The following is a 71763-nucleotide window of genomic DNA, read 5'->3' on the forward strand; positions in this document are numbered from 1 at the left end:
AAAATCCTATTCGTTTAAATGTTCAGATGAATTTATTTCAGTCATAATCATGCATCTGTTGTATTAAAGTTCAATGATATTTTATTGACACGTGTTTGTGGAAAGCAAGTTTTTACATAAATGTCAGTGTTCTTCCTAGAAAGTGTTAACTTAGAACATTCTCATTCAAACAGGGAAAGCTGGCTGGCTGGACAAATTATGTTCCTCTTCCACGCTACAGCCACTCAAAAGAAGAGAATCAGAAATGGATGCTATAAATTTTTTTTTTTTTTTTTACTTTAAATATAGCATATACAGGTATTGAGATTTTTTCATTATGTGAACTTTCATAGGATTCATTCTGTGGTTATCTTTAAACTAGTACTGCATTTAAATAGGATGGAATCTGGTTTATCTTAAACATTGGGCACTAACTGAACTATTAGCCGTTGATAACAGAACACTTATCACTCATACTTCAGGATCAAAGAGAAGGGACACTCCTGTTATATTGCACTGTGGAAGTTTTATCGTGGGAGAATTTTTGCAACATATCATCATGACTTTTTTTTCACTAATACAATCTGAAAAGTATAAATATGATTACAAGCTTGCACTGTATTCACAAACACTAATTAAGCAGAAATGTCACTGTATCATATAACTGACCTTCTAGGAAAAATGGATGGATTGCAATTTTTTTAGTAACTTTCCAAAATTATTTTCAACCCTCATTAAAGGGGAAAAAGCCAAGCGCAGTTGGGTAGAGAAACATCTGAGGCTAACTTTACTGATAATTTGTTAGTTTTGCAACACCATAAACAAGAAGAAAAGGAGTACTTGTGGCACCTTAGAGACTAACCAATTTATTTGAGCATAAGCTTTCGTGAGCTACAGCTCACTTCCTCAGATGCATATCGTGGAAACTGCAGCAGGCTTTATATATACACAGAGAATATGAAACAATACCTACTCCCACCCCACTGTCCTGCTGGTAATAGCTTATCTAAAGTGATCATCAGGTGGGCCATTTCCAGCACAAATCCAGGTTTTCTCACCCTCCACCCCCCCACACAAATTCACTCTCCTGCTGGTGATAGCCCATCCAAAGTGACAACTCTTTACACAATGTGCATGACAATCAAGTTGGGCTATTTCCTGCACAAATCCAGGTTTTCTCACATCCCCCCCACCCCCATACACACACAAACTCACTCTCCTGCTGCTATTCATGCACATTGTGTAAAGAGTTGTCACTTTGGATGGGCTATCACCAGCAGGAGAGTGAATTTGTGTGGGGGGGTGGAGGGTGAGAAAACCTGGATTTGTGCTGGAAATGGCCCACCTGATGATCACTTTAGATAAGCTATTACCAGCAGGACAGTGGGGTGGGAGTAGGTATTGTTTCATATTCTCTGTGTATATATAAAGCCTGCTGCAGTTTCCACGATATGCATCTGAGGAAGTGAGCTGTAGCTCACGAAAGCTTATGCTCAAATAAATTGGTTAGTCTCTAAGGTGCCACAAGTACTCCTTTTCTTTTTGCGAATACAGACTAACACGGCTGTTACTCTGAAACCATAAACAAGCACATTCAGTTACATTTCTTTTTTAAAAATGCCATTCATTTCAACTGAAGTTGGCAATACATCTTTTTAGAGTTGAGTGAACTTGCTTTATTTTCCTCATATGCATGTACACACTCCAGGATTTTATTAAGTAACAGAGCAAATGCAGAATGGACTTCAAGGATAAAATGTAATATATCTGCAATGGATACTTGATTTGGATTTCTTAACAAAAAGGGTACTATAGAACCTTCTTAAGCCAATATTCCTATATTACTGCAATGCATATAGTGAATTCATTAACTCTTTGTATATACAATGTATATTTTTTCATGGTCTGTGTGTATATATATATAATCTCTTCACTGTACTTTCCATTTCCATGAAGTGAGCTGTAGTTCACAAAAGCTTATGCTCAGATAAATTGGTTAGTCTCTAAGGTGCCACAAGTACTCCTTTTCTTTTTGCGAATACAGACTAACACGGCTGCTACTCTGAAACTCTTTGTATAGTAATCCAAGTGTGAAAAGGATTAATACTAAACACTATTTACACATATAATCATGCAGCCACTCTTTCTTTAAGTAAATTTGATATGAAATAAAGCATAAAGCCTGTTAAAAATTTGCAAAAATAAAAATCTTCAGTTTATTGCTCCCTTTTTGGGACGATTTCCTAAACAAATTGAATCTTCTTTTCACAAATGATCAAGAGCAATCTTCTTAGCTATAGTAAGCCCCCTGTAAAGACATAAAAATCACATTTAATAATAAATTATACTTTGCACTGACATATAATGTTCCACCAAAGGATCTAAAAATAATTTATACATTTTAATGAACCAAGCCTCAACAATCCCAAGAAGTTTGGAAATGACACCATTTTTTAAACATAAAGAAACACACAGAGAATGACTTATTCAGGGTCACTGAGGAAGGCAGTATCAAAACCAGTAATAGAAACCAGGGGAGAAATCCTTGCCCCATTGAAGTCAGTGGCCTGTAGCGTTCAGGAATCACTTTGGGCCCAAAGGGCTTGAAAGAAATACTCAATTCACTGACCAGTTCCACTGCCTCTGCATAAAAGAACATGGCTTCTGCAGCTAGAACTTCCTGTCTGTGAAGCTATGCCACTAAAAGATACAGTCCTCAAATCACATCTTCCTTTCCCAGACAAACTTAATTATAACAACACTTAATGTGATACAACACACAATTCCAAAATGTATAGCCCACCTGCTAACAAAACTTATTAACAATGTTCAATTAATCTCTGAGGTGCCTTGCACTGTTCCTTGGACGTGTGGAAATCTCCCTTGAAATATCAGTACTACTGTTGACAGGAGATGGTAATTTGTTCTGATAGTGTTATGTCCTAGGGTTTGGCTGTCTCAACCTGTTGTATTATCTCAACTCACTGCTTCATATCTCCCTCCCTTCTGGAAATTGGAAAAGGTGTTGCCTACTCCTCAGCATGTGTCTGTCTCGTGTGACAAACATTAAGACTGTGGGGCAACCTCACGTGACACCACTGTCACTGATCTCCATCACAGATGAACACGACATCATTTTCAGGAAGTGGTGGCAGTTCCCAGACCCCCAAACCAGGTTGCGTTTTTATGTTTAGCTTTATCTGTCTCTTCATACTTCTGCAAGTCCCCACTTCCTCTGACATCAGCTTCTACCATTACAGGGAGTCAAGTTCTCAGTTTCTGATAAACAATATTGCTACAGCTAACAAACCATATTTTATTGCTGCCATCCTGCAACTTAACAGTGCTAAGTACCGATCAGAGTCTGACTCTGCAGCCTTTTTCAGTTGCTATTTTATGATTTTAACACCACTTTCCACCAACCTGTTGGATTGGGGATAATGGGGACTACTGATTACATGTCTAACCCAAACTGTACTGTAAACTGCTTAAACCTATGCCCAGTAAGCTGTGGTCCACTGTCTGACGTTATTATGTCAAAAATACTATGCCTAGCAAAAACAGATTTGACGTGAACAATCACCTGTTTAGCTGTAGTATCTTCTAGTACTAGGTGCTACAATAATACAGATAATAAATAATAATCATAATAGTAAAACAATCTCAATGAAATTAGAGTAAGTTTAAAACAAATACATTATTTTTTCCAACCAATATAAACGTATATCTATAACTACTTTGCTCCCATGGGGCATTTTTTCCTATGCCATTAACATGGGGGTTCATTTGCTTGGTGTGGCCTGTATTTCTGGTATATGGAACAAGCCTTGACAGTTTCCTCAATGCTGCTGTTCATTTGAGGCTACTATAAAATGTCTCTAGGCCTTCTCTTAGATTTTTCAGTCCCTAAATGACCTTCATGTATCCTTTTAAAAATATTTTTTTCTAACACCTTAGGGACCACCATCCTGGTATCTTTAAACAAAATCCCATCTAGGACTGAGTGCTCCTCCATGAATTGGTGACAGGGGCTGGGAACATGCTGTCCTGGCCACACGGTAGAGCTGTTGCTCTGGCAATCACAGTCCACATTTTGTCTGAGACTGAACAGTGTTTCTTTTTTCTTTTTTTCTTTCTTTTAAATCAAACTGAGATGAACAATGTCTAGCTCTGGATTTTGCTCCACTGTATTTTTGTCAAATGCTCTAGAGGGTATGTCTGCAACCCCCAAATCTCTCCCAGGTTTCACAGAAATGTAGGGCTGAAAGGGAACTCGAGGCCTTCAAATCTAGCTCCTTGCACTGAGGCAGAACCAAGTAAACCTAGACTCTTTATAACAGCACTTAACATGCTGTTAGCATGCTGTCCCACCCTCAGTCTTCTTTTCTCAAGACTAAAGATGCCAGGTTTTTTTTTAACCTTTCTTCATAGGTCAGTTTTTCTAATAATTTTATAATTTTTATTGCTCTCCTCTGGACTCTCTCCAAGTTATCCATATATTTCCTAAAGTGTGACATCTAGAATTGGACACAGCACTCCAGCTGAGGCCTCACCAGTGCTGAGTAGAGCAGGACAGTTATCTCCCATGTCTTACATGTGACATTTCTGTTAATACACCCCAGAATAATATTAGCCTTTTTCCCAATTGCATCACATTGGCTCATATTCAATTTATGATCCACTATCATCCCCAGATCCATGCTGGCTATTATTTATAACCCTATTATCCTTTCGGTGCTTACAAACTGATGGTTTAATCATTTATTCAGTAGCTTTCTGTAACGATGCTGGTTCTGGCGGGACCCAACTGAGAGTGCCAATTCAGGACAAATTGCTTAGAGCAGGGCAGTTACAGCCCAAGGCTGGGGCTTCTATGCACACCAAGGCAAACCAAACCAGCCAAACAGAGAAGACTTTAGTTTTACCCCACTGGTTAACCATAAAAGTCATACAAGCAATTCCCTTAGACACTCCAGTTTCCCAGTATCACCACCAGTGCCACTCGTTATGGGGACAAATGGTTATGAAAACCAGTACCCCAGTAAAAGAAAAAATGTTCTCTCGATCCCAAAGGACCAAGCCCCAGACCCAGGTCAATAAACAAGTTAGATCTTACCTACAAATCACGCTGTTGCCAATCCTTTAGAATCTAAAATCTAAAGGTTTATTCATAAAAGGAAAAAGATACAGATGAGAGCTAGAATTGGTTAAATGGAATCAATTACATACAGTAATGGCAAAGTTCTTGGATCAGGCTTGCAGCAGTGGTAGAATAAACTGCAGGTTCAAATCAAGTCTCTGGAGTATATCCGCAGCTGGGATGGGTCTTTCAGTCCTTGGTTCAAAGCTTCAGTGTAGCAAAGTCCCTCCAGAGGTATGAAGCAGGATTGAAGACAAGATGGAGGAGCTGCAGCAGCTTTTTATATTCTGTTGCCAGGTGGTCTTTCTTTGTTCCAAAGACAAGCTGTTCATCACATGGCATGGAAAAACCTCAGAGTTCTGTCCACAGGCATGTCCCTGCATGCCTTGTTGAGTCCCAAGGCACGTCTCCCTTCTCTCAATGGGTCAATTGTAGCTCACGAAAGCTTATGCTCAAATAAATTTGTTAGTCTCTAAGGTGCCACAAGTACTCCTTTTCTTTTTGCAGATACAGACTAACACGGCTGCTACTCTGAAATTGTATAGCTGATGGTCCTTAATGGGCCATCAAGCAGGCTAGGCAGAGCTGACACCAACTTGTCTGGGGTGTCACCCAGAAGCATAGCACAAGTTTGAACTACAGACAGTATAGAGCCAATATTTTCATAACTTTAACTACAAAAATGATACACATAGAATAATCATAACCAGCGAACCATAACCTTGTCTGAGACACCTTATTTGATCCCCTTTATACAAGATTGGTGCCACTACAGTACCTTTGTTGCAACAATGTTCTATATGGTCCCAGTTCAATTCAATAACATCACACTTTCCAAGTATCAAAGTTAGGCTGATAGGTCTATACTTCTCTGTGTCCTCTGTTTCTCTTTTTAAAAGATAGGAAATATGGACAAATTGTTAAGGACCTTTTTTTTTTTTTTTTTTGAGGATTCCTTTTCATTTTTCAGGTCATTAAAAAGCTCTTGATGGAGCATATTGGCATCTTACTATTCTTCTGATCTTTCCTTCGCATTGGGATAGTTTACAGTTGTGCATGTAACAACTGTCTCCTTGAGAAACTGCCAGCTCTCCTGAACTCCTTTATTCCTTAGATTTTAATTCCCATGGGAGCTTACAATCCAGTTCTCTAAGTTCATTAAAATCTGCTTTTCTGAAATCAGTTATCCTTATTCTGCTGCTCTCACTCCTTCCTGTCCTTAGAATCATAACATCTATGATTTCATGGTCACTTTCATCCAAACTGCCTTACACCTTCAGATTCACAACCAATTCCTTCCTGTTGGTCACTCACGATCAAATCTAAAATGGCTGTCCTCCTTGTTATTCCTCCACTTTCTGAAACAAAAGTTGTCCTGAATTTCAAGGACTTACTGGAATTTTGTGCTTTACTGTATTACTTTTCCAACAGATGTCTGGGTATTTAAATTCCTGCATTACTACAAGATCTTGTATTTTGGATATTTTTGTTGTTTGTTCTAAAAATGGCTCATCCACCTCTTCTTTCTGATTTGGTAGTCTATAGTAAACCCCTACAATGATGTCACCCCAGTGTTTCCCCCTTTTATCTTTACCCTTTCTAGTCAATTTGCAAATCATACATTTGTAATTGAAAATATAATATCTGTATTCTTGGGGGTAGGAGAGGGTGTTTGCCAGCTCCATTTTGGCAATAGTAATAAATCATTTATGGTTAATTTCAACTAAAAAAAAGGACCCGAAACTTTTTACAACAAAGTACTAAAGGCAAAGCCTCTTTCTTTATGAGTATACTGACACTCTGTTTTTGTTAGCATGTATGATGCATAAGCCACTCATCTCCAGTTGACTACACTGTTATAAGAGGACTGTGCCACTACCCTTTCTGGAGGCACCGATGGACAACTTAGTCTTGTGCTTACTGTCATAATATCTCCTGACTGAGTCATCTTTAATTAACTCCTTCAGTTTCTCAAACTCACTATTAAAATTTCATTCCATGTCCATTGGACATCTTTGCACAGTAGCACTTCCAGGTTGCTGGTTTGAGTAGTTATATGAGGCAAAAATTTCCCTACATAGTACTCCATTCCAAGGAATCTTTGTACCCTTTCCTGTTCTTTTGGGACAGATGTGTTGGTAATGGCCTCACTCAACATTACTGTGATCTACCTATACATGTTGCTGTGTTAATGTATCTTTCAGGTATGCTATTTCCATAATATGGAGTTTACATTTTTGTTTGTTTTAGCATTAGCCCAGCAGCTCTGGCTCTTCCTAGAAATGCCTGGAGCCCTTTGGTCATACTCTTCTACTGTAAACATCTTGTATCTTCCATCTTGTATCTACCTTGCGTGCTGAACACAACCCAAATGGCAGTATGCGGAAATAGTGGCTCCCAGAAGAAGTGCTGAATGAGGACAAATGTGTACTCTGTTTTTTCTAAGGGCACCTGCCAAAACCCTGCTGACACATCAGCAGAGAAAAGTACTTGGTATCAGCCATCTGGTGCTTGCAAACTCTTGCAAAGTGATGAAGCCAACTGCAATTCTTGCATCTTTTCCCATATGCTGAGCATTGTCCCGGCTTGTGCTGTTTGTTACAACATGTGTTGCTCCATGTGCTATTGTTTTTGCATGATTCTGACTTTCAGTTCTATGTGACTTTTTGCCTCAGGTCTCTTTTTTTGTGGTGTTTTGGATTCTCTATCATGTCTACATTGTCAGAGCACTGTACATCCTCCATAAGGTTCATTCTGGACTGGGTGACTTATGTTGCTTGGCAAATTCTAATGGCCTTGTCAAGGGTTAATTCTGCTTCTCCCAGTAGTCTCTCTCTCTGAGATTTTCGTTCCAGATTCCAATCTCAATCTGGTCTCTTATTGGGGACAGAATTGCAATATTGGCTCTTCAGACTTAGGATATGTCTACACAGCAAAAGCTGTGCAAAGACTAGCCCACCCAAGATGGGCTGAATCTAGCTGCTGTGAATAACAGTAGCAATGAAGACAGTGCAGTGCAAGCTTCAGGGTGGAGAGCACAAGCCTGGCACAGAGCCTTAGTATATACTTGGCTTGCTGGCCTGCTCTGAAGCTCGCACTGGTCTGTTGTCACTGCTAATGCTACCTGTACTAGTTAGATTCAAGCTAGCTAGGATAGGCTTGCCTTTGCACATCTTGTGCTATGTAGATAAACTCTTAGAGCAGTGGTTTTAAAACTTTTTTTCTGGCGACCCAGTTGAAGAGAATTGTTGATGCCTGTGACCCAACGGAGTTGGGGATGAGGGGTTTGAGATGTAGGAGGGGCTCAGGGCTGGGGAAAAGGGTTTGGGGGTGAGAGCTGTGGGGTGGGGCCGGGGATGAGTGGTTTAGGGTGCAAGAGGGGGATCCAGGTTTGTGGGGCTCAGGACTGGGGCAGGGGGTTGGGGTGCAGGAGAGAGTCAGGGCTCTGGGCTGGTGGTGCAGGCTCTGGGGTAGGGTCAGGAATGAGGTGTTTGGGGTGCAGGAAGGGGCTCTGGGTTTGGGGGGGGCCTCAGGGCTGGGGCAGGGGATTGGGGCGTGGGCTTACCTTGGGTGGCTCCTGGTCAGTGGCGCAGCAGGAGTGCTAAGTCAGGCTTCCTGTCTGTCCTGGCACCGTGGACCGCATTGCGCCCTGGAAATGGCCAGCAGCAGGTCCGGCTCCTAGGCGGAGGAGCGCAAGCGGCTCTGTGTGGCTCTCACCCGCAGGCACTGCCCCCCCCACCCCAGCTCCCATTGGCCAGTTCCTGATCAATAGGAGCACGGATCCAGTGCTTGGGGCGGGGGCAGTGCGCGGAGCCCTGTGGCCCCCCCCCCCCCAGGCTGGACCTGCTGCTGGCCGCTTCTGGGGTGCAGCGTGGTGTCAGAACAGGTAGGGGCTAGCCTTCCTTAGCCAGGCAGCACCAATGATGGGACTTAATGGCCCGGTAGTTGGTGCTGACCAGAGCTGCCATGATCCAGTGCCAAGTCACAACCTGCAGTTTGAAAACTACTGCCTTAGAGCAGTCAAACTTTTTTTAATAGTTTCACTTTCCTTTTGTATTCTCAGGTGAAAAATTTTCCTCATATGTTTCATTGTTATGTGGAGTGCAAAACAGCTCACATTTTTGTAATACAGTTTCATTGTAAGCTTTCTGTGCCTGAGTTAATTGAAAACTGTTGAACACATCAAGTGCATTGGAACCTGCTATTGTCAGAAAAAAAAGACTACCTTCTGAATGTCTTCCTTATCAATTGCACACATTGCTTGCAGATACAGAGTGAAGTTCTGTTTAAATTTCTTTCAATTATTTTCTACATTTCAGCAAATTTCATCTCTTATGGAGGTTTTAGATGCTCCATTAGAATAACAGAATCATAGAATAACAGGAAGGGACTTCAGTAGGTCATCTAGTCCAACCCCCTGCTCAAAGCAGGACCAATCTCCAACTAAATCATCCCAGCCAGGGCTTTGTCAAGCCTGTCCTTAAAAACCTCTGAGGACGGAGATTCCACCACCTTCCTAGGTAACGCATTCCAGTGCTTCACCACCCTCCTTGTGAAAAAGTTTTCCCTAATATCCAACCTAAACCTCCCCCACTGCAACTTGAGAACATTACTCCTTGTTCTGTCATCTGCTATCACTGAGAACAGGATAGATCCATCCTCTTTGGAGCCCCCTTTCAGGTAGTTGACAGCAGCTATCAAATCCCCCCTTATTCTTCTCTTCTGCAGACTAAATAATCCCAGTTCCCTCAGCCTCTCCTCATAAATCATGTGCTCCAGCCCCCTAATCATTTTTGTTGCCCTCTGCTGGACTCTCATTTTTCCACATCCTTCTTGTAGTGTGGGACCCAAAACTGGACACAGTACTCCAGATGAGGCCTCACCAATGCCGAACAGAGGGGAATGATCACGTCCCTTGATCTGCTGGCAATGCTCCTACTTATACAGCCCAAAATGCTGTTAGCCTTCTTGGTAACAAGGGCACACTGTTGACTCATATCCAGCTTCTCGTCCACTGTAACCCCTAGGTCCTATTCTGCAGAACTGCTGCCTAGCCATTCGGTCCCTAGTCTGTAGCAGTGCATGGGATTCTTCCGTTCTAAGTGCAGGACTCTGCACTTGTCCTTGTTGAACCACATCAGATTTCTTTTGGCCCAATCCTCTAATTTGTCTAGGTCCCTCTGTATCCTATCCCTCCCCTCCAGCGTATCTACCACTCCTCCCAGTTTAGTGTCATCTGCGAACTTGCAGAGGGTGCAATCCACGCCATCCTCCAAATCATTAATGAAGATATTGAACAAAACCGGCCTCAGGACGGACCCTTAGGGCACTCCACTTGATACCGGCTGCCAACTAGACATGGAGCCATTGATCACTGCCTGTTGAGCCCGATGATCTAGCCAGCTTTCTATCCACTTTATAGTCCATTCATCCAGCCCATACTTCTTTAACTTGCTGGCAAGAATACTGTGGGAGACTGTAACAAAGCTTTACTAAAGTCAAGGAATAACACGTCAACTGTGGATGAGGGGAAAGCAGTGATCTCATCATAGAAGGCAATTAGGTTAGTCAGGCATGACTTGCCCTTGGTGAATCCATGCTGACTGTTCCTGATCACTTTCCTCTCCATGAAGTGCTTCAAAATTGATTCCTTGAGGACCTGTTCCATGATTTTTCCAGGGACTGAGGTGAGGCTGACTGGCCTGTAGTTCCCAGAATCCTCCTTCTTCCTTTTTTTAAAGATGGGCACTACATTAGCCTTTTTTCAGTCATCTGGGACCTCCCCCAATCGCCATGAGTTTTCAAAGATAATGGCCAATGGCTCTGCAATCACATCCGCCAACTCCTTTAGCACCCTCGGATGCAGTGCTTCCGGCCCCATGGACTTGTGCTCATCCAGCTTTTCTAAATAGTCCTGAACCACTTATTTCTCCACAGAGGGCTGGTCACCTCCTTCCCATAGTGTGCTGCCCAGTGCATTAGTCTGGGAGCTGACCTTGTTCGTGAAGACAGAGGCAAAAAAGCATTGAGCACATTAGCTTTTTCCACATCCTCTGTCATTAGATTGCCTTCCCCATTCAGTAAAGGGCCCACACTTTCCCTGACCTTCTTCTTGTTGCTAACATATCTGTAGAAACCCTTCTTGTTACTCTTAACATCCCTTGCTAGCTGCAACTCCAATTGTGATTTGGCCTTCCTGATTTCACTCCTGCATGCCTGAGCAATATTTTTAAACTCCTCCCCGGTCATTTGTCCAATCTTCCACTTCTTGTAAGCTTCCTTTTTGTGTTTAAGATCAGCAAGGATTTCACTGTTAAGCCAAGCTGGTCACCTGCCATATTTACTATTCTTTCTACACATCCGGATGGTTTGTTCCTGCAACCTCAATAAGGATTCTTTAAAATATAACCAGCTTTCCTGGACTCTTTTCCCCTTCATGTTATTCTCCCAGGGGATCCTGCCCATCAGTTCCTTGAGGGAGTCAAAGTCTGCTTTTCTGAAGTCCAGGGTCAGTATTCTGCTGCTCTCCTTTCTTCCTTTTGTCAGGATCCTGAACTCAACCAACTCATGGTCACTGCCTCCCAGGTTCCCATCCACTTTTGCTTCCCCTACTAATTCTTCCCTGTTTGTGAGCAGCAAGTCAAAAAGAGCTTTGCCCCAGTTGATTCCTCCAGCATTTGCACCAGGAAATTGTCCCCTACACTTTCCAAAAACTTTCTGGATTGTCTGTGCACTGCTGTATTGCTCTCCCAGCAGATATCAGGTTATTTTCTTTAATTTCTATTGACTCATGGTGTCCAGGAATCACTCTTGGCCCAACATACTTGAAAGAGATACAGTTGGAACTTGTCCTTGAATAAAGAGTATCTGCATAACCGAACATGGAATTCTGCAGACCCCTTCCTATGTCTTCCTATCTCTGAAGCTAAACCACTTAAAGGTACAGTTCCCAATCCCTAGGTGATAAAACGATGGTAATCTATCAAAAGACTAAAATGGAATACTGTCTGTTGATTGTTGTTAAAGCTTAACAAACAAAGGGGTTTTTACAGCATAGACAATCTTTAAAAAACTACTCAAGATTCTGCTGTCCTGGTTTTGAACTCAAATATCCAATACTGTACATACATCAGTGTTTTTCTCAACTATTGAGCAGTCAGTTAAGCAGCATGCATTCAAACATGCAGTAGCTCAAACTGTGGTTGGTGGGTCCTGGAGAATTGGCTGGTTGGCTCCTCCTTATTTTCAACTTCTAAATTTAATTAAAAGACAGCTAAACTACAATAAACACTTTCCAGTATGACTTTTCCATGTTAAGCAATTATCTGGTTGCCATAAGAATATTATGTTTCCAAATGGGAGGGAAGGTAGCATGTGCCATTGATGGTAGAAGCAAGTGGTCCATGAGGCAATATTTGCATGAAATGGTACTTCACACTATGAAACACTTTGGGAAGCCCTCATTTAGAATATATAATATGCAATACCGATTTTTCAATTAGTGTTGAATTTTTAAGATCCCACTTTAAGATCTGGGCCTAACATGCCGACTACTGCACACAGTACCACAGAAAGGAGGAACAAGAGGAGAGAGTTTTGACAAGGTGGGGCTATCTTCATCAGCATAGTTAATTATTAAACTGCTTTGATGCAGTGGAATGTAGAGGTGTTTTTTTAAGAGGCAATGTTCTACTTGGAATGTCAATATGTACCAGGTATGTGGGGCAGCAGTTGCAGGTGCTTTTTGCCATCAGTGCCTGGTACGTTTAACACTGAATCAATAAGAAAGTACAGAATCACAGAACTGTAGGACTGGAAGGGACCTTGAGGGGTCTTCTAGTCCAATCACCTGCATAACTAAAAAGAAAACCCAAGACAAGACTGTGGCTTTAAGTCTCTGACAGTACTGTGTGGGTGAGGAGAATGAAGCAAGGTTTTTCATTGGCAGACGCTCTCAAAAAGAGACAAAGACTCTCTGAGAACTCAGGAAATGTACCCAAAAATAGTCACTACTGCATCCTTTTCCAAGGTGCAGCACGTTCTCTCTCCCAGAATTCTGCCCACCAAATCTGCGCTGCTCATGTGGCGTCTAATACTGTTTTTCATGCTAGACTGCCATGGTCCTTATGCAGCAGGAATGTAAAGGCCAGAATTGTACTTAGGGTGCCAGATGCACCCTGTAATAGGCTTAAGTCTCCCACAGTCCCTCTGCAGGTCATATTTGATTGGTCAGGTTTGGAATGCAGCAATTTTGATTGAGATTTCAATGTTAGGATTTTGTATTAGAAAAGGTACTCAGAAGATACTACCTCATACCTAAGGGGAACACTAATAAATCTGACAGTGGTTCTTTAAGTAATCGCTTACCTATTTAGTGAAAGTCTAGTTTATAAACCAATGTTAGCTAAGTCTGGGGAGATTCTAGCAAAACTGTCACGCAACTCAAAATATATGACAATCAGGAACAATGCTATGAAGGATTTTATCCTGAAATAGGCTGCAAATTACAATTGCTAAATTATTTGCCTTCTATGACTACGTGACTGGCTCTGTGAATGAGGGGAAAGCAGTGGACGTGTTATTCCTCGACTTTAGCAAAGCTTTTGACAGGGTCTCCCACAGTATTCTTGCCAGAAAGTTAAAGAAAGTATGGGCTGGATGAATGGACTATAAGGTGGATAGAAAGCTGGCTAGATCGTCGGGCTCGATGGGTAGCGATCAATGGCTCCATGTCTAGTTGGCAGCCGGTATCAAGCAGAGTGCTCCAAGGGTTGGTCTTGGGGCCGGTTTTGTTCAGTATCTTCATTAATGATCTAGAGGATTGCACCCTCAGCAAGTTTGCAGATGACACTAAACTGGGAGGAGCAGTAGATATGCTGGAGGGTAGGGAGAGGATACAGAGGGACCTAGACAAATTAGAGGATTGGGTCAAAAGAAATCTGATGAGGTTCAACAAGGACAAGTGCAAAGTCCTGCACTTTGAACGGAAGAATCCCATGCACTGCTACAGACTAGGGACTGAATGGCTAGGCAGTAGATTCCAAAGAGGATGGATGCAGACTGTTCTCAGTGGTAGCAGAAGACAGAACGAGGAGTAATGGTCTCAAGTTGCAGTGGGAGAGGTTTAGGTTGGATGTTAGGAAAAACTTTTTCACAAAGACGGTGGTGAAGCACTGGAATGCGTTACCTAGGGAGGTGGTGGAATAGTCTTCCTCAGAGGTTTTTAAGGTCAGGCTTGACAAAGCCCTGGCTGGGATGATTTAGTTGGGGATTGGTCCTGCTTTAAGCAGGGATGTTGGACTAGATGACCTCCTGAGGTCCCTTCCAACCCTGATATTCTAGGATTCTACGATAATGTGCATGCAGCCTCAGCCACTCATGGAAAACAGAATTGATGGGAGTGTGTGTATAAGAGAATAATTTTTAACAAGAGGTAAAATTTATTTTAGTTTCAATGGTACTACTGACATCTAATGGTAAAACATAGTAACTTTCAGCAAAGATGTTTAAGCTTTTTAAAAGGTATGTATTAAATCGCTAATACCTAATTAAATGATATGACAGCATTTACAGTTTCATAACCTTTGTTTGTGACAAACACATTACTCTTCCTTATTATTTTAACACTGGCTGAAAAATACTTTTGTTTTCTACCTGTCTTGAAGAATCACCAATTAAATTAGGTTTCAGAGTAGCAGCCGTGTTAGTCTGTATCCGCAAAAAGAAAAGGAGTACTTGTGGCACCTTAGAGACTAACAAGTTTATTAGAGCGTAAGCTTCTGTGAATAACAGCTCACTTTATCGGATGCATGCAGTGGAAAATACAGTGGGGAGATTTATATACACACAGAACATGAAACAGTGGGTCTTACCATACACACTGTAACAAGAGTGATCAGGTAAGGTGAGCTATTACCAGCAGGAAAGCAGGGGGGAAAAAACCTTTTGTAGTGACAATCAAGGTGGGCCATTTCCAGCAGTTGACAAGAACGTCTGCGGAACGGTGGGTGGGGGAATAAACATGGGGAAATAGTTTTACTTTGGGTAATGACACATCCTCTCCCAGTCTTTATTCAAGCCTAAATTAATTGTATCCAGTTTGCAAATTCATTCCAATTCAGCAGTCTCTCGTTGGAGTCTGTTTTTGAAGTTTCTTTGTTGAAGAATTGCCACTTTTAGGTCTGTAATCGAGTGACCAAAGAGATTGAAGTGTTCTCTGATTGGGTTTTTGAATGTTATAATTCTTGACTTCTGATTTGTGTCCATGGATTCTTTTACGGAGAGACTGTCCAGTTTGGCTAATGTACATGGCAGAGGGGCATTGCTGGCACATGATGGCATATATCACATTGGTAGATGTGCAGGTGAAGGAGCCTCTGACAGTGTGTCTGATGTGATTAGGCCCTATGATGATGTCCCTTGAATAGATAGGTGGACACAGTTGGCAATGAGCTTTGTTGCAAGGATAGGTTCCTGGGTTAATGTTTTTGTTGTGTGGTTGCTGGTGAGTATTTGCTTCAGGTTGGGGGGCTGTCTGTAAGCAAGGACTGGCCTGTCTCCCAAGATCTGTGAGAGTGATGGGTCGTCCTTCAGGATGGGTTGTAGATCCTTGATGATGTGTTGGAGAGGTTTTAGTTGGGGGCTGAAGGTGATGGCTAGTGGCGTTCTGTTATTTTCTTTGTTGGGCCTGTCCTGTAGTAGGTAACTTCTGGGTACTCTTCTGGCTCTGTCAATCTGTTTCTTCACTTCAGCAGGTGGGTACTGTAGTTGTAAGAAATCTTGATAGAGATCTTGTAGGTGTTTGTCTCTGTCTGAGGGGTTAGAGCAAATGTGGTTGTATCGTAGAGCTTGGCTGTAGACAATGGATCATGTGGTGTGGTCTGGATGGATCATGTGGTGTGGTCTGGATGAAAGCTGGAGGCATGTAGATAGGCATAGCGGTCAGTAGGTTTCCGGTATAGGGTGGTATTTATGTGATCATTGCTTATTAGCACCATAGTGCCCAGGAAGTGGATCTCTTGTGTGGACTGGTCCAGGCTGAGGTTGATGGTGGGATGGAAATTGTTGAAATCATGGTGGAATTCCTCAAGGCCTTCTTTTCCATGGGTCCAGATGATGAAGATGTCATCAATGTAGCGCAAGCAGAGTAGGGGCATTAGGGGACGAGAGCTGAGGAAGCGTTGTTCTAAGTCAGCCATAAAAATGTTGGCATACTGTGGGGCCATGTGGGTACCCATAGCAGTGCCGCTGATTTGAAGGTATACATTGTCCCCAGATGTGAAATAGTTATGGGTGAGGACAAAGTCAAAGTTCAGCCACCAGGTTAGCCGTGACATTACCGGGGATACTGTTCTTGACAGCTTGTAGTGCATCTTTGTGTGGAATGTTGGTGTAGAGGGCGTCTCCATCCATAGTGGCTATTCAGGGGACACCATCACAGGGCCTAATCACATCAGCCACACTGTCAGAGGCTCGTTCACCTGCACATCTACCAATGTGATATATGCCATCATGTGCCAGCAATGCCCCTCTGCCATGTACATTGGCCAAACTGGGCAGTCTCTACGTAAAAGCATCAATGGACACAAATCAGACGTCAAGAATTATAACATTAAAAAACCAGTGGTAATTCTTCAACAAAGAAATTTCAAAAACAGACTCCAACGAGAGACTGCTGAATTGGATTGAATTTGCAAACTGGATACAATTAATTTAGGCTTGAATAAAGACTGGGAGAGGATGTGTCATTACCCAAAGTAAAACTATTTCCCCATGTTTATTCCCCCCCACCCCCCGTCCACCCACCCACTGTTCCTCAGATGTTCTTGTCAACTGCTGGAAATGGCCCACCTTGATTATCACTACAAAAGGTTTTTTCCCCCCTGCTTTCCTGCTGGTAATAGCTCACCTTACCTGATCACTCTTGTTACAGTGTGTATGGTAACACCCATTGTTTCATGTTCTCTGTGTATATAAATCTCCCCACTGTATTTTCCACTGCATGCATCCAATGAAGTGAGCTGTAGCTCACGAAAGCTTATGCTCAAATAAATTTGTTAGTCTCTAAGATGCCACAAGTATTCCTTTTCTTTTTAATGAAATTAGATTGCTCTCTACATAAATTATTAATTCCTATAATTTTAGCACTGTGCATCTATCAAAACCAAATGAAAAATAATATTTTGCAAGTTAGCATTTTAAAATTTGATCTTCATTTCCCTAGAGGTTACTCTTAAGATGTTCTGACATATTATCCTTCAAAACAAACAGGATTAGATAGGGACATCACACCAAGGCACCGGTGTTGGGAGGGCTGGGGGTAAATCAGTCGTACTCTGGAGATATAGTTCTTCATGTTGGTTTATTTACAATATTTACAGAGTAGACCCTGGGAGTTTTTTTAAATGAAAAAACAAAAACAAATCCCCCCACCCAACTTCCACTGGGATACTGCCTCGTCTTATGCTGGCCCCTCCCCAAACAGAAATACACACAAGATTTCCCTTATAGAGACAAACAGCTCTTTACCTAGAAGCCTTTTCCCCATGCTCTGCACAACCTTCCTACAACTTGATTCCTTTTCCTTCCCTCCTATCCTCTCTCTCACTGGAAGAGGTTTTGAAAGGTCACAGGCTGCCCTTAATTAGCCTCAGATGTCCATAATTAACCTGAGGTAACCTCTTTCAGTTCACAGAAAACAGGGCTTTAGCCATTCTAAGATCGATATACATGCCCCGTTCCAGACCATCAGGTCTGACTTAGAAAGACAAGGTGGGTGAGGTAATCTCTTTTATTGAACCAACTTCTGTTGGTGAGAGAGACAAGACACAGGTCTGACTTTGTCTTGATAGCCATGCTGAGTCTTAAAGTGAAATAAATGTGGAGGGATTAAGATGTGAGGAATTTACATTCCTGTTCTGAGATTAAAAATATTAGGATAATAGTATACTGTATTGCGGAATGAAAACATGCAAGTTAGTTTTAGCAAATGTTTCTGTCTATTAGTGTGAAGTTAATATAGTCCTGTCCCTCCTCCCCCAATCACAGCCCCTTGTACGAGGTGTCAGGCAGCAGTACTTTTTCAATTTAAAAGACCTGCACTTGGGCTGGTTATATAGAAATGCAACCCCAATGCTGAACTGAACACTGTACAGAATTTCACTCACACCCTTCTGTAGTTTGTTAGTAGTAACCTCTCTGCATTTTTCTTTAGTCAAGTAAGCTATGTCAATACTTTAAAAAATTATTTTAGGCTTTGCTAATCTTATTGTTTGGTATCCTTCACCAAGGCTAGTGTATGAGATTTGTAAATAGCTATGAACACATCTTTTGACTAGGCCAACTGTTTATCGGCCATTACCTGATTACTAGATGTTTGGTTTAGTCTTCACTTAGCTTCACGCTCCTGAGTTTCTGTTTGATGTAATGCTTCTGTCTGAACAGAGCCTCGATGAGATGTTTCTGTTTGCCCAGCAGGCTGGCCAGATGCTTCTGGCTGATCAAATGCATCTAACCTCTTGTTAACCACCTCACGAATCAGTGCTGAAATGACAAATGTAGTTACTATAGGGCAGAACAGAAATTTTTATGGATAAAAAAAATGCAATATTTAGAGATGATTTTATACATTATTATATTATTGATTGACTCACAGGGCAACAGTGAAATGTAATAGTAAATGCACAAAATTTTACCTGAGATTGTGATATATGCTTAGCCAAATTAGTTCTAGTTACCTCAAGGTAATTATTTTAAAAGGTTCTGTTCAGCTGTTTCATTATCCCCCTTCTCTTATCTCTGTTCCTTCATGACTGCTGGAGCAGGTCACAATGCCAGGAACCAGTGCTAGTGAGGGGACAGTAAATATTGAAGGCAAGGGATCCCTCCAAAGCAAGAAGAATCTAACATATATGTCTGGAGAGCAGTGCAGTTGAAGATCACTTTCACTGAAACAAAAGCAGCAGCAAAATAATACTGTTTATTCCCTTAAAGATCAATAAATATCACAAACTGTGGGATCCCACTTTAAAAAAAATTGAATAATAAATGTAACAAATGAAAATAACCCAAAAATTAACCATAAAAGGTTTTTATTTTTAAAATAATACAGAAAATGGAACAATATAGAGGTGCCAATAACAGCTCCATAGTTATGACTGAGTTGAGTGTTGCACTTAAAGAAGATTCACCCTCTCTGTTATGTATCCTCCCCAAAACTGTAGCACTTACTCTGTGAGTACAGAATAAATTTTCTTTGAATTTAGAAGTAAATCCATTAAATAAATTTCCAACTTAAAATTAATTTAAAAAATGAATCCCATGAGAAATGAAGCACTCTATTTGATCTTTTATTTTTGTCCCAAATGGTCTCAGCTCATGCATTATCTATCTGCACAAAAACCGGGAGACAGATGATTTTTAGTAGATCTGATGCAATGGGTAATTTTTGAAAACAACAGACCTACTAAACACTGAAGGCAGGTGGAGAAAAACTAGGGTGGTGCAACGGAATGTAGAGGGCAGGAGGGCAAAGTAACTGTTAACCGGTCAGCATGCTCCAGCTACTTTGCACTGCTGTAACGTGGTGCAAAGCAGCTAGAACACATTTCGGGCCAGATCCACCAAATTTAAAAGCAAATTAAAAAAAAAAAAAATTAAGATGGATACTACATATCTTCCAGTCATTAGTATATCACATGGCAACATTCTCTTTGGGGTGCTTGTTGAGTGTTCATGGATGAACTTTTTAATAAAAAAAATTCCCCATTCAAAATTTCATTAGTAAAGGGATAAGTTTGAGAAATACATATCGGTAATTTAGGGTAAAATACATAAGAGGAAAGTTGTAACTATCAAAGAAATAAGGTCTATATCATAGACCGAAGAAATTCAGAATTCAACTAAATTTTAAATCAAAAGTCAAGGTATAGAAATGCACAGTTAGGGTACTCAAACAACCTTCTTAAGTCTGACTTGCAGTGACACCATAAGGATGAAACATATGCAAAAAAGGATGAATGTGTGTTTAAAAATAATTTTAATCTAATCTGGGACCACACACTGAGATGCATTAATTATAACTGTAAGATTATTGCCTGGTTTAAGATTGGTGCTTTAACTGCAACCTGTAAAGGTAGACATTTTAAAAAATACTGTTAAGCTCTGATGAGCCAATCAAGAATCAGAGACTGGTTCATTTATCTGATTAATTACTGTTTTAGTTCAGGGGAAAGTCCAGTATTATTGATTGCTAAGGAGCCAAGCAGATGTCTCCATGAAAAATCTGATTGATTTACACTGTTCCAGACTGCCATATTGTTTATGTCTAAAATTAATAGTGGAAAGTTACTAGCCACATGACTTTTCAACCAATCATGACCAAGAATTTTTCTTCTGTTCTTATTATTTCATTTAGAATGACCACATTGCTACATGGTTGGGATAACTTATACATGTGAGGCCACCAGGCCTTGTGTTATGTACAGGAGGCCTTAAACAATGTATATGCTTTTCAATTTGAGGAACAAAAGAGCCTTCAGTTTGTTCAATGGAAAACTAAATACAGTAAAAGCTTTGGTATCCAGCATGTTGGGAAAATGGGAGGTGCCAGTAAGTCAAAAATTTTGGTTAACTAAGAGGGAGGGAGTTTGGCTGCAGGAGTGGGCTCAGGGCTGGGGGTTGGGGTGTGGGAGAGGGTGCAGGGCGTGGGCTCTGGGAGGGGGTTTGGGTTGCAAGGGAGCTCGGGGTGGGGGTTGGGGCACAGGAGGGGTTTCAGGGTGCTGGATCTGTCGGCGCTCACCTTGGGCAGCTCTCCACAAGCGGTGACATGTCTCTCCTGCTCCTAGGCAGAGGGGCGGCAAGGTGGCTCCGCACGCTGCCTCCACCCGTAGGTTCCACCCCTGCAGCTGGTTCCTGGCCAATGGGAGATGTGGAGCCAGTGCTTGGGGCAGTGCACGGAGCCTCTGTGGCCATTCATCCACCTAAGAGCAGCAGGGACATGTAGCTACTTCTGGGGAGCCACACGGAGACAGGTAGGGAGCCTGCCAGCCCCACGCCAACTGGACATTTCTGATATCCATTAAAAGCCAGTTTCGAGAGCTTTCCGGTTGGTAACACAGCTTCTACTGTACAAGAACATAGTTTCATTGTCTGTGAAATAAATGAGGAATATAAACTATGTAAATGAAAAAAGAAAACAAAATTAATATTCATTAACCACTCCACTTCTCCTGAACATAACAGGAACCTCTCTGTCAGAGACATTCCACATATGTTTTGTACTACCAGTAGAGATGTGCTGCTGAAACACGCCTGGTATTTCTATTTTTTTCACTTGACCAATAATTACAAAACAACAATATAAAATGGGTCTGGGAATTGTCCAACAGTCAGGTGATTAAAAAAAAGAAAATGGTAAAATACATCCCCATTTGGACAATTGCAAATGTTGTTAAAATATCCTCTGCTTCTTTATTTCACGATAATCCTGCAGTTTTGACTGAAAAAAGTTAAGCAGGGTATATTATATTCCATGACTTTGTAACTTACTGTCAAGCATTGTCCTTCCCAGAATCTTCTTCTCCAATGTCTGATCTACTTCTGCCATCACCCATGGAAGAAATTCTTTCTCAACATCTGTAAGATTTGTGGAGAGAAAGCAAGACAAAGTATTTTTATTAATGATGTGTTATAACAGGAGTGGGCAAACTACGGCCTGGGGGCCACATCCAGCCCTTCAGACGTTTTAATCTGGCCCTCGAGCTCCAGCCAGGGTCCGGGGCTTGTCCTGCTCCATGTGTGCCATGGCTCTGCACAGCTCCCAGAAGCAGCATCATGTCCCCACTCCGGCTCCTATGTGTAGGCAGTGGTGAGCTGGAGCCAGTTAGCAGTGGTGAGCTGGAACCAGCTGTTACATTTAGAAGCCCTTTTAGAACCTCAGGGTTTAGCTGATCGCCATATTTGGGGTCGGGAAGGAATTTTCCTCCAGGGCAGATTGGAAGAGGCCCTGGTGGTTTTTCGCCTTCCTCTGTAGCATGGGGCACGGGTCACTTGCTGGAGGATTCTCTGCTCCTTGAAGTCTTTAAACTACGATTTGAGGACTTCAATAGCACAGATATAGGTGTGAGGTTTTCTGCAGGAGTGGTGGGTGAAATTCTTTGGCCTGCGTTGTGCAGGAGGTCAGACTAGATGATCATAATGGTCCCTTCTGATCTAAAATCTATGAAAAAAAAAAAACAGTTGTCCCACGGGACAACCGGTTCTAAAAGGGCTTCGAAATTTAGCAACCAGCCAAAAGTGGTGCCAGGGCTGGAGCACCCACGGGGAAAATTTGGTGGGTGCAGAGCACCCACCGGCAGCTCCTCACCCCATGCCCGGCCTCAGCGTACTTCCGCTCCGCCTCCTCCCCTGAATGCGCCGCCCTGCTCTGCTTCTCCATCCCCCACTCCAGTTTCCCGCGAATCAGCTGTTTTGCGCGGAAAGCCAGGGGTGGGGCTGAGAAGCAAGCGGCGGCTTCGCGCTCAGGCCCAGGGAGATGGAGGTGGAGAGGAGGTGAGCTGGGGCGGAGGGGCGCGAGGAGGGCTGCCTGCACCGCAGCAGGTAACCTGGTGGGCCCACAGGGGAACTGCTCCCCACCCCAGCTCACCTCCGCCTTCCTGTGCCTGAGCTCGAAGCCACCGCCTGCTTCTCAGCCCTCCCGGCTTCCCGCGTGAACAGCTGATTTGTGGGAATCGGGGGTGGGGTGGGTGGAGAAGCAGAGGCGGAGCGGAGGTGAGCTGGGGCCAGGTGCGGAGCTGCCGATGGGTGCTCTGCACCCACCAAATTTTCCCGGTGGGGGCTCCAGCCCCAGAGCACCCACAGAGTCGGTGCCTAAGGTGTCACTTTTGATGTGATCAGTGGGGGGAGAGGCCGCTCCCCCTGCTCCCCCCCTAGCTTTGCTACCCGGCCCCTAGGAGCCAGAGGGACCTGCCGGATGCTTTCTGGGAGCCGCCCCAGGTAAGCACCACTGGGAGTCCCCACCTCACCCCCCGGCAGATCCCTCTGGCTTTTAGGGGCGGGGCGGGGACCAGACAATCACTATGCTCTCGAATGAATTCCCTCAGAAAAACGATAAAAGACAAAAACACCATATCTCCTGTAGGTGAACACTTTTCACAAAGCAGTCACTCTATATTTGATTGTTCAATACTCCTTCTCAAAGGAAACCAGCATAACCACCTTCAAAAGGCTAGCCTGGGAACTGAAATTCATAACTCAAAAACCATAGACTCAACAAGGACACTGGTTTTATGGCTCATTACAATAATCTGTAACACACCACACTGCCTGCTACCCTTAATTGCCCACTTCAAACCCCATCCTTATGCATAACAATCTAACCCTCAATTGCACACTTCATTTCAAATGACCACCTACAACATGTGTTACCCCTTATGCTTAACAATCTGTCCCACCTTGTATTTTGCTCAGACACTCTGATTTCCTTCCCCAGACTTGAAGAAGACCTCTGTGGAGCTCAAAAGCTTGTACCTTCTACCAACAGAAGTTGGTCCAATAATAGATATTACCTCATCTATCTTGTCTCTATTATATCCTGGGACCAGCATGGCTATAAGCAACACAGCAAACAAACTTTAACAGGGTTTTTAAATGATTCTCAAAAAATCTGAACTCTTTGAATGTCCCACTTTATCACACCTACAGCTCACGCCTATGTTTGTCTGTGTCCCCATTAACTTTCACTTTCCATTTAAATTAAGTTGCAAGTTTTTAATGCATTGAATTTAGCTCTTTTCAATAAAACATAATTATTAGCTATTGTTGTCACAAATAGGATCTAGTTGCATATGAATGACCAGCTATGTTAGTTTTAAAATTGACTTTTTAAAAACAATACCAAATATGCCCAGTCACAAATGTAAATAATGAATGAAATGTAGTTTTATTGTTTACATCTGGATAACCAATACTAAATGATAGAAGGATTGTAAACTTCTTAAGTTATTGTGAATTTTATGGTTATTTTATGTTTTAGATTTAGGGCTGTCTATTAATCGCAGTTAACTCATGCGATTAACTCAAAAAAATTAATTGTGATTAAATCGCAGTTTTAATCACACTGTCAAACAATAGAATACCAATTGAAATGATATATTTTGAATGTTTTTCTACATTTTCATATAGTATCCTGTGTTGTAATTGAAATCAAAGTGTATATTTTTATTACAACTATTTGCACTATAAAAATGATAAATGAAAGAAATAGTATTTTTCAGTTCACCTCATACAAGTACTGTTGTGCAATCTCTTTGTTGTGACAGTTCAACTTACAAATATAGGTTTTTTTGTGTTATGTAACTGCACTCAAAAACAAAACAATGTAAAACTTCAGAGCCTACAAGTCCACTCAGTCCCACTTCTTGTTCAGCCAATCACTAAGACAAATACGTTTGTTTACATTTACGGGAGATAATGCTGCCCACTTCTTATTTACAATATCACCTGAAAGCGAGAACAGGCATTTGCATGATACTTCTGCAGCTGGCATTGCAAGTTATTTATGTGCCAGGTACGCTAAACATTTGTAGGCCCCTCATGCTTCGGCCACCATTCCAGAGGACATGCTTCCATGCTGACGACGCTCATTAAAAAAATAATGCGGTAATTAAATTTGTGACTGAACTCCTTGAGGGAGAATTGTATGTCCCCTGTTCTGCTTTACCCGCATTTTGCCATATATTTCATGTTATAGCAGTCTCGTATGATGACCAAGTACATGTTGTTCATTTTAAGAACACTTTCACTGCAGATTTGACAAAGTGCAAAGAAGGTACCAATGTGAGATTTCTAAAGATAGCTACAGCACTCGACTAAAGGTTTAAGAATCTGAAGTGCCTTCCAAAATCTGAGAGGGATGAGGTGTGGAGCATGCTTTCAGAAGTTTTAAAAGAGCAGCACTCCGATGCGGAAACTACAGAACCCAAACCACCAAAAAAGAAAATCAACCTCCTGCTGGTGGTATCGGACTCAGATAATGAAAACGAACATGCATCGGTCTGCACTGCTTTGGATTGTTATCAAGGAGAACCCAACATCAGCATGGACGCATGTCCTGCAGAATGGTGGTTGAGGCATGAAGGGACATATGAATCTATAGCACAACTGACACGAAAATATCTTACGACGCTGGCTACAACAGTGCTATGAGAACACCTATTCTCACTTTCAGGTGACACTGTGAACAAGTGGGCAGCATTATCTTCTGCAAACATAAACAAACTTGTTTGAGTGATTGGCTAAACAAGAAGTAAAACTGAGTGGATTTGCAGGCTGTAAAATTTTACTTTTTTTTATTTTTGAATGTAGTTTTTTTGTACATAATTCTACGTAAGTTCAGCTTACATGCAAAAGAGATTGCACGACAGTACTTGTATTAGGTGACCTGAAAAATACTATTTATTTTGTTTTTATACAGTACAAATACTTGTAATCAAAAATAAATATAAAGCGAGCACGGTACACTTTGTATTCTGTGTTGTAATTGAAATCAGTGTATTTGAAAATATTTAAATAAATAGTATTCTATTTTGTTTAACAATGCGATTAACCATATGATTAATCGCTATTAATGTTTTTAATTGCACGATTTATTGCAATTAATTTTTTAATCGCTTGACAGCCCTAGTTAGATTACATGCTTCCTGTAAAGAAAAAAAAAAAATAGTACAAACCTCTTTCTACAGGATCATAGAAATATCCACTCTCACGAAGACTACTGAAGACTGAAGGAATGAGATCAGCCAGGTAACGCTGAGCAAATGCCCTTGCTGCAATTTTCTCTGAAGTCTCCTTATGCTTTTGAAGCAATTGTGACTGTTGATTTTTGCGACGTTCCTGTCAAAAGAACATTATATGTAAAATTTCCAGCCTTTTAGCTGTTAATTACAAAATCCAAAAAAGAGAATATTAATAAAATTTGAATTTTTAAAACACAAAACAGGCATATAAACTGGGGGAGGTCAATTGTTCCTTTGATAAGTACACATGACTCATATGGGGTCCACCTGTGTGTACACAGACCTTTCAGGTGGACAAAAATGTTTTTTAAAATGGACAAATTATATTCAAAACTGCTAATGCCTAAAACCACATTATTCACAGCCATTTCAGCAAAATGGTTCCCTTTGTTCTTACTTTTTTTATATTTGGTACATCTGTGATTTTGCATTTGCTGGCTTCATGCCCTTCTCTGGTACCTCAGCATGAACTGGGCTAATGACATGAAAATCCCTCTTGTTGATAAAGCAGGGAGTCTGCTTTTGGGGTGGGGAAAGGCAAATCTGGTTTTACTTAAAGATTTTCTAAAGTTTTCAGCGTTCTCATTTTCTGTTCTATTTAGTATAAAATAACAGTATTAAAAATACAAATAAAACTGCTGAATGTTAAACAAAAATAGTCACTATTGATCAGAGCTCCCCAAGGGAAGAACCACAGGCAAAGTCCAGGTGGACATGCTGGGTAAGCACAATCAATACACAGGGGTACTGTAGATGAGGACTTTGTCTATAAGTGGAAGAACTGTGGAATTCCACCCAAGAGACAGTAAGGGCATGAGAATTGACATCTTATGGGGTGCACTCAGGGAGACCAGAGAAGGAAAAAGAGATGCAGCTAGTCCTGCAACCATGACTATCGCTGCCACTTTGGGCTGTCTGAGGATCTCTGGCTCTTTTGCTTGCAGCTAGAGGATCTAAGCATTTTAAAAAAGATTAGGTCTAAAAAATTTTACTACGATATATGGTGTAATTTTCCAAATATTGTCCTTTGTTTCCAAAAAATGCTTATTGCTGAGAAGTTAAACATTCTGATGACTGGGCATTTTAATATACCTCATTTGAAAGACCACGAAAGAAGTGTTTGCACACTCAGGATTTTGTGTATTAAGAAGTTGGATGTTTTCTTTTTCATTTTAGAGCACTGCAAGCATTCATTTAAGAGGTATTGTTGTGGAAACCTCCAGTTAACTGCTTGAATAATTATTTTATCAGATACATAAGGCAAAATGAAGTCAGGTTCTGTACTATGTATGAGGTACGTTTCTGTTAAGTGGTTACATTCCAGTTTGAATATCAGTACTTTACAGAAACCACAACATTATGCTGATATATGGAAACTACTAAAAAAAGCAGCAGTAAAGGCATTAAATCGAGCTATTTTTATAATTGTCTAACCTGACATTGCCCCTTTAAGTTAATCAAATTTATTTTAGGTTTTGTCTTTGTCTTCCAGTGGTGTAAAGCCAAATGAATACAAGCTTGCAGAAGACCAAAGGTCAAGACACTGAGTCTTAGACATCGCTGGACTGCGCTATTGTATCGATACCTTTTCCTCTCTGTGTCGCCTCTCCTGCTCCTCAAGGCGTTGTACTTCAGCAAGCTCAGCATTGCGTAATTCCTCATATGCATACTGATGTGCCCGCAGATTGGCCAGCTCCTCTTCTTCCATGACTTCTAGCAAAGCTTGTTCAATGATTTTTCCAATCAAAACTTCTAGCATTGGTTTGACTTCAATGTCAAAGTCAAACAGCTGAGGATGAAAGCAAATTAAACAGAGATTTATGCATCCAGGTCCCAATCAATTTAAAGTCTTACCAAGGTGAACAGAAATGCTTACATCTGCAATAGCTGGCAAGGTTGCTGGTGTCTAACACAGGGCTGGGAAGACAGTTTTGTACAGTTGTAATGTTACCAGCTGTGGCAAGGAATGTGTGAAACTCTGAACTCAGAATGGGGCAAAAAGAGAAGGAAAGGATAAGGTGCTATTTGGGAGATGGGAAGTACCAGATCATATGGAGGACTTAGGTTAGTTCACAGGTTTAACAAAAGCTTTCCTCCAGTCCTCACTAAGTGATGTGTATGATCCAGACTAAATACCAGTAAACATGAATACTGGTAGTTCTGTCATTCACTTCCCTCCTCTAATGGTAGTTCCTGCCACCTCAGCAGCTCAGCCTCTCTCTCTGTCTGAAACCCTTTTAGGCTCCCCTCTCTTTAAGAAAGCATCCATAGCAACATGCAATAGGTCTAAGTCTGTCTGGTGGGCGTAATTAACAGACCAGTTCAAAACACAGTCACTTTTGGGGCCCCCAGTCAGAGGCAGAAGGCTAGACTGGACCCAAACCATGCTCACATACACATCCCTAGTCCCCTCATGCTGCATTTTATTATTCAGACATGCAGAGAATTTCTGAATGTTTTAATTTTTACTGCAAATAAGTAAAATAATAGCATTCGGGGAGAGGCATTTTCCTTAACATTATCATTATCCTCACAGTAAAGTACTTTAGACATTATAGGGAATTTTTAATCTCTCTACCAAGAGTAGGTCCTCCATGTTTCTGAATTGTTACTCAACTGAGTTCAACTCTTCATTTTGTATCACAAACTTATTTCATACATAAGAAATCTTGCTATGGTTGCAGACCAAAATTTGCATTTGTACCTCTCCTTCTTCTATCTGTGTGGCCACATCTTTCCCTGTTTTGGCTGGGATGAAGAGTGGAGTAGGTGGTCTGTCCAGAAAAGCATCTGTTTGACACTCCACATCAACCTCTATTATGCGGTCACCAAGCTCTTCCAGATACAACTCTATGAAGCAATAGTATGATGAATACTGTATGTAGGTTCTGTTTTGCACAAAAAGCCAAGGTGGCAAACTAATTGTTAACAGAGGTAAATTATCATATCAAAATAATGTACAATAAAATGATTACTACAAAGTTAAAGACTCAATGTAATATTTACACCCATTTTTCTGTGTAGGAACTACCATTATCATATTGTCCATAGTGTCTGATATATTTAATGGGATATGATTCATAAACTGATATTTCATTTGTCAGATTTCAGAAGTTGATGAGGTGATTTTGATAAAGTGTAGACTATCAGGTTTTAGCTCACTTTGTGAAATACTGTTCCAGGTGGAGTTAATTCTGATAAAGCAAGTTAAAAGAGAGGCCACAGATAGCTTTCTACTAACAGCTATGTTTAAAATGTGTGTGTGTTTTAATTCTCCATGGTATGTTCATTCTGAGAGGCACTGGCTAAGTGGATGAGACTAGGTCTGCTGTATTGAGACCTGAGTTCTCCTTCTAGCTTTTCAGAAATAACCTTCAGATAAATGAGAATCTGAGCAGTTTCACATCTGTAAAATGTGTGTGTGGCAGGGAAGGGCGGAGATACAAGACCTTGCTCAGTAATAAGGGCTGGGAAGTGTACAAGGTTATTAACACTATTCAGTGGATAAAGTAAGAGATTAGAACTAATAGTGTCACGGCTTTCAGATCAGGGCACTTTCCCGTGGGTCAAAAGGAATTTAAATGGGGGAAAAGCCATTTCTGCTGCAATTGGGAAACAGGAGGGCAGGATGCTCACTTGAGCCTGGGAGCATGTTCACTGCAGCTGGAAAATTCAGAAAATTAAGAAAAAGTGTCCTGTGAGCATGTGCAAATGGCATTTTTCCCAAAGTGTACAGCTAAGCCAAATCTGAACAGATTTTCAGAGGCAGCGAAAGGCACTGCACTGACCTGAAAGCTATTCTCTTGCCAAATTTTAAGTTCCTGCTCCAAACCACTGAGGACTAAAAAAAGATGTTGTTTTTCTTTATGTATTTTCCTAACAGTAACCTTATTTTTGGAAATGGCTCCACAATTTTTGCCCAAACTTTCAAAAAAAAAAAAATTCTCCCTGAGCCAGATACCAAACATGGAAAATGTCAGCCTGAATGGATAAATTTGTTAAAGTTGTAAACAATTGAAAACAGGATGTTATAATCGGAAGGGACGGACAATCTTAACTACAGAGTTTACTATCAGCTCCTCCTACAATACTAATAACAAAGTGAATTAAACTAAGTATGTTAATATCGATCAATGAAAAGTTTTTTGTTTTTAATATTAGATCAAGATTTTTTTCAACATTTTACCTGTCTGCACATCAACATGCTTTCTCCCCTCTACAGGCTCTGGAGTTCTTGAGTGAAGCTGCTCTTTTGCTCGTTTTCTGGCAAGTGCTTTCCTGTGAGCCTCTCGCTGTCTCTGGATCTCAAGAGGGTCAGGCTGAGCAGTCTGAGGTTTGATACAAAAAGTTTCTTAGTTTTGCAGGGAAAAATTCCAGCACAAATTGTACAAAAAGTTACTACTAAATTTCTAAATAAGTGATTTTTAAAAATTTCTACAAATCAAATAATATAGATCAGCTGTAAGATATGGCCCCTGCAAAGACTTCCACAGCTTCTTAACTTTACATACTGTGAGTAGTCCCATGGACTTCAGTGCATAAAATTAAACGGGTGTGTAAATCTTTGCAGGATAGGGGGCTAAGGAAGTAGTGTGCTAGCTACACTAAATTGCTATTTGGAAATATCCAATAGCTTAAAGTGTGGTTCTATTTTGAAAAATAAGCTGTGTAAAAATGGCATGAGTTTACTGACAGACCTGCTCTCTGAAATTTTTCAATCATGCCTGCCAGCTTACTTTACTGTCTAAAGCAAGTCTTTACTCTAGTTAGCAGAGCATAGCCTAGACAGCTATGAGGGTGAAAAGGATTCTGTTCTAGGTTGCATATTGTCAACAGAATTGTTTACTAACTTCTGATTTCCGAATCTTTATTGTTGGTGAAGGGTGAGCCAGAAGGTACCCATGATTTTTAGATTCAATATTGCATTTGCAGAATTGTCAGTTAGGAAATCATTTTTTAAACTTTATAAACAAAGCAAATTTGATATGTAATCAGAAAGAGATAATAACCATGGAACCATTTTCACAAAGTCACTTTTGAGTACAGTGGTCCTTTAAATCCAAAAGTTGATCTACTCTTAAAAGTGATCTGTTGGAGAACATTCTCTGGAAACTAAATATCTCTAAAATATTAATCAGAAATATCACAAGACCTTGAATGCCTCTGCTTCAAATAGGCATTGCTTGTGAACACTAGGCCCTGTAGGCATGCGACAATTCTCTATAAAGGGCTAGAACATTTCCACCTAAACCAAATGGAACCAGATTGCTTGTACTTAAAATTAAAAAGGTCATAGAGCAGTTTTTAAACTAAGGGCTGGGGGAAAGCCGACAGGTGCGGAGGAACATGTGGCTCAGACAGAGACATCCCTTAGGGGAGGATCTATTAATGGAGATTCTCTATGTCCTAGTAAGGAGGAGAGGATGGAAGATGATAAAATATGGGTAGGATCTAATGAGAAACAGTCAACTGAAAGAGAGACCCATTCAATCACATCACGTAATGGCAGACAGCTAAAAAGTGACAAGTTTTTAAAGTGCTTATATACAAATGCTAGAAATGGGCGAATTAGAGTGCCTCATATTAAATGAGGATATTGATTTAATAGGCATCACAGAAACTTGGTGGAATGAGGATAATCAATGGGACACAATAATACCAGGGTACAAAATATATCAGAAGGACAGAACAGGTCATGCTGGTGGGGGAGTTGCACTATATGTGAAAGAAAGCATAGAATCAAATGAAGTAAAAATCTTAAATGAACCAAACTGTACCATAGAATTTCTAGGGATAGTAATGCCGTGCTTGAATAATAAGAATATAGCAGTAGGGATACACTACTGACCACCTGACCAGGATAGTGGTAGTGATGCGAAATGCTCAGAGAGATTAGAGAGGCTATAAAAATAAAAAACTCAATAATAATGGGGGATTTCAACTATCCCCATATTGACTGGGTACATGTCAAATCAGGATGGGATGCAGAGATAAAGTTTCTTGACACCTTAAATGACTGCTTCTTGGAGCAGCTAGTCCCGGAATCCACACGAGTAGAGGCAATTCTTGATTTAGTTCTAAGTGGAGCACAGGATCTGGTCCAACATGTGAATATAGCTGGATCACTTGGTAATAGTGCCCATAATATAATTAAATGTAACATCCCTGTGGCAGGAAAAACACAACAGCAGCCCAACATGGTAGCATTTAATTTCAGAAAGGGGGACTACACAAAAATGAGGAAGTTAGTTAAACGGAAATTAAAAGATACAGTGCCAAAAGTGAAATCCCTGCAAGCTGTATGGAAACTTTTTAAAGACACCATAATAGAGGCTCAACTTAAATGTATACCCAAATTAAAAAACATAGTAAGAGAACCAAAAAATTGCCACCCTGGCTACACAACAAAGTAAAAGAAGCAGTGAGGGGCAAAGAGGCATAATTTAAAAAGTGGAAGTTAAATCCTAGTGAGGAAAACAGAAAGAAGCATAAACTCTGGTAAGTGAAGTGTAAAAATATAATTAGTAAGGCCAAAAAAGAATTTGAAGAACAGCTAGACAAAGACTCAAAAAGTAATCGCAAAAAAAAAAAATAATTTTTTTTTAAGTACATCAGAAGCAGGAAGCCTGCAAAACAACCAGTGGGGCCACTAGATGATCAAGATGCTAAAGGAGCACTCAAGAACGATAAGGCCGTTGTGGAGAAACTAAATGAATTTTTTGCATCAGTCTTCATGACTGAAGGTGTGAGGGAGATTCCCAAACCTGAGCCACTCTTTTTAGGTGACAAATCTGAGGAACTGTCCCAAAGTGGTCATTTTAACATGTTGATAGTGTCACTGTTTATCCCGATTTCTATGGTAATGGCACCACTTCACAGCTCCACATCATATCTCATCTTAACATTGACATAAGCTTTCAAATGATGTATGATGTGCATGTGTGAGGAGAGGATGTACTAAGTGTCTGCTGCTCACTTACTGGAATAATCCTGCATCTACAGGATAAGTGAGCACAAGTTAACTTAGAAACAAATATTCCCAGAGTGGTGCTAATATCACTGAGATGCTGATGAACAAACCAGGAAGTAAATAAAGTTGTGCTGGCTTATACTCAATAGCATATACACAAAAAGGAAATGAAAAAGGAGAAAACTTCTTAGTCTAAAGTTTTCCCAACACTGTTAAAAAAAATCTGAAGAGTGGAAGTTCACATGAAAATATATTACAGCATTCCTAGAAACTAAAACTGAAAAAACCCACATATTAATCCAAGTGGAGAATCCATGATTGTGCTTTATGTAAAATTAAAGTACAAATGGGTAAAAATTATTATTCTATAATAGTTCTATTAACTCTTAGTTTTTCACAAAGTTATAATAAGATTTATGTAAACAGAACCTACCCAAGGTAATGCATGAAGTGCATAAGTGTTTCCTCGTACCACTCTCCTATCATACATGAGGTTCGCATAGCGAACAGGTTCTTCCTCTCTGTAGTACATCACAGCATAAAGAAACAAAATCAACAGAGCTGGTTATGGATAGTGTCACATTGTTTTCCCCATCGGACCGTATGAACTGGAACCATAAACCCACTGAACATTAAATCCCACCAAATGAGGGTAGACCCACCCCCACCATCGTATCCACTCACTATACTCCGCATACTGAACATAGCCGTTGTGTGGATAACTTACCCCATATCTCAATGTCTGTACGCTGACCGGTTAAACTTTTACCCCTAGTCAGGGAGATTGCAGATTATTATGTAATCCTTACTCCACCAGCTCCTAAATCGAATTTTACACCCCTTGATAATCTGTACCTTATCCCCTGACAACCAGAAACTTCTATGCTTGAACTCTGTACTGTTTCTTATTTCAACATTATCTTAATAAAATTATTATCTCTGATGAGTGAGACCCAGCTGGGTGTCAATAAAGGCCTAAAGAACAAACCACACCAACAACAGGGATGCTACTTAAAGAAATTAGCCCCTGTATCCCCCTTCTTGTACATGCCCATCTCAGCTATTCACTAGGCAGGCGGCCTCTCACACTGCAGAGCTGATGCACCCTAGTCCCACGGTCCTGGCACCTCCCCAGGCCAGGCTTAGTGACAGGATGTGCCTTGGGCAGGAAGGGACAGGGTGCGGTGTGAGGGCGGGGATGCGGGGGGGCAGGGAGTACTGGGGGGGTTGGGGTATGCTGGGGGTAAGAGGGCAGGCAGGGGTTGTCAGGAGGTGCTGGGGGACTGGACAGGGGCACTGAGAGACAGGATGGGACAGGCTGAGGGGACCAGGGGTGCTGGGGCAGGGGACACTGTGGGACAGGGGGATGCTGGAGGATGGGGCAGGGGGGTGGGCAGGGGGGCGCTGGGGGATAGGATGGAGGATTCTGTGGGGACAAGTGACAGGGGGACGCTGGGGCATGGGATGGGGGCATTGGGGGACAGGATGAGGGGGCCGGGGGTGCTGAGCCAGGGGCCGCTGGGGGACGGGACGGGGACAGGGGGTGCTTCGGGGCATAGGGCGGGACCGGGGGACGGGAGGCAGGGGGCCCAGGGGGAGGAGGAGCTGGGGGATGGGACGGGAGGAGGGGCAGGGGGCACGGACGGGACGGGATGGGGGGACGAGGGGCAGGGGGCGCTGGGGGATGGGTCGGGACGAGGGGCAGGGGGCGCGAGGGGACGGGATGGGGCGGGACGAGGGGGGGCTGGGTCGGGAGGAGGAGCATGGACGGGATGGGGGGACGAGGGGCAGGGGGCGCGGGGGAGGGACGGGGCTCCCGGGGCGCGGTCGGAGCCGGGCTGGCCAGTGCGGGCTGTAGCGGGGCTGCGGGCCGGACTCACTGCTCGCTGTGTCCCGGGGCGCCCCGGTATCTCCGCCGGGCGGGCAGGGTCCGGGGGCGGCTGCAGTAGCTGTAGGTGCCGCTGGCTGCTGCCGCCACCGCCTCCTGGGTGCGCGCGGGGAGCATGGAGGCCGTGGCCATGGCCGCTGCCGGGGCGCGGGGCTCAGCCCAGCCGCCTCAGGGCCCCCGGAACAATCCGCGCTCTGTTGTTGCCCAGCGACGCGGCGTTCGCTCCTTGACAACGGTCTCCAGGATAAACTGCGACTCGGCCGGACCGGGGCACTTCCGGTTCGGGAGGCAAGCCCAGCGTGGCGCACATGCGCACTCCGCCCGTCACGCTGCACGGGGCAGCTGATGGGGGCGGGTGGGTCGCGTGTCCCTGCTGTTGCTGCTCTTTCAACTGCCCGCGCGCAGCTCTGTCTGTCCGGCTCCTTACACGTGGGGCACGCGGGCGGGTGTGCGAGGGAGAGAGATGCAGCCTGTCCCCACGATACCAGGATTATGAGTCAGGGCCTTTAAAAATCACAAAATAGGCTCAAATATTAGATTTAACAAAGAATAAATTGTTGGTGCTTTTCGTACGTATGCTGATTTTTTCCCCATCTTTAGGGGTTTCAAGCTTTTCTCAGGACGGCTAGAAACGTACATAAAAAAATAAAAGCTGAGGCTCATATAAACACCTAAATCCAGGAGCTGGGCATTAAGAAAAATATTTGTCTGATTCTCCAGTGTCTACTCCTCTGTCTGCACCTCAGGCTAATGATCCTGTCTGTGCTTCATCACTTACACAGAAACCCATTTGGTATGAGGAAGGCCTTCTTGGGTTGCCACAAAAACATGTTTTCTTGGAGCTAGTAGAAGTAGGTTTGTCCTTGTCAAGGTTCCTTCCCCTCTCTGAACTCTAGGGTAAAGATGTGGGGACCTGCATGAAAACCTCCTAAGCTGACTTTTACCAGCTTAGGTTAAAACTTCCCCAAGGTACAAACTATTTTACCCTTTGCCCTTGGACTTCGACTGCCACCACCAAACATTTATCTGGATTTATTTTTATTAGGAAAGCGTCGTTTGGAAACGTCTTTCCCCCCCAAAATCCTCCCAACCCTTGCACCCCACTTCCTGGGGAAGGTTTGATAAAAATCCTCACCAATTTGCATAGGTGACCACAGACCCAAACCCTTGGAACTTAAGAACAATGAAAAAGCATTCAGTTTTCTTACAAGAAGACTTTTAATAGAAGTAAAAAAGAATCACCCCTGTAAAATCAGGATGGTAAATACCTTACAGGGTAATTAGATTCAAAACACAGAGAATCCCTCTAGGTAAAACCTTAAGTTACAAAAAAGACACACAGACAGGAATATTGATTCTATTCAGCACAGCTATTTTCTCAGCCATTTAAAGAAATCATAATCTAACACATACCTAGCTAGATTACTTACTAAGTTCTAAGACTCCATTCCTGTTCTGTCCCCGGCAAAAGCATCACACAGACAGACCCAGACCCTTTGTTTTTCTCCCTCCTCCCAGCTTTTGAAAGTATCTTGTCTCCTCATTGGTCATTTTGGTCAGGTGCCAGTGAGGTTACCTTTAGCTTCTTAACCCTTTACAGGTGAAAGGATTTTTCCTCTGGCCAGGAGGGATTTTAAAGGTGATTACCCTTCCCTTTATGTTTATGACACACCCCCCCAAATCACAGCTAGGGTGAAACGCTGGCTGGGATTTCTTCCTGGAACGCTAGGAAAAACAGAGTTAACAAGACACATGCACCTCTAAATATACTACCAAGTACATAAAGACTAACAATATTTTCCACATCTCAAGGACGATTTTAACCAGTTGATTCTGGGAAACTTTCATGGGAGAGTGCATCAGCCACTTTGTTAGAAGCTCCTGAGATGTGTTGGATGTCGAAATCAAAATCTTGGAGAGCTAAACTCCACCAAATAAGTTTTTTGTTATTTCCCGTGGCAGTATGAAGCCACCGTAGCGCAGCATGGTCGGTTTGCAGGTGGAAACGCCGTCCCCAAACATATGGGCATAGCTTTTCCAGAGCGTAGACAATGCCGTAACATTCTTTTTCACTGACTGGCCAGTTGCTTTCCCTCTCAGACAGTTTTTTGCTGAGAAACACTACAGGGTGGAATTCTTGATCCGGTCCTTTCTGCATTAAAACTCCTCCCACACCACGCTCGGATGCATCTGTGGTTACTAGGAACGGTTTGTCAAAGTCTGGGGCCCTTAGTACAGGGTCAGACATGAGTGTTTCTTTAAGCTGGTTAAAGGCCTTCTGACACTCTTCGGTCCACTGAACGGCATTTGGCATTTCTTTTGGTTAGGTCTGTCAGTGGGGCGGCGATTTGGCTGTATTGCGGTACAAATCGCCTGTAATAACCGGCCACGCCTAAGAAGGATTGAACCTGTTTCTTTGACCTTGGGACAGGCCACTTTTGGATAGCATCCACTTTGGCCTGTAGGCGGTTGATAGTTCCTTGACCCACCTGGTGTCCAAGGTAAGTCACTCTGTTTAGGCCTATTTGACACTTCTTAGTCTTAACAGTTAGTCCTGCCTCCCTTATGCGCACAAAGACTTTTTGTAGATGTTCCAGGTGTTATGCCCAGGAATCCGAAAATATGGCCACATTGTCAAGGTAGGTAACTGCATATTCTCCTAATCCCGCTAGGAGACCATCTACAGGTCTTTGGAAGATGGCAAGTGCATTTCGCAGCCTGAAAGGGAGTACATTAAATTCATACAGTCTGACATGTGTGGTGAAGGCTGACCTTTTCTTGGCGGATTCATCTAGCGGTACCTGCCAGTACCCCTTGGTTAAGTCCAAGGTAGAGATGAACTGGGCCTGTCCCAGTTTCTCTAATAGTTCATCTGTGAGTGCCATTGGACAGTTGTCTGGGCAAGTTACAGCATTTAGCTTATGGTAGTCCACGCAAAAACATATCTCCCCATCTGGTTTGGGAACTAGAACCACTGGAGATGCCCATGCACTGCCAGAGGGGCGGATTACACCCATCTGTAACATATCCTGGATCTCCCGTTCTATAGCAGTTTTAGCTTGAGGAGACACCCGGTAAGGTCGGACTTTAATTGGGTGAGCATGATCTGTGTCAATGGAGTGGTATGCCCGTTCAGTCAGTCCTGGGGTGGCTGAGAACGTCAGCGCAAAAGTCCTCTTTCTACAACAAACCTGGATCGATTAGAAGAGCTGAGTGGTGGTGGGTTGCTCCGTGCCACCGTCCAAGCTCTCTGGAGGCTTTCATCTGCTTTCTTTTCGGTCTGGAACTGTTCCCTTGATGCTGGAGACATCAGTTCCTCATTGGATTGTGGACCTATGCTTGGTCCCTCTGGAAGCGATGTAGGGGATGGGGCTGTTTCCGTTAACTGTGAACCGCTCTCTGCTGGGACACTATGTTGGGGTTTAGGCTCCGGCTGAGCCTCTTGTGTAGGATTATGGGCTGCTGTCGGTTCAGGTTCGGTGGCGCCCTCTGGTGTTGGGGTTGCAAGTACTGGATTCCGTGCCGGCAATGGGTCTGGTGCTGGTTGTTCCGCCGGTTCCGGTCCTGGGACTGGTTCTGTCTGGGTCTCTGGGACTGGATCCACTACTGCTGTTGCAGACATTGGCCTGGGGTCCGGGTCCATCACCTCTGACCAGGTCCTGGTAGAAGTTTCCAGAACAGCGCTAGGCGTGACTGTTGGTTTAGTCTGGCTGCGGGTGACCATTCCCACCCTCTTGGCCCGCTTCACATGATTGGCCAAGTCTTCCCCCAACAGCATGGGGATGGGATAATCATCATAGACTGCAAAAGTCCACATTCCTGACCAGCCCTTGTACTGGACAGGCAACTTGGTTGTCGGCAAATTGAAAGAGTTGGACTTGAAGGGTTGAATCGTCACTTGGATCTCTGGGTTGATTAAATTGGGGTCCACTAAGGAAGCATGGATAGCTGACACTTGTGCTCCGATGTCCCTCCACGCGGTGACCTTCTTCCCGCCCACACGCACAGTTTCCCTCCGCTCCAAGGGTATCTGAGAGGTATCTGGGCCTGCGGACCTCTGGTGTGATTCCAGTGCAATGAACTGTAATCTATTGGGGTTCTTGGGGCAGTTGGCCTTTACATGCCCCAGCTCGTTACATTTAAAACATCGTCCAGCTGACGGGTCACTGGGGCGAGGTGGGTTGCTGGAGAATGGTGTGGTGGGACGATAAGGTGTCTGGAGGGTTCTTTGGGGGGTAGGTGGGGCCTTGGGCAGCCCCCGGTAATAGGGTGTGGTCTGGGTTGTCCCTTCTGGTCTCTGCTCCAACTGCGACCAGTTTTCTTCTTCTCTGCCACCTCCACCCATCTGGCTCCAATCTCTCCTGCCTCGATTACAGTTCTGGGCTTCCCATCTAGGATGTATCTTTCTATTTCCTCAGGAGCACCCTCTAAGAATTGTTCCATTTGCATTAGGAAGGGCAAATCTATTGGAGATTCAACACTTGCTCCTGATATCCAGGCATCCCAATGTTTCACAACGTGGTAGACATGTCGGGTAAATGACATGTCTGGTTTCCACCTTAGGGTTCTGAACCTCCGACGAGAATGCTTGGGTGTTAGCCCCATTCTGACTCTCGCCTTGGTTTTAAACAGTTCATACTTGTTCATGTGGTCCTTAGGCATTTCAGCCGCCACCTCAGCTAAGGGTCCACTGAGCTGTGGCCTCAGCTCTACCATGTATTGGTCTGTAGAGATGCCGTACCCAAGGCAGGCCCTTCCGAAGTTTTCTAAGAAGGCCTCAGTATCATCGACTGCCTTGTAGGTGGGGAACTTTCTGGGATGGGAAGTGGTACCTGGAGAAGGATTGCTACGGTTTGTTGGTATATTCTGCTGAGCCTTTACCTTCTCCATCTCCAAGTTATGCTTCCTCTCTTTTTCCTTCTCCTCCTCCACATGCTTCCTCTCTTTTTCCTTCTCCTCCAGTTCTTCGGCCCTTGCCTCCATTTCTTTGTCCCTTGCTTCCATAGCTCTCCTGTGAGCAGCCGCTTGGTGTTGTTCTGCCTCTTTCACTGCCTCCCTTACTTTGTCCTTTGCCTCCATTGCTCTCCTGTGAGCAGCTTCTGGGGCTTTTTCGGCTTGTTTCATTAACTACAATCAAAACAAGTTTTGTGCCAAAATCAAATATATTTTTTCTGTTATAGCAAAGCACAAAAATGTGCACAAAAGTGGAAGCTGGATAAGAGTCCCCTTGAAAAATTTGTTTCTGTAATACTGCATTTCTTCTGAGGAGTTATGGTGTCCTTGACATAAGCAATAAGATGAAACCTTGAGTGGCTTGTTCATATTGCTAGATGCCCACTGGCCTAAATATGCATATCTGAAGTACTGGTAGATCGTCTAATATGCAATAGAAACCACACTAATCCATATAATTTGCACACAAAAATTGCAATCTTCCACCCTTTCTCATCACATGTTTAAGGGCTCTTATTATTATAGCTTCACTACTACATTTACAAAATATATAGTATATTGTGAAGTATGATCATAAATTGAACTGAACAATTGTCAAAATAACAAAATATGTGTTGTGATGCATTATCTTTGTTTTTTTAAATGTTTGTTCGCTTATGCTCAGAATTCAGTAAATCATGATGGGTTTTGCAAATTAATGAAGTTGTACAGTAAAATAGATCTCCTTGTCACATTCTTTTCTTCCACTCCCTATTTCTGTAGGTCAGTAGTTCTCAAAATTTTGTACTGGTGATCCCTTTCACATAGGAAGTCTCTGAGTGTGACCCCCTCCTTATAAATTAAAAACACTTTTTAATATATTTAACACCATTTTAAATGCTGGAGGCAAAGTGGGGATTGGGGTGGAGACTGACAGCTTGTGACCCCCAATGCAATCCCCTCGCAATCCCCTAAGGGGTCCTGACCCCCAGTTTCAGAACCCCTGCTGTAGGTCAAACCCACTTACGTCTACACTGCAATTACAAACCTGGTGGAGGCCCGTGTCAGCTGACTCAGGTTCCAGGGCCATGGGCTAAGAGACTGTTTAACTGTGGTCCTGTTGGGGCTCGGGCTGCAGACAAAGCTCTGGGACCCTCCCACCTTCCAGGGGCCTCAGAGCCTGGGTCAATTGACTGGCTTGCTGGGCTAAAAATAACAGTGTGTGCCCCCATGCTGGATCATAGATCCTGGTCTCCAGCTTGAGCCTGAACATCTACACTGCAATTTTATAGCCTGGCAGCACAAGCCCGTGAGCCTGAATCAGCTGACCTGGGTCAGCTGCAGCCATGTCATTGCAATGCAGACGTACCCTTAGTATCTGATCCGGTGAACATCAAGCTTGCTTTCAATAGGGTTATTCATGGCAGTAAAGTTAAGCACACGAGTAAGTGTTTAAAGGACTGGGAATTTACTGTGTATTTTAACAGCCTTGTCATACATACACTCACTTGTTTCTGGTCCCCTCATTAACTGACAGTTTTCTATTCATTCATACATCGACAATTTTTCTATATATCACAAAAGACGAATGACTTTTCATTTCATCATGTACTTTTATGAAGTAACTTTTTTCTTATGATATCAGCACTGGAACAATGCTAAGACGGAAAAGCCCAGTGTTTACATATCTGTTATAGACTTTCATATATTATCTAGCATTGTAGAATTTTCACAAGGACTTTTAAAAATAATAGGTCAACAACTCCCATATGTATATGTATGTTAGAAATTAATAGCTCTAATATATGTATATAATCTTACCAACTTTATTACAATCTTAAGAACATAATATTAATATTACTTTCTTCTAAAAGTGTTTCAAATATTTTTCCAATTGCTTTGATACTTTAGAATTAATACATTATTTCTTGTCTTTTATATTAGTTACAGAAGAAACACATATGTAATCCAAAAATGATCGGAAAACACATACAAGTAAAACATTCAAAGGAATTGAAAAATTGTCTGTTGTGACAGGGTCCAGCCAGATGGCTACAGGAGAGTAATAGATATATTAGCCCCAGGTTAAGTAGGTCCCTTTTCCCTGGGTAAGGTAACAGGGAAGGTTTCAGAACAATCAGGAACCTTCTGGAGACAATTAAGACAGACAGACTGATTAGAACACCTGCGGCCAATCAAGAAGCTGCTAGAATCAATTAAGGCAGGCTAATCAGAGCACCTGGGTTTTAAAAAGGAGCTCACTTCAGTTTGTGGTGTGTGTGTAAGGTGCCTCTGGGAGCAAGAGGCGCTAGGAGCTGAGAGTGAGAATGCAGACTGTTGGAGGACTGAGGAGTACAAGCATTATCGGACACCAGGAGGAAGGTCCTATGGTGAGGATAAAGAAGGTGTTGGGAGGAGGCCATGGGGAAGTAGCCCAGGGAGTTGTAGCTGTTGCACAGCTGTTCCAGGAGGCACTCTAGACAGCTGCATTCCACAGGGCCCTGGGCTGGAACTCAGAGTAGAAGGCGGGCCCGGGTTCCCCCAAACCTCCCAACTCCTGGTCAGACACAGGAGGAGTTGACCGGCGGTTAGGGACTATTTAGAAAAGCTGGACGTGCACAAGTCCATGGGGCCGGACGAGTTGCATCCGAGAGTGCTGAAGGAATTGGCGGCTGTGATTGCAGAGCCACTGGCCATTATCTTTGAAAACTCGTGGCGAACCGGGGAAGTCCCGGATGACTGGAAAAAGGCTAATGTAGTGCCAATCTTTAAAAAAGGGAAGAAGGAAGATCCTGGGAACTACAGGCCAGTCAGCCTCACCTCAGTCCCTGGAAAAATCATGGAGCAGGTCCTCAAAGAATCAATCCTGAAGCACTTGCATGAGAGGAAAGTGATCAGGAACAGCCAGCATGGATTCACCAAGGGAAGGTCATGCCTGACTAATCTAATCGCCTTTTATGATGAGATTACTGGTTCTGTGGATGAAGGGAAAGCAGTGGATGTATTGTTTCTTGACTTTAGCAAAGCTTTTGACACGGTCTCCCATAGTATTCTTGTCAGCAAGTTAAGGAAGTATGGGCTGGATGAATGCACTATAAGGTGGGTAGAAAGCTGGCTAAATTGTCGGGCTCAACGGGTAGTGATCAATGGCTCCATGTCTAGTTGGCAGCCGGTATCAAGTGGAGTGCCCCAGGGGTCGGTCCTGGGGCTGGTTTTATTCAATATCTTCATAAATGATCTGGAGGATGGTGTGGATTGCACTCTCAGCAAATTTGCGGATGATACTAAACTGGGAGGAGTGGTAGATACGCTGGAGGGGAGGGATAGGATACAGAAGGACCTAGACAAATTGGAGGATTGGGCCAAAAGGAATCTGATGAGGTTCAATAAGGATAAGTGCAGGGTCCTGCACTTAGGACGGAAGAACCCAATGCACAGCTACAGACTAGGGACCGAATGGCTAGGCAGCAGTTCTGCAGAAAAGGACCTAGGGGTGACAGTGGACGAGAAGCTGGATATGAGTCAGCAGTGTGCCCTTGTTGCCAAGAAGGCCAATGGCATTTTGGGATGTATAAGTAGGGGCATAGCGAGCAGATCGAGGGACGTGATCGTTCCCCTCTATTCGACATTGGTGAGGCCTCATCTGGAGTACTGTGTCCAGTTTTGGGCCCCACACTTCAAGAAGGATGTGGATAAATTGGAGAGAGTCCAGCGAAGGGCAACAAAAATGATTAGGGGACTGGAACACATGAGTTATGAGGAGAGGCTGAGGGAGCTGGGATTGTTTAGCCTGCAGAAGAGAAGAATGAGGGGGGATTTGATAGCTGCTTTCAACTACCTGAAAGGGGGTTCCAAAGAGGATGGCTCTAGACTGTTCTCAATGGTAGCAGATGACAGAACGAGGAGTAATGGTCTCAAGTTGCAGTGGGGGAGGTTTAGATTGGATATTAGGAAAAACTTTTTCACTAAGAGGGTGGTGAAACACTGGAATGCGTTACCTAGGGAGGTGGTAGAATCTCCTTCCTTAGAGGTTTTTAAGGTCAGGCTTGACAAAGCCCTGGCTGGGATGATTTAACTGGGAATTGGTCCTGCTTTGAGCAGGGGGTTGGACTAGATGACCTTCTGGGGTCCCTTCCAACCCTGATATTCTATGATTCTATGATTCTATGATTCTATGACCTGGATTGTGGATTCATGAAAACGGCCAAACTGAGGGCTGCCGTGAAGCTCCAAGGTGAGCAAATCCGCCAATTAGCACAATACCCACCAAAGTAGAGGAGGAACTTTGTCACACTGTATACAAATAAAATTATGATTATTAAAATCTAACCAGAAAATAGAGGAGCAGGATCTGTTCATACATGATTCTCCTTGCTAGAATGAGTTAGCTTATTTGAACTTTAGGAAAGTTCAGGCCCAGATTCAGATTCATTGCTTGGCTCCATCTCTGCCAAATTTATGAGACCACTTCCAAATCAAATTCACTAACAACATAATATAATATAGAAGCTAACATTAAAGGATTGATTTTGGTACTTAACAATCTGATTTGTGAGCAAATTCAGACAGTTGCACATATAAATATTAACACAAACTCCTGAAATCAATCCACTAGATCCAGCTGCCTCTCCAAATGATGGATGAATGAAGAAACATATGATTCCATTCAGTGCGAATAAGTGGTAATTTTTATATGTTTAATTTATTTATTTTATTAGTCATGTTGAAATATTAAGTAGAAGCTACACTTCTAGTTATGCTTTTGGTTCAAACTCCTGGGCCAGTTGGCTGCTTAGATTTTTTTGAGAAATAATCTTTTTAGTGGATATACTTATACTTACAATACTGTATCTTGTGTGGTTTTTTTTTAGAAAACTTCTATGGAGCAGAATAAATACTGTTTTAGAAGCACCAGTATCAGCAGCATGTTCTCAGACAAGTCTCAAGAATATCTTAACGGATGTAAAAAGATACTTTCACCACAAGGTGTCACTGTAATTCTTTTGTCTTATTTTACAGGCAAATCCCTTACCTTGAAGGTCTCAAGGAGCTCAATCTGTTTAATGTATCAAAAAGAAGACAGAAAGGTGACTTGATTACAGTATATGTGTACTTTCTTGTGGAGAAAATACTGAGAGGGCTCTCTAATCCAGGAGAGAAAGGCATAAAAAGAACCAGTGTCTGGAAGCTGTAGCCAGAGAAATTCATTTTAGAAATTAGGCACAAATGTTTAACGGTGAGGTTAGTTAAGCACTGGAACAAACTACCAAGGGAAATGGTGGATTCTCCATCTGTTGATGTCTCACATCAAGACTAGGTGCCTTTCTGGAAGCTATGCTTTAGCCAAACAGAAATTACTGGGCTCAATACAGGGGTAACTTGGTGTAATTTAATTGCCTATGTTATACATGAGATCAGACTTTTGGCCTTAAAACTCCATGACTCTATGAAAAAGCTTACCTGACTCTTCCTATTATAAGATCCTAGTTTAAATTGCTTATAATTTTGCCAAACTTTAACCATTCAGACTAAAAATTTCCATGACCGGTGTCTTCCCCAGGCTGAAGTTGTTTGGAAGGTTTCAGCAAAAACGGTTCATCCATTTCAGAGAACAGAATTGGGAAAATAAGTTGTTTTGCCCATATTAATGAATTGGTTGTAAGAATTTTTTGGAGAAACAGTGCAGCATTGCCAGTTCTCATGATTTCATCACCAATAATGTGTTTTTGGACCCTACTTGAGCCAGTCTCTCAATGATGCCAGAAGTTCCAGCCTCCACATGAGTTCCAACCCCTCCCTGGGGAAAAACTCCCTCTGATTGGCTGCCTCCCCCACTTCCCAGCCTCCTGGGGAAAAGCAGCTAAACTGGGCTGCTACAAGAGGTGGGCAGAGCTCCCCCTTAGAAGCCCAGAGGAGATTTTTGGGAGGGGAGGAGTCAAAGGGGACAGTTACCATTCTCACAGGAGAAGTGTGGGAGCAGAAATAGCTCCTTAGGCTGGCTCTGCTCCATCCTCTCCCTCTCCTCCCGTGAACAATGGGTCAGTCTGTTCATCCTTCCCATCTCCATTCCCGCAACAACAGACTTGGGGTGGTGGTAGTGAAGAAACCTTGCAGCTGCAGAGGGAGTGGAGGTGCTTCAAGGGGCAGATTGAGTGCATAATAAATTGATGGGCTGAGGGATGGACAGATAGAGGACTGGGAGTGCATAATTATTTCTGGGCTGGTGGAGCTGTGATAAATGAAACTGGGGGGAGCTCCCGTTTATGGACACTCAGCCAGCTAGTAGCTATAAAATCCCTCTTAGTAGCTGTTCTCTACTTGCTCTACCTGTAAAACATTAAAAAGTCTCATTGCTATGCATAGGTAAAAGGAAGTGAGTGGGCACCTGGCCAAAAGAGCCAATGGGAAGGCTAGAATTTTTAAAAATCGAAACGAGACTCCCCTTTTGTCTGTCAGTTGTTGTTCTCGGGGAGAGGCAGACAGGGAGCAGTTATGCTGTGAGAAGCTTGGACCAGGTATGAAAAATCATATGTATCATACCTAGAAACTACTCATCTAAAACTCTAGATATATAAGTAGATCAGGACATGTCTAGGAAGACATGATTAGATTTATCCCTCTTATTTCTTTATGGCTTGTGGATTCCCCTGTGCTAACCCCAGGTGCTTTTGTTTTGCTCGTAACCTTTTAGATGGACCTCAAGAGAGCTATTCTTGATGCTTAATCCTTGTAGTTTTTTTTTTAATCTAGCAAAAGCCTAAATTCCCAGATGTATTTTCTTCTTTTTTTAAATTAATAAAATTTACCTTTTTAAAAAACAGAATTGGATTTTTGTGTCCTAAGAGGTTTGTGCACATATTGTTTAATTAGCTGGTAGCAACAGCTGATTTCCTTTTTTCTTTCTTTCTCAGCTCTACCCTGGAGGGAGTGGTGGTGGTGAAAGGGCTTGAGGGTAGCCCACAGGAAGGAATTACCAAGTGCACCTTCCTGGGTTCTCAAAGGGGTTTTGCACTTGGGTGGTGGCAGCATCTACCAATCCAAGGTCAGAGAAAAGCTGTAACCGTGGGAGTTTAATACAAGCCCGGAGTGGCAAGTATTAATTTTTAGAGTCCTTGTGAGCCTCCACCTTCTGCACTCGAAGTGCCAGAGTGGGGAATCAGCCTTGACAGGGGCACAGAATTAATTAATTAAAATTTTGGGATTTGGGAAGAAGCTGGAAGCTCATCAACCAGCCTGCGAGAGCTCCAGTTGCAACAGCCAGATCACTGTACTCTTAATCTGAGAGAGTTGACTACTAGGGTTGCCAATTTTGAAATACAGTAGAACCTCAGAGGTATGGACACCTCGGGAATGGAGATTGCCCATAACTCTGAAATGTTCGTAACTCTGAGCAAAGTGCAGTTCGGGCTCCAGATCCACCAGCTGACACTCCAGGCCAGGCTTCAGCAACAGCTAAGCTCCCTCCTCAGCCCCAGCATGAATTTGCAAGCTTGTCTCCCTCTGGGCAGGGGTTTGTGTGTCCCTTTCCCTTTCATGTGGTGTCTGGTTGACCAGTCAGTCCATAACTCTGGTGTTCGTATCTTCGAGGTTCTACTGTATTTAAAAAACATACACTCCAACAGGAGTACCAGAACCTCCCCCACCCCACCTCTTCCCTCTTGAGCTACCCCTCTTCCTTGAAGCCCCACCCTTGCCTTGCCTCTTCCCCCAAGGCCCTTCCCCTGGCCCACCCTTTCCCTGGGCCCCACCCCTGCCCCACCCCTTTCCCCATTCACTCCTCTTCCCCCGTCTCTCTGTTGCTTGCTGCTTTTCCCCTCTCCTTCCCTTCCCCTCTGCCCAGGTCGGGAGGGACTCATGTGGAGCCGGGGCTGGGAGCTGCAGCCACCTGATGCAGGTAGGAGGCAGCCCTGGTGGAGTAGGGGCTGGCATGGCACGGGTGATGACCTGGTGCCTCCCTGCCTCCTATGCCCAGAGTAACCAGACTTTGAGTGTCTGGTTAGTAGATCTGATTGGATACTGTAACTGTCACACAGAGTTATGAGCCTTTTTAAAATAATCACAGTTTGTATATCCTCAGTAGAGACTTGTCAGGGTTTGGCCACTGAATTCTCCAAAGATTCTGTCTGTACTGAGCATGCACCAGCCCCTCTTCTCTCCTGTGTCATCAGACTGTGCATGCACCATCTCTCCAGAGCAGCTGAGCATGCTCTCTCCTGGAGCTGTAGTAGCTTAGCAGGACTTTTACCCCACTGTGGTTCCTGGCACCTGAACTAAGCAAGGAGACTGTTTTTCTTATGCTTTCAATGACCCATTTGCTGGTACCCAGGCAGTGAAAGGAAATAAGAAACAGCATGATCTAGAATGCAGAAGAGTGAGGAATGGTGTGTGTGTGTTTCAGAAAATAGTGGGGGAAAAAAGAGTAGGGCATTGCTTAGTGCTAGGTCTCAGTTTGGTCCCTGATCCTTAAAGTGCAAATGACACTGAATCTCCCTGTCCACCCTCTTCTCAACCCTGACAAGAAGGACATTTTCATTTCCCCACTGAAACACTCTCAGTTTTCTTCTGCCATTAAGGAAGCCTCAAATTTGTATTCCAGCTACCTTTTCCCCTTCCTTTCAATTCCACTGCATCTATAGTTACTCCTGGGGGAATTGTGCACCACTGCACATGCTCAGAATTCATTTTCCCTTCAGATTTCTTTGCTTCCCCACAGAAAAATGATTTTCTGACAGGGAAGCTGCAAGAGCAGTCATGCACCACTCCCTAGCAGTGCAGGTACATCAGACAACTGGAGCAGCCGATGGAGAGGTAAATCACCATGCTGCTGGGGACACCCAAGCTAGTGGCTCCTACCCTGAGCCGGGATCAGCTGCTAGTCCCAGCTGGGCTGGAGGCAGGAGAGGATGGGACTTCCTCTTCCCCTGCAAGGAGTGCCTGGGGCTGTGTCAGATCCACCCTCAGAAACCTCCTCCAGCTGCAGGAAGCTCAGCATCCTCCCCTGCTTCCTGCCCCCATTGCTCCTCAGCTGTGAGTGGGAGGGAGGATCATTGTATGGGGAGCTGCTCCCCCATCTGCCCAACCCTGGTGCATCCTGACTTGCCATACCCAGACACCCCCTCCAAGTCTCACCCTGTACATCTAGAACCCCCCTAGCCCTCCATACCCAAATCCCACCCCACTGAATCTCAACCCCTGCATCTGGAGCCCCCTGCATCCAGACCTCCTGCCTCTAAACCCTACCCCTGCACCCAGACCACCCCTCACTGAGTTTCCTGCACTCAACCCCCCACCCTGATGAATCCCACCCCCTGCACCATCCTGAGCCCCCACATCCAGACCCCCATGCCACTGACCCCCAACCAGCTGCATCCAGACTCCCACCAAGTCCCACTCCTTCAGCACCCAGACTTCCCCGCTGAGACCCCCACACCCAGACCCCTCTACTGAGCCCCAACCACCTTCACCTAGAAGCCCCTGCAGAGTCCCATTGCCCTGATCCTGGAACACCCCCCAAACGAGCCTCTGTGCATCCAGATCCCCCCACATCTAGATTCCCCCATTGAGCTGCCTGCACCCAGATTGCCCCACACAGAACCCTCTCACCCCACACCTCAATCCCCCCACACTGAGCCTCTCCACACTTGGATCCTGCCTGGTTGAGCCTGCCTGCCCCACACCTGGTGTGCCTGGTGCAGAGAGGCAGGGCCCCAACATGTTTCTGGGACAGGTCCAGGATTTGGGCTGTGTTAGGGTTGGGTGCAGCCTCACTGCTGAGTCAGTGTCCCAAGGCGTGGAGGCATTGCAGGGTGATCTCCCACCTCTGTGCAGCTAGTGGCCTGTGCTCCCCACTGTCATGCTGGAGCCTCTACATTTATTTATTGACAAATAAAACTTGCAGAATTTTAAAATATTATGCACAGAATTTTTAATTTTTTGGCACAGAATGCCCTCAGGAGTATATAGTCATTGTTCACCTGCATTATCTAGTGATAAATTTGTACAGCATCAGCCTTGCTTATCCCTCTGTCTGTAGGCTGGGAATGAGACCTGAATATCAGTTTATATGACTCCTGTCTCCGTAATGACTAACAAATTTATTTGAGCATAAGCTTTCGTGAGCTACAGCTCACTTCATCGGATGCATTCAGTGCGTCCGATGAAGTGAGCCGTAGCTCACGAAAGCTTATGCTCAAATAAATGTATTAGTCGCTAAGGTGCCACAAGTCCTCCTTTTCTTTTTGCGAATACAGACTAACATGGCTGCTACTCTGAAACCTGTCTCCGTAATGTGATTGCCTAACAAGCTTCTAATGAATGTATCTTTACAAGTCCTTTGGAAGTCAGAGGAATATAATCTTTGTTTTAGATATGTGGTACCAAGGCATAGAGAAAGTAAATAACATGCCCCAGATCACACAGAAAGTCTATGGCTGAAGCAGAAATTGAACTCCTATATGCTTAGTACTATCCAGGACCTGAACCACAAGACCACCCTTCTGCAGTCCTATAGCCTGGAACTATGCCTTCTCTCGCCTTTGTGGAAGAGCATGAAAAATCTAGAACTGGCTGCACCCAAAGTGAACAGGAAATGTGAATCAGAACACTTACCATAGCAACTGAGAGGTTAGTTTTAAACAGCAGTGAAGCATAGGTATAAGCTCTATAGAAAAAACACAATGATAATTAGCAAAAAGAAAAGGAGTACTTGTGGCACCTAAGAGACTAACCAATTTATTTGAGCATAAGCTTTCATGAGCTACAGCTCACGAAAGCTTATGCTCAAATAAATTGGTTAGTCTCTAAGGTGCCACAAGTACTCCTTTTCTTTTTGCAAATACAGACTAACACGGCTGTTACTCTGAAACCAATGATAATTAGATAATTTCTATTTCTGAGTCCCCAGTAGGCACATCTATCCAGTAGTCTAACCAGAGGACAAATCCAGGGAGAGTTGAAACTGGGTGTGTGTGGATGAGAGAGGAATGCACAAGGAGGATTATCCTGATTTTCAAACGATAGCGTCTGTAAACCAAGTAGATTATTGTTATTATTTAAACTGTAATCACCCCTCCTGAATTTTAGGTTTTTAACAAGTTCTGCTAGAGAGTAGTCACACATTGTTCTGATGACACAGGAGATAAACACTGACTGAACAAAATTCTAAGAAACCAGAGAGTACTGTGGGTTTCCTGTTTCCTTTTAGTCAAAATTAGCCCTGCTGGAGATGTATACGATAGAATTAGGAGTTACTGTTGCTAACAAAAATTAATGGAGATACTATGTGTAATAGTTGCATGTGATCTGCACCTGGACTTTGTGATTTATAGGTTTGAAACACTTGTGAGATCAGAATATCTAAATGAGTCACTGTGTCAGTGGCAAGGACATGGGTGATCATTCCCACTGGTTGGAGCAGGAGTCATGCCTAGTGGTTAGCACAGGAGTTGGTAATTAGGAATCAGAGCCAAGGGTTAGAACCAAAGGCTAGGGGTAAACTGGCACATGAAAAATCACAGCCATGGTCAAATGCTTTGAGCTGCCATTGAACAGCTGCTGGGCTTAAGAGCCAGTCTGCTAATTCTTCTAACCAATCAGACAGCCTACTGCAGGCCAGATGTGCTCCTTAGATTGCCTGCAGACTGACTCTGCTGTAGTAGGCCCTGACCTGAGGGTTGGTTTCTCGACTTCCTTGCACCTCATGTAGTCACTTGCAAAGAGAGTGCAAAAATAGTACTGGAGCAGAGTGATAGCATTTGCCACCCACTTTGCACAGGTCTAAGTGACCACATGAGGTGAAAGCAGTGGGGAAGTAGTTCTATTAACAGAATCCATTTTGCAGCATTAGTAGAGAGGTGGAATGATTGGAGTGCATATTACTTGGCAACGTGATTTATATTGAATAAAAACGTTGAATTATATTGTGTAAGCAGTGTCAGGATGAGCTTCACCCTTACATCTGGTGGTGAGGTGTGGCAAGTTGTGGAAAAGAACTTCAGGGGCCGATCTCATTTGCGTAGGCACACCCACCCTGCCTAGAATGAGGCCATAGCTGCCCAAATGGTCACTTTGGCTGCTGTGGGATCCCCAGTGTCTCTGTTATTGGGGCAGGAAGAATAAATTGTTATTACCCTGATTATGGGAATTGTGCTTGGAACTGTACTGGGCCTTTTGTTATGATGGAGGGACTCACCATCAACTAAGTAGCACTCGCTAGGCAAGGGTCATGGGTTCCAAAACTCTGTGAATTGAGAAAGGTTGGGGACAAGTATTAATACTTGGTGGCATGGGCCCCTTGGTGAGGGCCTTACATGCTAATTGCACTGCCTTCTCTCTCCACTGTAGAATATCAGAGTTAATTTTGATTTCATTAGGAGTCTAGTTACAGGCTGCTGAGCTTGCTTTGGGCTAATGGTGCACCAGCACTGAGGCTCCCCTACTACAAGCTGAAATCACTGAGCGTTGTGTTAAGTAGTGGGGGAGCCTGAAGATATATTGTGGAGCAGTTTGTGGGACGGATGGCGGGAGCTGCTTGTGGGCTGCAAAGTGGAGCAAAGCAGTTTATGGGGCAGCTGGCGGAGCAGAGCGGAGCGAAGGCCTATGGAGCTATGGGGCGGTCAGCTTCAGATCATGTAAGGTGCCTCTTACCCCCGCCCCCATCTCCACCCAGGTTGGGAGGTAAAGCTCTGCAGATAAACTCTCGAACTCTGGGGCTGCCCTGACCAGGGACAGAGACTTTTGGGTTGTTGGACTTTTGGGACTTTGGGTGATTTGGGGTTGCTGGACTCAAGAACCAAAGGGAAAGGGCATGCCCCAATTTGCTTGGGGTGGGTTTTTTGCTCATGGGTTGTGTTAGGAATCCTGTTGGTGGTGTTTCCACAACATAATGCCACATTGTTTCTCTCTGTTATTAAAAGGCTTTTTGCTACACTCAGACTATGTGCTTGCGAGACGGGAAGTATTGCCTCTTGGAGGCACCCAGCAGGGGTGGTATATATTTGTCCCAGGTCACTGGGTGGGGGCTTGAGCCAGTTTGCATTGTGTTATTGGAATGGATCCCCTAGATATTGAACCCGGCCCTTGTTGCTGCCAACTCTGACGGGCAGAAGGGTTACAATTGAATCACAGTTTTTCATTTTTCTCTCTCTAATTTTCTTTCCATTAGAGGGAATGGATTAAGGGTTTATTGGAGAGGAGAGATTTATTGGAGAGAATAGTATTTTTGCTTTGGAGGCTTTGGCAGTGTGATCTACTCAAATTTCTTTTGTGTGTTGGTTTTGTGTGTCTGTCTGTTAGTTTGATGTAGGTGGCTTTTTTTTTTTCTGAGGATCCTGTGGAAAGGAGGTTCTCAAGAGAAATCCAATTGATAGAGACATAAGGTGCCTGACAGCCCTTATGTAGTCATGTTTTTCTCTAGGGAATGGTTGAGATTGGAGCTCCTGGAAAAGGAGAGTAGGAGTTCCCTTTTCTTTTCCCCAGGACCCTTTGTTTCAGTTTTAAATCCTCTGCAGTTCAGAGAATTTTTCTATTTCATTCCGTTCAAGCCTTCATCTGTGTATGAGATATGAGTGAAGAGTGAGCATGCTACTTTCCATTCCCCTTTTGTCCCAAATCTCTGTGGCATTTCCAAGAAGAAAGTCAAGGAAAGTGTGGACCCCTTACTGAATGAGGGAGGCAACCTAGTGACAGAGGATGTGGAAAAAGCTAATGTACTCAATGCTTTTTTTGCTTCTGTCTTCACGAACAAGGTCAGCTCCCAGACTACTGCACTGGGCAGCACAGCATGGGGAGAAGGTGACCAGCCCTCTGTGGAGAAAGAAGTGGTTCGGGACTATTTAGAAAAGCTGGATGAGCACAAGTCCATTGGGCCGGATGCGTTGCATCTGAGAGTGCTAAAGGAGTTGGCGGATGTGATTGCAGAGCCATTGGCCATTATCTTTGAAAACTCATGGCTATCGGGGGAGGTCCCAGGTAACTAGAAAAAGGCTAATATAGTGCCCATCTTTAAAAAAGGGAAGAAGGAGGATCCTGGGAACTACAGACCAGTCAGCCTCACCTCAGTCCCTGGAAAAATTATGGAGCAGGTCCTCAAGGAATCAATTCTGAAGCACTTGGAGGAGAAGAAAGTGATCAGGAACGGTCAGCATGGATTCACCAAGGGCAAGTCATGCCTGACTAATCTAATTGCCTTCTATGACGAGATAACTGGCTCTGTGGATGAAGGGAAAGCAGTGGACGTTTTGTTCCTTGACTTCAGCAAAGCTTTTGACATGATCTCCCACAGTATTCTTGTCAGCAAATTAAAGAAGTATGGGCTGGATGAATGGACTATAAAGTGAATAGAAAGCTGGCTAGATTGTCGGGCTCAACGGGTAGTGATCAATGGCTTGATGTCTATTTGGCAGCCAGTATCAAGTGGAGTGCCCCAGGGGTCGGTCCTGGGGCCAGTTTTGTTCAGTACCTTCATTAATGATCTGGAGGATGGTGTGGATTGCACCCTCAGCAAGTTTGCAGATGACACTAAACTGGGAGGAGTGGTAGATACTCTGGAGGGTAGGGATAGGATACAGAGGGACCTAGACAAATTGGAGGATTGGGCCAAAAGAAATCTGATGAGGTTCAACAAGGACAAGTGCAGAGTCCTGCACTTAGGACGGAAGAATCCAATGCACCGTTACAGACTAGGGACCGAATGGCTCGGCAGCAGTTCTGCAGAAAAGGACCTAGGGGTGGCAGTGGACGAGAAGCTGGATATGAGTCAGCAGTGTGCCCTTGTTGCCAAGAAGGCCAATGGCATTTTGGGATGTATAAGTAGGTGCATAGCGAGCAGATCGAGGGACGTGATCGTTCCCCTCTATTCGACATTGGTGAGGCCTCATCTGGAGTACTGTGTCCAGTTTTGGGCCCCACACTTCAAGAAGGATGTGGATAAATTGGAGAGAGTCCAGCGAAGGGCAACAAAAATGATTAGGGGACTGGAACACATGAGTTATGAGGAGAGGCTGAGGGAACTGGGATTGTTTAGTCTGCAGAAGAGAAGAATGAGGGGGGATTTGATAGCTGCTTTCAACTACCTGAAAGGGGGTTCCACAGAGGATGGCTCTAGACTGTTCTCAGTGATAGCAGATGACAGAACAAGGAGTAATGGTCTCAAGTTGCAGTGGGGGAGATTTAGGTTGGATATTAGGAAAAACTTTTTCACTAGGAGGGTGGTGAAACACTGGAATGCGTTACCTAGGGAGGTGGTGGAATCTCCTTCTTTAGATATTTTTAAGGTCAGGCTTGACAAAGCCCTGGCTGGGATGATTTAGTTGGGGATCGGTCCTGCTTTGAGCAGGGGGTTGGACTAGATGACCTCCTGAGGTCCCTTCCAACCCTGATATTCTATGATTCTATCTTTGGTTCCCTGAGGTGGAAAGGAATTATTCTTCTTTGTCCTTGTGTGTTCTGGTAGGCCCTCAGAATGCAGCTCTGTGACTTACAACTAGGCCATTGGAGGCCAGTATGTAAATATCTTCATGTTTAACCTTTCTTATAGGTCCTGCTACTTCACTCAGGTGCCTAGTTTCTGTCTAGACTTTTGTATTGGGCTCATTACTGAGGTATGTGAGTGTCTTTGCAGCATAGTACTCAACAGGACAAGAGTTTCCTTCTCTGAGTCAAGAGTTCTGCTCAGGTGCACTGGAAGGCTGCCTGAAATTGTGATCTGTAGCCTATGGGGGTGGCATGAGCATGTACTGGTGTGCAATCAAACAGTGGAAGCACAGCTGTGATATAGAGGTCAGGTAGCAAAAACCAGAATTGATTGGAGACAGAACAGAAACTCCCTGTCTGTCTAAAAATAACACAGACTGGGGTTTTCCTTTGGGGTTTAAAATCTTTTTTGTTTTATGTTGTACTTCTTTATATTGGCATTGGAGGTATTTGATGCCTTAGCTTAGGAGAGAACTCTGTGCAGTAAGCCTGCTGTATGGAACTGTTTTGTGTATGTAAACAGGTGCCCTTAGTAATTTTAGCTTTGGCTTTTTCAAATTTCAGACGTACACATGAGCCTAAGCTGGAACCCTGGGTAAGTATAGTTTTGCACTTTTGGTAAATTTGTGTCTGGACCTAGAGGAAAACTTAGTTTCTCAGACTCCTTTTTATTCAACATTTTATGGAGACCTCAATCTCACTTAAAAAAAAAATCTTGAGAAATCATGTGGCTTCATTTTAGTTTGCAGCTGGATGGAATGCATATTAGCCTATGAAGTACTCTGATCCCATCACAGAGGGTATGTCTACACTACAATTAAAAACCCACAGCTTACCCATGCCAGCTGGCCTGGGTTTGTGCTAAGGGGGCTGTTTAATTGCTGTGTAGACATTTGGGCTTGGGCTGCAGCCCAGGCTCTAGCACCCTCTGAGATGGGAGGATCCCAAAGCTCAGGCTGGAGCCTGAGCACCAACGTTGACACCACAATTAAACAGCCTCTTAACTCAACCCCCTGTGAGCCCAAGTCAGCTGGCATGGGCTAGCTGTGGGTTTTTAGCTGCAGTGTAGACCTACCCAGATAGAGTCCTTGTTAAGCCAGCAAGATGTTAATGTCTCCTATACTAGCCTGTTTAAAACTCTAGTGATGTTTGTCAGTGCAGGATGTAGAGTTCTTTTGTAATGTATATTATATCATGTAAAGTAAAAAACTTGCAAGCCCTACTTCTCGGAATTAATTACTGAATAGTGACAAAATCCAAGAGAATCAACCTTCAAAGCAAGGTAAATGTATCAAAGTAAGAAACTTATTTGTCAGTGTTGTCAGGGTCAGAGGGGACCAAGCATGAATAAAACTTGGGTAGTAGTTCTTGGGTAGTAGTAATGCCGTCCGACGTCACTAGTGTGGTGCTCTGCTCTGTCTAGGGTGACCAGCCAGCAAGTGTGAAAAATCGGGACAGAGCGGGGGGTAATAGGAGCCTATATAAGAAAAAGACCCGATTTTATAGGGACAGTACTGATATCTGCTCACCCTAGCTCTGTCCAATGTTGATAACAGTTGGCTGCGTGTGTGTGTTCCCTCTGTGTGCTGCCCTGGCTCTGTGCAGATAGCTGGCACAGCAGACCCTGAGAGAAACCTCAAAGACCACAGACTCTGATAAACCTGGCTGGGTGCCTTCATACCTTATTGCCAAACGAAACACAGTCTCTAGCTCCCCAGATCAGATTTCTACAGTTCTGCTAGTACATATATGCTCCCTGACAATGGACCGGCTCAATCAGTGGTAGGATTTACCACTGCCTCCTAGGCCAGACAAAGACAACCCCTCAGGGGTGCATTCTTATACACAGATACAAACAACTTACACCTCATGCCGGACATACTGAGGTACAATCCCTCTACGTAGTAAAGTGCCGCCTATCACCTTGTACATGTTGCTTCAATCAAAACAACCCCATCCATCATATAACCCTTTTGCCCTGTCTTTAGGATGGGTCAGCATGTTCCTTGCTATCCGTGTAGAATGTGCTAATATCGGAGTGTTCTGGTACTATCTTGGCATATGTTTATACCTCTAATGTCCAGTACCTTTTAGGTATGTGTGTTTTTGCAACATCAGCCCTCTCCTTGCCAGACTCTGAGCAGGGCCTGCCTCTTGCTCACAGCTTAATTTTGCTTTATGTTAACAAGGTCTTGACCATTACTTTAGTTCAGGCCTTAGACCTCATACTGGGCCTCTGATACACGGGTTTGTTTCAGGGCCTCATCTTCCTACATAAGGAACTACTGAATGTAAGGGTATTAGAATCTCGCCCTTTTATCATTTACACCTGCTTTGAGGAGTGTTAGACAACACAGTAGTTGAAAGCCGGTGATGTGTCTTCACTAGTGCTCCCACTGTTGCTTCTACTGGGAGAGGTGCACAGGCAGTAACCATGAGGGGAAATGTCAGGAAAAGGAGGCAAATGTAGACAAGCCAAAAATGAAGTTGTGATTTCAAAGGGGGAGGAGGGGTGTCCATCAGAATTAAGAGCTTTATCTGGAATCCTTGTGAAGCAAAGTGAAAGACTTTCTAGGGGGACCTCGTGGCACTGTGACAGTGGAAGGAATTAAATGCACTTGTTTGCTGCTAAGTGTTTGTTGTACACATAAAAAATCTGACATATCCATGACAGTAATAATGTATCATCGTTAATCAATTATTCACATACAGCATTACATCTTTCAAACAAACAAACCCCAACCCCCCCGCCCCCAAGGAATTCAGTATCTGTTTGGTTCTTCCATTTCCCTGAAGTAGGTGTGTTCCCCAGACAACAGAGGGGAGCTAGAATGGGAGAGAGCTGCTACTCCATGACCCTGACTGGACAGATAGCAAGCAGTGGTGTACTAGATGACGCTGGCAATCAGTATGCCCTCTAATTTTTTACATCGGGGTGTGGAATGAATTCTGTAATGTGCACCAATATGGAGGTGATGTGTGACATATCACCTTCATGTTGGTGCACATAACAAAATTCATGTGGTGGATGTGGGACTGAGGGGTTCTGAGTGCAGGAGCGGGCTCAGGGCAGGGGTAGAGGGTTGGGTGCAAAGGGTGAGGGCTCTGTCTAGGGGTGAAGGTTCTGGGGTGGGGTCAGGAATGAGGGGTTTGGAGTGTGGGAGGGGCTCAGGGCTGTGGCAGAGTTTCGGGGAGTGTGGGGGATGAGGGCTCTGGCTGGGGGTGTGGGCTCTGGGTGGTGCTGGGGATGAAGGGTTTGGGGTGTGGGAGGAGGCTTAGGACTAGGGCAGAGGGTTGGGTGCAGGGGGTGAGCGCTCTAGTTAGGGGTGAAGGCTTTGGGGTGGGATGGGGATGAGGGTTTTGGGGTACAGGAGGGGGCTCAGGGCTGATGCAGAGGGTTGGGGTGCAGGCTCTGGGGTGGGGCCAGGGATGAGGGGTTTGGGGTGCAGGCTTCCCTGGGCTCCAGTGGGGAGAGAGGATTCTCCCAACCCCTCTCTCTCTGCAGCAGTTTGGGGCCGAGGGAGAGGTGTCTCCCCGCAGCTGCGGCAGCTCTGTCGGGGCTGGGTTGGGCTGAGGGAGGGGCTCCTCTCTCTGGCAGCTCTGGTGGGCCCGGGCTGGGGGAGGAGCTCCTCTTCCCCAGCTGCGGTAAGTCCAGGGCAAGTCCGCGCTGGGTCCGGTCGGGAGGGGCGCCTCTCCTTGCTGTGGCAGGTCCGGGCATCTCTCCCCGCTGCAGCCCTGAGCCCCTGCTTAGGGCTTAATAGGCAGCTGCAAGGCCGCATGGCCATGCAGCTTAGAGGGAACTTAACTGACAATGCCTTGCCTCAGAGAAGTGAAAAACACTTGATAATTATCTGTTGTGTTCATTCCCACTGGGGCACCTGGCATTAGCCACTGTCAGTAGACAGGATACTGGGCTGGATGGACCTTTGGTCTGACCCAGTATGGCCGTTCTTATGTTCTTATGCAGATAGTGTGTGAATGTTTGAAAAAGAGAGAGGCCATGAATAAAATATCATAACAATTAGACATGCAGAAAAAAGTGCTTTATTGTAGTGAAATTACACTGGAGGAAAAACCAAAAAGTCTCCTCCGTCCTGGTTCAAGGCATTGAACCATAAACTGGAGATAAGTGCTATTAAAATGTGAGTTACTACATGTGAAAACACATTACACGTCCAGTCATTTTTATTCTTATAAGGTTAAAAGACACTGTCAAGTATTTTTTATAACTAAAATGTTTCTCATTGTAGGTTTTAAAGAGCTGTTGGAAGCTTGAGTGTGAAATGTTTACTTGCAGGATTTTTCTTGTTCATGTGCTCTGTAACATGGGGATAACAATACTTCCTTTCTCTCACCTTTGTGTGCCCTGTCTATTTAGACTATAAACTCTTCAGGGCAGGGACTGTCTCTTACAATGTATATGTACATGCCTAATAACAGAGGTCCCTGATTTTGATTGGAGATCATGACTGACTACATAATACTGCCGATTAGTTGTTGTAAGTTTGCTCTCCTAACCACCAAGGAGGGAGAGGGATTGTTTAGGAGGGCAACAATGAGTATAACTAGGAGTGATGAGATAAAAATCAAGAGAAAGGAAATTTAGCTTGAATAGTAGGAGGAACTTAATAAGAGTGAGGTTTATTAGAGTGTGAAGTAGTATCCCAAGGTAAGTGGTGAAAACATTGCTTGAGTCATTTAAAACCAGGCAGAGCTCTAGAAAAGTATGTTGTGACGAGCAATCCTGCATTAGGAGCAGGTGGGACTGGACTAGATGATGGAACAGTTCTTTTCCATCTTTAATGTCTCAGATTCTGGGACTGAGGGATTGCTGACCCATTTTTTTAAATTAAAAAATAATCAGCAATGCATTGTGTTAGAGGGGAAAAACCATATAGCAAATTACACAAAGCCTTCATACATATATAGGAGAAAAGGCAGGTGGGATAAGTTTTGGCCCTCCCAGCCTTGAAAGTGACCTCTGAAGGATAGAAACACAACACTCTATCACACAGCTCTCACATTTCTACTCTTTTCTTTCAATGTAATATATTATGTGCAGTATATACACTTTTTTACATTATAATGCACCACACACACCCAATGCTGGAAAAACATGATACATTAGGCTGACACCCAGTTTCAGAAAAGCTTTATGCAAAAGAAGTGTTCACGTCAAGCTAGCTTAATCTTGGTCCTTTTAAAGTAAAATGTTGTGGATGATCTTTTGCAAGACATCTATTTGTACCATGTTTACTTTGTACATTGTGTTGAGAATGGACAGTCTATTTAAACATAGGATTCCTTAGCATATTTGATTTGGTCAACCTCAAAGACTGGCTGACTGCACCGTCGAATCAGATACTCTTGTTTGTTCTTTTGATAGGACTCAGACACAGTCCTGAGACGATAAACTCGAGGGGTTACAGGTAAACTTGCACGGGAATTCATTCCAATGTCAATGGTTTCAGTTTGTATCGGAGAATCATTTACCACAAAAAGTCTGTCAGAGGGTAGATCCTTCCGATATGTATCTGTTGTAACCCCTCTATTGCTGAGACATGCATGAGGAGGCAAAGAGTCTTGATTTGACACAGTTGCTCTCATATTCTGAACTGTTAAGGTACTGTATGAGGGGACCTTAGCAGCCAGGCAGTTTTTAGTAGCCTCTTCATACGATGGTGGTTTGCCAGGATTTTTCTGGTCCACTTCCCTAAACACCTCATCAGCTGACCTGAAACGAGACCTTGGTTGATATACCACAGATAATGGTTTGCTATTGTTGGTACAGTGTTCCTGGACTATTCTGCATGAAAACTGATTTTCTTTCTTTGAGTCCTTCTTGAAGCTGTTTCTTTGAAAGCCTATGGCTTTTCCAGGCTCCCAACTTTGGGTTTTTGTTAGCACTTTCTTGCGGGTTGCCAAACAAAATGACATGGAGTGCTTTTTGATCTCTCTGATGGGTGTATCACTTTCATCTGCAGTCTTGGTGGAAAAGGACTGGGGTCTGTTTAAGAAGTTTCTCTTGGGACTGGAAGGAGAAACTAATGGTGAGCTGGTAAAGACAGAGCAGTCAGAACTAGATAAGGAGCTATCCAAAGAACAGTTGGAGGATGTTTTGGGTAATGAGCCACTTGATAATTCTGATGGCAAGTTGGTTTTCACACTTAGGTTTAGTGGCTTTTTAGTCCTATAGTGACCTCCAGGAAAAAATTCCCCTGACAGGTGCTTTTCCAGTTCTTGACCTTGCAACCTCAGCTGTTCCTGCTGGATGGTGAAATTATCCTCACTTTTGGTTAGCTTCTGGCTCCTTATCTTGCCTTCAAGGTAGTCCTTCAAGGACATGTCTGGCTCAGAGAATCTCCTATCCAGTGTGCTTATGGAGTTTTTAAAAACGGTTAGTGAAGAGGCAGACGGGAGGAGGTCCTGTGGTTTTTGGCACTGTGGCTCTCTGGTGCTCAGGCTATTGGTTTTCCCTTTGGTCTTCTGGAGCTGCTTGATTTGAGAAATGCTGGAGTTGTATTCAGCCTCGGGATCAGTGCTGTCGTAGGCGGAGTCATTTTGCTGAGTGGGAGATAACAGTTCTGTGGGAGAGGAAGAAATTGTCAGTACATTACATGCGAAGCAAAAACTACTTGAAAACAACAATTATTGATGTGCTGATCTCCATTTATTCATAGTTCTGGTGCCAGATCCTCAGCTGATGTAAACTGACGTCAGTGGAACTCAGCAACTTATACCAGTTGAGAATCTGACCTATGTAGTTTAGTCTAACACCTCAAGAGTTCTTATCTGACAAATTCACTACATTCAGGTATATACCCAACTAACTGTAGCATAATATTTTTAGGAGGGCTAAAGGGGGAGAAAGAAAGGTAAACAATTTTACGAATGGGGATAGAAAAAAACAAGTAGAAAAGAAAAAACAGCTATGAGCAACCACTATATTCTATAGCTTCCCAATCTGGCACATTTGTTTCAATTTTCATAATTCTTTTTAGGAACAATCTTCTTAATCCATTTATATCAAAAAGGATAGTGGGTCACCTTAAAATCAGTGAGGTTGAACTGCAGTTTTAACTTAGCTTAGGGTAGGGGCTGGCGCAAGGCAGGTGCTCTGACTGCCTTTGTAAAGGGACAGCATATACTGTCCCAACACGGGGCCAGCAAGAGGTTGGGACAAGGTCATGGAACCATCCCCTCCTTGAAGGTTTCTAGAGCTGCCAATAATGATACCTAAGGTCCTTACACTCAGGGAGCACACAGATCTGGGGTTGTGCTTGGCACCTGTCAAAGGATTCATAGTGGGAAAGGGTCCTTATTCCCTCTTACATACCTGCCCAGGGGCAGGAACAATCTGGCCCATAATGAACAACATTCAGCCCTTGGACGTGACTTCATTGGCAGCTACACATATACAGACGGTGACATTTGGACCTCAGGAAGTTCCACTAAGAGGACATTTAATGATCATTGTGGACTCAACACAGTGAGGTGCTGAGTGCCCTCAATTCCTACTGACGTCAATGGGAGCTGAGGGCACTCGGCAGCTTGCAGCATAGAGTCCTATGAGAGGCTATGAATACGATGATTTTATAAACGGTATGAACAGCTGACGTTTGGCATTGGGAATGAATCTAGCCTTGTGGGATAGTGTCATTTTAAGTGACTTCTTTAGCATGTAGAACACGCTCAATAAAATAACATTCGCAGTTTGTGTCTGGCACTCAGAAACCCTCTGTACTTTCAGTAAAATTTTACTACATTTTAACATAAACGTGCTTCAATAACTTGATAGACCAGATACCATGCATAAATGTATACACGGGTGTTGTTATTTATCCAGATCTGGAGTGGATCCAATACACCCAATATGTAAAGTACACCCACACATCATCGTACCTGTGGAGCTGTCTGCGTGTTCCAGTGAATCATCAGCTGAGGGACTGAAGAGCAAAGATATATCCTCCCCAAATATTTCAAAGTAGTTATCAATGAGGAATTCCACTAATGTCTTAACCTGTGAAAATAAAATAATTATTTTTGTGTGTGTTAAACTAAGCATTTGAACTGGCAGTTTCAGAACTGGCACTGTTTTTTTTTTTTTGCAGTTTAAGATCTATTGTTAACTAATTTATTTTAACTGAAGGGATATGAATAACATGTATAGTATATAATAATCTTTCATAATACTGTACAGTACTTTTGCATATAATACTACAGCAGCTGGGTAGCTGCTACAACATTAGATTAAGCCACTCCTTTATAAAGAGCTCCACATATCAGACAGCAAGTTATCTTTGAACAGAACCATGCTGAACAATGAAGGGCTTGCAGGAATGGATGGATCCTGTGAAAATGTTAGCCTCATGTTACATAATGGGCCACTTTGGAACAGGGGTCCTGTGGATCTGCTCAGATTTATCCAAGAAGACTTAACTCTCACTTGAAGATTACAACTCAGATAGTGTGTGTGGTGTGTGTATATATGTGTGTGTATATATCTATATATACACACACACACACTGTATATTTTATTGATATATATGTGTTCAGTACATTTGTATTCAGGAGCTGGAAACATGAGTAGTGTGTACTCTAGGCTAACTTATTGTTTGTACAATGTAGATGATGAGGCAAGGAGACTTGATGACCTGTTTCTGAATGGACCAGTGAGGGGTTGACCCAGAGATGGCTGGTAGTGGTGCCTCACTTAGCTTCTGAAGATAAATAGTAAGGGTAAGAGTCTGTTTAGGGGAGCAGCAGAGGGAGGAAGCCAAACTAACCTTGTCATTCAGCTGTTTCTGGACTTCAAGTGGTAAGGTTTCATCATGCTTTGGAGTCAGCAGGTTTGGCCCAATGCAGATAGCAAGATTGCTGGAATCCATCCGGTTGACCTCAGAGGTTTTGCTGAGATGGTGAAGCACAAAGACCAAATGCTTGAGCAAGAGGAGATTTGGTCTTGGTAATTTGTCTGCAACCCTAAGAAACATGAAAAAATGCAAAATTAAGTAGGTGACAATGACCTCGTCTTTATGGGAACAAGTTTCAGTTTAGCTCACGTACACAACACTTCCTCCAAAAAGAGGAAAACAATTATTTTAACTGTTTTACTAAACTACCATTCAAAAATCCCCAGCAGCAGCTGATTGTGTGGCTAACCATAACGTCTTGACTGGCAAGCAAGCGTTAGAATACTGCATGTTTTAAAATAAATTAACAAACAATGTTAATAAATGATATGTAATCTGGAAATATCACTGGAGAGGTTCAATAATATCATCCTTAACTCTTCTAAAGTCATGTTATGTAGCTTTACAGTTATTTCATATAAGTCAGCTGTTAATTATAATTTATATTTTTCTGTTTTTTTCCCCCCACAAGAATGAAAAATTATCTTTTGTTTTCCCAGGACCAGGGTTCAAACCAATGGAAGCTTTTCCATTGACTTTAATGGGGATTGGATGAGGCCCCAGATGACTGTCCACTGTTGATGTACGACATTAATCACCAAAACATTGCAAGCCTGTTTGTTCATTATTCCGGAGGCCTTATGTTTTTTAAATCAATCTCATATACATTTAGGATAGTATTGTTACTAGAGAAATGCTGTTCTGCACCGTTTTCACTCCAAAATTAACCACTGGAGGAGTTGCACCAACTTTCTACAAATGACATGAGTGGAAATGTTTCCAGGAAGGTCACTGGATCTGGATTGCTCCATTTCAATGGTACTGATTGCAAAACTTACTCTTTCAATCCTCCAATTCTGTCAGGATTGCTCTGCTTCTCCATTGCTGTCATCCACTCGTCATAAAGTTCAGATGACAGTAGCTTATGTGGGATATTTCGGAGGAAATCCTGCAGTGAAGAGACCTTTTGTTTAGCATTTGGATAATACCATTTACGATGGAATGAACATAAAGACATTTCTTGCCTTTTGATTATTACTAAGACTTTGACTCAGCACAGCGCTCATCAATTTTAGCTATATGGTATATGAGGTACATTGTATATATATATATATATATATATACACACACACACACACAACCATTCATGTATGTTGTATGAATATATACAAAACAGCATGAAGTGCTTTACAAAGAAAGATAAAATATAGTTATCCCCACTTTACAGAAGGGAAAACTGAGGCCATGAAGTGACTTGTCCAAGGTCACATAGGAACTGGAAGTCAGTGGCAGAAAAATAAAATAAGAAATTAAAAGGGTTATCAATTTTTTCCTGAAGTTTAAAAAGTTTAGTCTAGTTTCACTTTGGTTTTAATTTTGGTTCCAGGTAAGGATCTGTTCTAGTTACTAGTTTGCCCATTCCTGTTAGAAATCTACTCTCACAGCTAGGGGTCAGGTACATTTACCTTAAAGACCACTGCTAACAGATGCACGGGTTTGCCTTCCAAGTCAACCTTTCCTCCTGAGTTCAGTTCTTCCTTCAACTCCTTGCGTGCTTTTTCATTGGCAGCTTTTCTGAATATTCCTTCAGTGAAAGGTCCTTTAAAATACAGTGTAGTAAGGATATCCTATAGGAAACACACATACAGAAATGGAAGAATGGTAAGGGAGGCCATATAGAGCATAACTGTGTTATTAAAGATATGAGCATATTTAACTGGGAGCTGCACTGTTCTTAAAGTGGGATACCATCTAGTGTTGGTTTGCAATAAGTTACACTTTAAGGTCTTGACTTTTCTCTCACTTTAACTTTACATCAACTTCAGTGGAATTACTCCTGATTGCCAGAAGGAGATGAATTGGGCACTCATGTTTTTATCCCCGCCCCCATACTGAATGCCTAGTGAAGCTCATTTTGGAAAAAAAATATCCATTGCTTGAATGTGGGCAAAGTCCAGTTCTAAGCTTACTGTACACTTATTGACAAGTGGCCTCAATACGTGTTTCCTTTGCTTTAGTGAGGTGGCATTTGTGTCAGTCAGAAGGTATTTGCTCAAAAGCTGAGTGCTTTTTTTCAGGGAAAGATGTAATTCATAATGTCCTTATGCTTCTGAAATATTTGAAAGGTGAAGTGACTTTCTCAAGATCACACATGCCAATGACATGATTAAGAAGGTAACTCACTTTTCCTGACTCCCAGATCAGTGCCCTCACCAGTGGACCACACTTCTAACACAAGCAACAGGGGCTGAACCCAACCCCACACATCTGAATACCCTCAAACTTTGGATTTGCATCTGAACTCTGCGACTAACCCTTTCTCTATAGTTAGCCAACCCAAGCCTCTTCATCACCCTGAACTTCACAGCTGTTCAGCTGCTGCTTTTCTACTGACTTTTGATGGTCTAATCCATGCATTTTTTTTATAGTCCCTTAGTCTGCAATCCTCATGTGTGTAATTCTCATTGAAGAAAATGGGAGTTGAGGGATTGGGTTTTTCTAGAACAGAGGAAATCCCCACCTTGCTTAGTAGCACTATTATTTGCGCATGAATATTAATACCAAGCTCTTATACAGAGATTTTTATTGGTAGGTCTCAAAACACTTTACAAATGAGGTATCATTAGTCTCATTTAAAAGATGGGGAAACTGAGGCAGAGAGCTGATGTGACATGCCTAAGGTCATCAGCAGACCCAGAAGCAGAACTGAGGTCTCTTGAATACTAGTCTAGTGCCCTACCCACTAGGACATACTGCCACTCATTAGAGATAAGAAATACCAAATGACTACTACTAGCTGTTCACTTACCTGAATGGGTTTGGGGAGTGTGTCATCTTCACCACAGACAATTGACAGAGGCTGATCAAACAGAGAAGTCTTCAGATCAGATTCTAAATGTCCCGAGGACTCTGATACGTTAGAGTTCCATCGCAGCGCGAAGGGCCATGATATCACCTTCTTTCTTTTCTTATTACCATCTATTACAAGCAAGAGCAAAACAAAAATGAAAGGAAAGTCAGTGTGAGAAAGCTACTGTGGATATGATCTGGTATGCTCTGTGACAGAGGAAATAATATGCACCATAAACATTAAAACAAGGATGTCAAGCTAAACAGAGCAAAGCTAAACTGAAAGATAGCTAAGATGTTACTAAGGAAACAAGTCCTTAAACTGTAACACTCTGACCAGCTCTATAAAGATAGCAACTTTCTTGTTTCTATGTTGTACTTGCTGTTTCCTCTTAGCATTAGACCTACAGCAGGAATGTATGCAGCCCAAGAACTGCTTTTGTGGTTGATTCAACAGTTTGCAGTTTGCAGTGTTATGAATATTCTTTCACTACATTATTTGACCCTGCTCAATGTCCCTGTTAGTGGGTTCATGGAAGTGGGGGTTCTTTCTTTCTTTCTTTCTTTCTTTTTCTTTCTTTCTTTCTTTCTTTCTTTCTTTCTTTCTTTCTTTCTTTCTTTCTTTCTTTCTTTCTTTCTAGCACCTTGCAAAGGATTGATTACAAGCACATCCTTTCATATCTTGCACCTTGTGGATAAATCTCCCCACTGTATTTTCCACTGAATGCATCCGATGGAGTGAGCTGTAGCTCACGAAAGCTTATGCTCAAATAAATTTGTTAGTCTCTAAGGTGCCACAAAGTACTCCTTCTCTTTTTGTGGATACAGACTAACATGGCTGCTACTCTGAAACTTGTGGATACCAGTGTTCCATACCTCTCATAGATCACGCACTGGCTCTTTTTGCTTTAGTAGATATGGACTTTTTTCAGTTTAGGGGTGGGTGGCTCTGGCCATCTGCATATGTGTGTTGTTGCTGGCCCATTGGATGCAACCTCTAAGACTTTAAAGTTTTGTTCCAGCCGGCCACAAGGGGATGCCCTAGAACACAGCACACATGCCTGGAGGATATGAACAACTCTCCTAGCCCTCTGCTGTTTGAGGTTCCTAGATCTCCCATGGTTGGATTTGAACCTGGATCTTAAACATAGTGGCATGTTGGGAACTTGAAGATTACAGTGTGCTGAAGCTTATGTTTTCCCCATAAAGCATAACTGGGAGTGTTTTCTAAACAAGTTGCCTTCTGTGCAGAAATTGAATATCCCAACACCAAAATGAAATGGAAAATTTGCTATGTGTGCTAGAGGTTAGCAGGACTTGCACTTGTGGCTCATTAAAGTCCTGCTAACTAAGGGTTAAAAATAATAACAATGTCACATAATGTGATATTAACACACATAATATCAATTAACAACAAACCTTTTTTCCTGCTTCCAGTACTATGTGTGTGTGTGTGTGTGTGTGTGTGTGTGTATATATATATATAAAACAGCTTTAGTTTTGCAGAAATACCAGCTTTCAACACTCATGTAAGAAGAAAAGTTTTTTTTCAAAACTTACCAATCAGATGGCAAAGTCCATCTTCACTGTCACACGACACCAACAAGTGGCATTTCTTGATATCACCCTAAAATAAATGTTAGTCAGTCATGAAGCAGACAAAGATAAAAAAAACCAACAGCCAACCACATCTGTATCTCAAAAGCCTGTGATATGTTTCATATACAAAATGGAAAAATATAGCATCACAGGATTAATTATTAAGTCTAGCAATTACATGTAGGCTCTGTATTATATAGAACTATCCAGTCCTAATGTTTAAGTTGCTATTAGGAACATAGGAATTGCCAGACTGGGTCATACCCAAGGTCCATTATCCTATCCCTGACAGTGGCTAGCACCAGATGTTTCAGAGGAAGGTGTAAGATCCCTGCAGTAGGCAGATGTGGGACAATCTGCCTTCCACATAGGTCTTATTCTGATCTCTAATAGTTAGAAATCTGCTTAAATCCTGAAACCTTCCAAAATATTTTCATTAACTATTTTGACTGGATATTCTTGATATCCTTAAAAATATCCAATCTCTTTTTGAATCTTGCTTAAACTAACTTTAAACATCGTCACTGCTGCATATTTGCTCTTTAGATGTAATATCTAAACAAGGCAGAAATTAAATACACAACAAGGTCTGGATCCTCAGCTTGTGTAAATCAGCAAACTCCACTGACTTCAGCAGAATGATGCCGATTTACACGAGGTGAGAATCTGACCCCAAGTTTGCCAGGGTATTACACATGAACATACAATAAGAACTGGATGGAGTTAGAGATTATTTACCTCTGACTGGCACTCAATCAAAGTCTCCATATTGCTGGCATTTAGAGATTTTGGCTAAGAAAGAAAACAAATACAAAATGTGAGAAACTATTCCAACATTATTTGTAAAAATTAATTTTTTTTAAAGTAGATCCATTGACTCATTAAAAACACTTACAGCATTGCAGCTGCTTAACACCTTCATTAGGAATTTAGTTGATGGAACTTTAGTGATTCTGGTTCCCTTGGTTTCTTTTGTTTGCCTGTGCAGAATGAATGGACAAAGAAATAACGGTTACCCACCATAACATTTAACCATTCTTTTGTGGCTCTACTGCAAGCCAAAATATCATTTAAAATATATCTTGAAATAAGAAGTCAATCTCTCTATCCTTAGCAAACTATAAAATATTATTATGGGAGCTGAAATTATAGCTGTAATGCATTTAGTACAACTACCATAGATATGCCTTCCTTTAAAAAAGAGCTTTTCACTTTCACTACATGTAAGGAGTAGATAATAAATGCTGAAAGCTAGACCATAAAACTCAAATCTTACATCAGTGCTAATTTTCAAATACGACACTAAACTCGCTCAATCTGCTATGCACAACAGCCACAATGGCAATGGGTGACCTCCTTCCCCAGGACATAATTTCTGCAGTCTAAATTTGTAGTATTACACTAACTTTACTATTTACTGGGTACATGCATTTCATAGGCAGAACAGGGCTTACCAGAGGATGGTATCCAGCCAGAGTTCTTTTACCTCGAGCGAACTATAGAGAAAAGGAGAAACAGCATGACTGTCTTTTCTGCCACTAATCTGCTGCAAAGACAGAAGGAGACTAAACAGTTCTACCCCCACGTGTGCTGCATTATAAACGGAGAATAGGGGAAGGTGGAAATTCACAAACTGAGACAGGAAGAAGCATCATGGGGCAGGACAAGATTCTCTGACCGACGCTTCAAAGTTCTAGCTTCCTCTTTCCTTTTAGGGCAGCGGCAGTGTTTTTATTTTTTTAAAACCTTGTAGCTGTTATGCATGGAAAAGACGAGTCATCTGGCAGGTAAAGGTTCCGTGTAATGCCACTGTCACCAGGTAGGATGTGTGAAAAGGATGATGCAGTGTAGGCAGGTTAAAATTAATTTTTAAAGGGCAATTTGCACTGTTTAACACCCCCATGCTAGTCAAATACCATCGCTTTTGCAATGAAAAAGACGTCATCCAGTTAAATGTGACCCTACATTTAGGTTTGTCAAGCTTTTCATGACACCTTACACCAATAGACATATTTCTATGCATTATTTTTTAAAAACTACAATGGACACTGCTTTTAAACAAGTGCAACAACAACCTTTGCAGCATTGGGCTAGTTCCTGAAAAATCTAAAAAAATGAAATTGACTAAAGAGTGACAATGAGTTTTCCATTGTCCCAGTTGACTGCAGTTCAAAAGATAAATATACTGCATATAAAGTGAAAGGTGAATCTGAATTTTACAGGCTTTTCCATTTTAATAATCTAAGGTGTTGTTAGTAGCAGTGGTAAGTAAATTTATTTATTAAAAGTAAAACCAGTTTGTCTAGATAATGAAAAGGGATTTGAATAAAACTGATGAAAAGTCAAGAAACTTGCAGTAAGAGCTCCCTGTGCCCTTCCTTAACAACAGCTTCTTGTAAGAAATAAATCTGAGTCTGACACTGACTTCTTCTGTGGTCTGGGAGAAGCCACTTCTCTGCCTCTGATTATCTGCAAAATGGGGATGGAGTAATAGAATCATAGGACTGGAAGGGACCTCGAGAGGTCATCTAGTCCAGTTCTCTGCACTCATGGCAGGACTAAGTATTCTCTAGACTATCCCTGACAGGTGGTAACAATGCTCAGCTATATTGCGAGGGACGTTGTGAAGATTCAGTAGGGTTTGTAAAATAAAGATGAAAGCTGCTACATAAGTGTGAAATATTATTAAGAAAATAAAGGTTTAAATTTATTCCAGACAGGCAGAGAGAGGGGCCATTTTTCTCTCTTACTTGTCAATGGCTCATATATCCATTTCAATGGTTTGTTTTTTACAGGTATTAGTATAGTGTACTGAACACATGATCTGCACTTTCCTTTTCTTTAACTAGTAACTGGACCAGGATACCTGTAGATCAGGGGTTCTCAAACTGGGGGTTATTACATGGGGATCGCGAGCTGTAAGCCTCCACCTCCAGACCCCGCTTCAACACCAGCATTTATAATAGTGTTAAATATATAAAAAAATGTTTTTAATTTATAGAGGGTCGCACTCAGAGGCTTGCTGTGTGAAATGGGTCACCAATGCAAAAGTTTGAGAACCACTGCTGTAGATTGTAATCCGATTAATAGGTATTTTAGACTTTGCTTTACTTCGAATGCAAATTCCATACTACTACTTGGGTGCAGCGCCTCTTAATTTCACCGGTTTATCACAACAGTCCTGCATGAGTGGACCCTTTTCATGCATGGAATCGTGCTGAAGTCAA

At 43.0% G+C, this 71763-nt stretch overlaps 2 protein-coding genes across 4 annotated transcripts; both read right to left on the reverse strand.

The window, feature by feature from the left end:
* Positions 1 to 1476: 1476 nt before the first annotated feature.
* On the reverse strand, positions 1477 to 35082 carry RSPH3 (radial spoke head 3). Of its 3 annotated transcripts, XR_014710965.1 has the most exons (10): positions 34765 to 35082; positions 33318 to 33405; positions 30101 to 30242; positions 28619 to 28764; positions 27500 to 27703; positions 25849 to 26011; positions 21668 to 21754; positions 18480 to 18661; positions 5209 to 5443; positions 1477 to 2287 (listed from the first exon to the last, which is right to left on the reverse strand). XR_014710965.1 is itself a non-coding variant. In XM_084624129.1 (9 exons), exons 1-8 carry the CDS (start codon positions 34902 to 34904, stop codon positions 18507 to 18509), a joined length of 1125 nt encoding a protein of 374 aa, XP_084480255.1. In that variant the 5' UTR covers positions 34905 to 35082; the 3' UTR covers positions 1477 to 2287; positions 18480 to 18506. The 3 variants fall into 3 exon arrangements, 2 of the variants coding, with proteins under 2 accessions (XP_084480255.1, XP_084480256.1); XM_084624129.1 differs by lacking the exon at positions 5209 to 5443; XM_084624130.1 differs by lacking the exon at positions 1477 to 2287 and having other exon boundaries at positions 5146 to 5443.
* A 24121-nt stretch (positions 35083 to 59203) lies between these two features.
* TAGAP (T cell activation RhoGTPase activating protein) lies at positions 59204 to 70095 on the reverse strand. Its single transcript, XM_084622449.1, has 10 exons — positions 69991 to 70095; positions 69432 to 69516; positions 69275 to 69328; positions 68498 to 68564; positions 66897 to 67066; positions 65554 to 65715; positions 64927 to 65036; positions 63962 to 64157; positions 63078 to 63195; positions 59204 to 61759 (listed from the first exon to the last, which is right to left on the reverse strand). Exons 2-10 carry the CDS (start codon positions 69456 to 69458, stop codon positions 60465 to 60467), a joined length of 2199 nt encoding a protein of 732 aa, XP_084478575.1. The 5' UTR covers positions 69459 to 69516; positions 69991 to 70095; the 3' UTR covers positions 59204 to 60464.
* Between the last annotated feature and the right edge of the window lie 1668 nt (positions 70096 to 71763).

This window comes from Lepidochelys olivacea, assembly GCF_965140295.1.
Source record: "Lepidochelys olivacea isolate rLepOli2 genome assembly, chromosome: 3".
Taxonomy (NCBI): Eukaryota; Metazoa; Chordata; order Testudines; family Cheloniidae; genus Lepidochelys; species Lepidochelys olivacea.

Coding starts and splice junctions, on each gene's coding strand:
- RSPH3 (XM_084624129.1), bottom strand. CDS start 34,904: ATGGCCACGGCCTCCATGCTCCCCGCGCGCACCCAGGAGGCGGTGGCG. Junction 33,406..34,764: donor GCCCCGGGACACAGCGAGCA/GTGAGTCCGGCC, acceptor GATGTACTACAG/AGAGGAAGAACCTGTTCGCT. Junction 28,765..30,100: donor GCATGTTGATGTGCAGACAG/GTAAAATGTTGA, acceptor ATTGCTTCATAG/AGTTGTATCTGGAAGAGCTT.
- TAGAP (XM_084622449.1), bottom strand. CDS start 69,458: ATGAAGGTGTTAAGCAGCTGCAATGCT. Junction 69,329..69,431: donor TGTTAAGCAGCTGCAATGCT/GTAAGTGTTTTT, acceptor TTTCTTTCTTAG/CCAAAATCTCTAAATGCCAG. Junction 63,196..63,961: donor AGAAACAGCTGAATGACAAG/GTTAGTTTGGCT, acceptor TTATTTTCACAG/GTTAAGACATTAGTGGAATT.